Raw genomic sequence first — 72,089 nt, 5'->3', positions numbered from 1 at the left:
TAGGTGTGATGGTGTTTCTTCTAAGATGGTCTCATCTTCTTCTAGGAACAAGCAGGAGAGGCCGTTTTCGTTTCCATACACTAGGGAATTTTTAGAACCTTCAGTTGGGGTCATTGTTTTTACAAATCTGGACTCTCTGTACAACCTCCTTTCTTCACCTCCAAAAGTGGGAATAGTGGCATAAGTTAGATCTAATTTGATAGAGCCCCCCACCTTGGAACCCTAAGACCTAGATAGGAGCATGTTGAATTGAGGGGGAATATATGCCACTACTATGTCCATCACTACACTCTTCGCAGGGATCTGAGCCAGGTTTACCATTATATCTTTTATCATTCCCAATCATTTCACCCTCTTAGAGTCAAAGGAGTATAGGTCCTTGTAGGGTCTAGTGATCTGCAAGCCAACTTGTTCCATCACGGCTAAGGGCATGAGGTTATGCAAGGCTCCGGAGTCCAACATGTAGTTATGCAATAAGAGGTCATGAATTACCAAGGTCACATAGAAGGGTGGAGTGGAAGGATCAAGTTCTTTAGCATGAGGCCAAAAAACAACCATTGGTATTTCTTCTTGAAGGTTTAAACAGTCATGGGTCGGAACTGAGGTGGATGGAAGCATGAACTAAGAGACTTGGGCTTTATAAGTAGGCTGCTTTAGAAGTTCAATTAGAGGAACATGAATCTTTACCTTTTCAAGTTCCTTCTGAAGATTGAATGTAGGTTGGCCTTTTTCTACACCTCCTAGCTTTGCTTCTCTTTCCTTATCAATGGTATTTTTTATCAAAACAGGTTCCTTCTCTTCTGTGTGTACCTCAGAGCTATTGAATTCCTTATTTGAGGACACTCTTACCTTGGATGAGTTAAGATTCAGCTTACCTTTCCCTTTATCTGGCATTGGGGGAATATATTAGGGAGCAGTTCCCTCTTGTTCTTTTGGTTCCCTTGACCTCTTGCTTGAAGATCTTAGATCATACCTTCGGTGTAGCTGTGCTTGCATGAAATCTGAAAACTATTTACAATAATCACCAATATCCTCCTCATTTTCTGCTGCTTCCCTATCATAACTTGTTTTCTATTGGCGTATCAACAGTTTGGTCTTGTTTGTCAGCGTTAAGGGAAGTAATTGTTTGCGGTTTTTCGGTTTTAGGAGGGCTTTTTGGAACGTTGTTCAAATTCTCTTTCGAGGAAGAAGGTGGCAGAGGCTGATCATTAGAATATTCCATTTCTGTTATGTCCTCTATGGTGACATCCTTTGGATTAGGGACTGTTTTACCAGCAGTTTCCATGAAGGCAACCTTTTCTTTAATTTTCTTCGGCTGCTTGGTATCATTTGCCTTAGCCTTTTCAGGCACATCTATGGTTCTTGTCCTCAGCTTATATTGTTTGTGGACTTCATACACAGCAGTATCATAGCCTTGTTTAAAATCAAAAGACTCACCAGACTTAGTCTGAAATTGATTAAGGTCATGTTCATCTTGGTCTTGTTGAGTTAGGAAAATTTGTTGCTCAGCCTTCAAATCCACCAAGTTCATGTGAGTATCTTCCGTCTGTTCACTAGATGTAGATGCTTCAGCATAATTTTTGTGAAAAGGAGGCCTTACATCATGGTCTGGGCTAGACCTACCAGCATTTGTATTCTGAGTTTTCCGGAAATTTGGGTTCCTTATGGTATTGGGTTGTTGTCCTTCCCATGATGATTTCCTCTCAACACTCTCTACTTTGTCTCCCAGCCTGTGCATGCCAGTGATAATAGCATCCAGCTTTTGGTCTAAGGCTGAGGGTTCCTCTTTAAAGGTGGTTCTTCTCTCAGTTCTAGCTCTGTTTCTTTTGGCAATTAGATTTGCCTCTATGCTAACAGCAACGTTTTGCATGTCTGCAAGGGTTTGAGGGGCTCTTTCCCTTAACTGATAAGCCATGTCAGTGTCAAAACCATCAGGGAATTTATACAAAGCAATATCAGGTGGAGGTCTTAAGTTCTGTGGTATTGCATTATAAATATTATTAAATCTTGCACAATAGTCCAAGACAGATTCTTGAAGGCCTCTTTTGATGGTGTCATATTCAGATAATATGTGCAAGGGGTCTTTCTTTTTCTCCCATCTGTTGATAAATGACTGGTATAAGGCTTCTGGGTCGGCTATGGAATTGGCTGTGCGTGCTCTAAACCAAGTTCTAACATCACCTATCAAACTTTGGACGAAAATCTTCATTCTAACGCTATCGTCATCTATCTCGTAGTTCTCAAAATAGTCTTGCATCTTCTTTGTATGCTAAAGGGCTGTGCAAGAACCAGTTCCATCAAAGTATGTGATTTTAGTTTGATAATCCTGAGGCATAGCCCCTGGATTAGCAAGTAACTACAGGGGTGCATATCTATTAGCCATGTTTACGGGGATAAGTGGAACAATAGGAACAGCTGGAACAGCTATAACAACAGCGGTCAGGGGAGTATGTGCAGTAAATGGAGGTGTGGAAGGAGTGCTTTGAGAGGTGGATGATGAACAAGGGGAAGTGGGGTTGAACGAAATAAAACCTTGACAGGGGTTGGAACACAGCTTGGCTGAACTGTTTCAGGGCTAAAGTCAACAAAATCTTCTCTTTGCTCTAGCTTCCTGAGGTTCCTTGGGATTAAATTGGGATTTTCAAAAATAGCTGGGGGGTTTGGGTCTGGATTTGACCTTGTATACCATGAATTCCTTTTGGGAGCCAGATTCTGAACTTGTTTTGGTATTTTCTGTGAATGCTTTTTTAGAATTAGCAAGGAACTGATCAAATTTTGGAATAGCTATCTATAACTTAAAACTAGCACGAAGTTTGACTGAAGCAGCATTTGCTTACTCCTGTAAATGCAAAGCAAGAACAGTTTCAAAGGCTTCATGGCTGACATTCAGGCTTCATCTGTAGTTTTAAGGAATATGCATCAATTGGAAAATTCATTGTCTTCCCCAGTGGAGCTTTCCAACTTGATTTGTGAGTTTTAAGCGAGGATCTCCCAGTGGAGTCGCCATTATGTTATCACTCAGGTTGTCCCTTAGCTCCTTGAGGGATACGGCCGAGGTAACCACAAACCAATCTTTGGACTGCAGGTGCTAGCCCACCAGCAGTCAGAGAGGGCTCTCTCTTTAGGATTTAGCTTTGTTGATGATGATTTTAGGCTAGTTATTGAGTACAAGGGGTTTTGTTTTAGTTTTGGTGGGATGGATGATGCTTTCAAGTAAAGAGGCAGGGATAGCATGAAAGTTTTAGAACCATTGGGCGTGGAGTCAAGGAGTAGGACTGCTGGTGCGTTTTCTTGGTCACAAGAGGGAATATGGAGCAAGCTAGCTGCACATGAAACAATCATTCAAGCTAAAGGATGGAGTGAAGGCTAGGAATGAGAGGCAGTTAAGAATCTCTCGTTTAGCTTAGCAGAGGGAAGGTGAATGAGCTCTATCTAGGAGCAGTGAAGAATCCCTAGATAACTGTTAAACATGAGTGAATTAGGGGAAATATGAGCCACAGGGAATTCATATTCATTTCTAATTCAGATGAAAACATATAGAAACAACAGAAATTGAGCATAGAGGGCAATTAAACCAATTCTAAACTATTCATTCTTTCTGCTATTTTGGATGGTACATCAATGGAAAACAAAGGTAAGAAACACTTATTGAGTCATGTTGCAGCACAAGAATTCCACATTCAATTCTTCAAAACATTCATACACAGCACATAGTCATTCCTCCAAGCTTTTCAGCAGTCTTTGATTAAGTAAAACATCAGGTATACAGAGCGAGTCTCCCTTGGAGCTATACAACCAACCAACCCTTTAAACAGTGAATTAGGGTGGTTTTTATAAGTAAAATATCTATAAAGATCAGATCTCAGACAGATCTGCTGTAATAAGTGTCTTTAACCTAACACATGTCTGAAATAAATGCGGGAAAAAATCCTCGAGCTACGCTGGGGGCAGCTGTACCAAAAAGGAGTTTAATGTGTTGTCTTTATGGCTCTGTGCTGATCACTTAGCCATAACTGTGCTTTGGGTTTTGATCCATGCTCTTGAGTGGTTCTGAAGTGCATTAACTATGATGGGAGAGCCTTGATTGGCTTTCACTGCTTTCTTTGACTTTGTTGGAGGTCATTCAATGTTCACCTGCATTGGGAATAAAGGTTTTCATTAAAGACTTTCAACTGATACTCTTTGTCACTTCCTTGATATGCTTTGGCACTGAATGTGCGCCTTTCTCACTTCTGATACTCTTTAAATTGTTGCATCGACCTTTCATGGCTACTGTTCGGCACTCTGTTTTCTTTTAAAAACTATGTTTGCCCCTTTCTGAATGCTGCGCGAAGAAATTCATGTCATTCTACGCCTTTCGGGCCTGCTGGAGGCCGAGCCATGAAAGGGCTTTCCATTTTGGCCTATTTCCCGTAGCGATGGCGCTAATCGCGCATCAAAATTAGCTCTAAGCGCTAATCGCGCATCAAAAACTGCCTCAGATTTTGATTCCGGGCTTCCTAGGTTGCGATTTGCGCCTCTCGCGCTTTTTGAAAGTGATGTCATGCGGTGGGACCCAGTACGGCGGGTAACGTGGCAGGGCGACGTCAGCAGTACGGCAGGTGACGTGGCAGTACGGTGGAGGAGGTTACGTGGTGGTGACATGGCAAGGACACGGTGGCAGGAGGCCGACACAGGATGATGAAATCAGCAAGGCGTGGCGCTGACGCAGGAGGAGGAAAGGCGGTAACATATTGTAGTACTCGAAGGAGGAATCACTAGCATTTCCTTAATATTTTGAAAGACGCATATCATAAAGTCATGCAATGTTGAAAATAACATGTAGTTCTTTCTTTAGGATTATAAACCTTTGTGAAGTGTTGCTTCCCACTATTTATCCAGAGAGGGGAGCATTGAACAATAATTACAACAAAATATCTCAATTGAGCCTCCGCTGTCAAATTGACTAGCTGCCTTGGCCTGGGATGGCTCTGTGACCCAAAAATGACTACAAAATATTAATTGCTTCATTAAATGGTCGACACATTACACGATTACAAAACAAGTCAATAATTAGATGGAAACACCAACAAAATCTCTACTAGCCCATCCCTGGGATTTCCTTTGCCTAGGTTGTTTCTTGCCCACAGTCTGGCCTCCTGTGTCACTCAGTCGATTCCTGACGCTTCTACCTTTACTGCTCAAATCATTCGTTCTTCAAAGCTGGGAGTGGTCAACTATCAGTTTCATGCCATAGTACAGAAGCAGAGGTCACCTGAGGTGGTACTTCGTCTTCCCTCTACATGGAGCACCATGCTGGATCATCAAGTCCTCCTGAGCTTCCATGTCTTCATTTACTCTGTCAGTGTCGACCCCGATTTCATGTCACAAGGGGCCTTACAGGGTCAACCCATGTTGATTTTTGAATGCTCCATCTCCTCTCTTAAATGCCTCAGCTACCGACCCACCTACCTTTAAAGTTCTGCATTACCTCGTCGCGGAGTTATCGCATCAGGATTTCCCATTAAAAGTCCTTATGGGACGGGGCATTCTGATCCACTTTAGCCCCTTTTTCTTCATGTGACTGGGGGCTATGACCAGGCGCTTAGTCCTCGGGCGTTAGGGCCTTTGGACTCCCCTCTGGGGGTCTTTTTCCTTTGTTACATGGAATCCCACATATCGGTGATTTCTAATGCTTGCCTTTGGTGCCTCCTCCCCAACATTGCGATCTCCGATGCATGATGCGGTCTGGCCCACTTGAAAAAAAGATAAGGAGAGTTTTTTCCCATTATAGCTTGCGACTGCCAAATGCTGATTGGGAGCACTCAGGATATCGCAATCAGAAATTTCATAACATCTCTTTCGTTTGCTCCCTTTGATACCTGCGATCATTGTTATGCGGGATCACTTGTCTTGCTTAGCTCTTGGTTCTTCGCTCTTCCTATCACCATTGGCTAGCCCCCTTATCGGAGCTCCCCCCAATGGGAGGTTTGCAATCAGCGAATTCCTTGTGCTGCACAATGCATTGCTACCCCCAATCGTCAATTGTCGATTGATGACATCATCACTGCCATGTGTCACACCCTGAGGGTGGAAATGTGTCACTCAGATATGCCCCAATAGGACCCTTGAAAATCTCATATCAGCATGCCATGTGTCCTCTGTACTGCCACGACATGATGATGTCAGCGGCCACATGGTCCCATTGGGACCAATAGTATTCCACCACATGGCCCCTTAAAGGAGAGAGAAAAGGTCCGCCTACCCCTGGTTTTTCGTTGATTTCCTTTGCAAATCATTTTCGGCCCTTTCTGGTGATTTACACTTATCGACATATTCCTCCTACAATTTCTTAAGAGTGACCAGTTGAAATCGTCAATTGTCGATTTGAGATATGTTTGGGCGGTTGCGATTGTCGATATGTCACATAGTTGTAAGGTGTGATTGCTGATTTGTGGGCCCGACGATATGTGGGATCACCGATTTCTAATTTTTTATGCGCCCTAAACCTCCGATCCCGATTGCCGATATCGGCAATCGCTGATCGCAAGTTTGCTGCAACCTCCCCTGCTTTAGCCTTAGAAAACTCCGATTTGTGGGATCTGGGATTAAACTTAAACATTTTCCTTTGCTTTCTGGTTTTCAAGGGTAACTTTAAACCTGCTCTAACTTTTGATTCTGGAGTCCATTTGGGGAGTTCCATATACCGCTAGAAAGCTAATTCCGAGGACTATCCATTAGATGGTGTACGATTTAGCTATGAGTGCTTCTATGGATTGGAGGCTAGCTCCAAATAACTCTTTTATTTTTCTCTCTTTATACAAATGGAACTTTCTTTTTAGGAGGTGACAATGCATAGCATGGAATTTCCAGATATAAGTTTGTTTTAAAATAACATCACGAACTTCACATGGGGAAACATCACACAATACCTCATCTTTGAAAGGAGTGATTCCATAGGGTAGGCAACATTGTTGGCTGGTTCATATGTCTCATCCATGGCTCAACCAACTGATGGTGTATCGCTGGGGTGTGGCATTGTCAACAACTTTAATCTCTTAATGAACTCCACTGAGATCAGGTTCTTCTATATCTTAATATTAACAATGGGATGTAGTCGAGTCCACTTCACCATATTTATGGATGGAAGAGGCACCCCCCTTCCTTGAGCTCCTTTTAATCTTTCGCTTGGATATTTGTGATTGCAATGCTAACACTAGGTTCTACATCAATGATCTACTTTCATTTATCCTGTTTGAAATTAAAATCAGAACTAGAGTCTATTTCTTTCTCTTTAAGATCAACCAACAATGACTGGTTCAAGTGACATTCATTAGTGTTATGCTAGGACTTTTGTGAAACTCACATCACTTTCCAATGTCCTTTCTCAACTTCCCATTACCTTTTTTTCTGTGAGTTAGGATTGTTGTCTTGAGGTTGGATCTCCTTGCTTTATCCATTGTTCTGTGAGTTTGGTCCGCCTATTCAAGGACTATGTTGTAGCGTATTTGTAGACACAAACTTCCACTTATTCCTCTGCTCAATTTTGACAACATTGTCCAAGATATCCATCTCCGTTTGGATGTACCTATGTAGGTCACTATGACACTTCAGAACTTGGTGTTGCTTGGATTCTCTAACACCCAACATTATATGCAATGTATAAAAAATATGCGTGTACTTTTGCACTGTCGTGTCTCTCTCTTGTCATAGAGTTGTTCATCTCATGTACTAGTCATCATAGTTCTCTATAGGGTAGAATTCCTCCTTTATGACATCAACAAAAGCTGCTCAAATGAGTTATGCCTTGAATATTAAAGACTCATCTTCACTATGACTCTCCTAGTAACCTTCCCACCAATTTAAAATGGGGAAGTGCTTTTAAGAGCGTGAAGGTGATATTTTCATTGTCAAAAAAAACTAGACAAAGTAATAGCATTTTAACATATTTAACCATTTTTTCCAAAGGATTTACATCTGTTTGGCCTTCAAATAAGGGGATATCAAAGTTAAGTTGTACCTTGAAGTGTGTCACACCTCCAAAATCACCACTTGTTGAAGGTGCCTTAGCAATTTTTGGCAATCATCGAAGGATCTAGGCAAAACTATCCATCATCTCATTCCTTTGTCACTCAAGTGCTTTCTCAAGAAATAACTTAATAGGATATTTGCCTTTATCATCGCTCTTTTTTTACATTGTGAAAGTTTGTTTTGGTTGGAAAGAGCAATCATTTCCATGTGAAACTAGCTTGAAACCTAACTCTTTATACCTTGACCTCGTGAGAAACAACAAAGAGAAAATTGCTTTGATACCACTGATCTAAATTGTTTAAGGAATGAAATGAAAAGTAGGAAAGGCAATAAAACATATGCACATAGAGAAATATAATAGAGAGCAAAGTAATACAATGAAAACATAACTTCTATTAATAAATACCATAGTAGAATATTGTAGAATTTTTAAATTAAGGCTTTTGTGATCTATCTATGATAGGTACTAAGTTATGGTTATTAGTTAATAATGTAAGGGTAATTTTTTTATTTAGTGCTTTTGTCATCCATATTGAATTAAGAAAATGATTTTTTTTGACGCGTTTCAAACCATTTAGTGTGGTTCATCTTGTCCTAACAATGAACCACACTGGATGGTTCAAAACGTGTCGACAAAAATTCTTTGATGTGATTTCTACCGAAAATTTTGTTTTCTTAATGTAAGGGTAATTTAAAACATTGACATCTAGATCTTTATATGTTTTATTTTTCCATTTTATATAGCTTGAGTGGACCTAATGGTTAAGAGCATGTGTTTACCCTTAAAAGGTCACAAGTTCAAAATTGAAGAGGTAAAGTATGTATGCCTTCATAAAATTAACACTTGTCCTACAAACAAAGATCAATTGAAAACAAAACAAAAAAAATTGTTTAACTTCATTTAACGAATATCATAAGAATATGTAAAAAGAGAAAAATATAATATCTTTGATGTGTGTCCCACATAGAGATATTTTATCCATATTGTGTCTTCTTACAACATAAAATGGAATAGACTTTTTCTGCTATTAGCCATTATCTTCACCCATTATTGAAAGGATTTTTATGAAAGGGAGAATGGAGCCAGGGATGGAATTTGACGGGCATTTTTCCCATCATGAGGTATTTTGCCTATATTTGATGCCTAAAATTTTTGGATGCCCATCTTTTCGAACATGCTTGGAACCGTGGGAAACATATTTTTGACGGGCAGTAATTTTCTCAAAACGTTATTAAATCCTATTTATTTTCGCTTCGCTTTAAATGCTGTTATATTGTATGTTTATTTGTATTAATAATACAGATTTGAGATGAGTTACAACTTGATCTAAGATGAGTTGTAACTAGAAAACTTGCAACTTGTTGCGTACAGGGTTCAAATCAATATAAATCGCATATGAACAATATCACTAGGGAAAATCAAAACTAAACAAAACATGAGTAATCAAGTTCATATGGAACGATGTTAAAATCACTGCACCAGTTCGCCTAGTATGTAAACACGTTTTATTCTGCATAATAATATCTGGTCAGAGTACAGTTTCACTTTGTTTATTTCGGCATACACTACAATCCATTATGGTGGATGTTTAACGCATATGGTAGATGTTTAAAGCATGTCTGCGACTTCGAATTTTTTTCTTTGAGAAGAAAAAATATGCGTCATATTAGGATGAATTTATCCATTTTAATGAACGTAGCAGTTAACCTTAGGGGACAACATGTCGCAGAGAGGTAAGTGAAAGCCTCTTAAAAAAACTATTAACCTTTATAATCATCGAAATATGCATAGCATTACAAGTAGGACAACGATTCAACTCATAGAGTGAGACTTGGATCTCTATAATCATCGAAATATGCATAGCATTACAAGTATGACATCAATTCAACTCATAGAGTAAGACTTGCCATCTCATCCTTTTTTTGTAGGGGCAATGGGTATTACAATGATACATTATTTTATAGAACACATTTTATTGATAGTTAGAAAACTAAAGCTGCACATTCCACATTTAGGTGAAGACTTAATATTTTCATAGATATATGAAAGATATACTTCAGTTGCATAGATCCAAAGAAACTAGCTCAAGCTACTCCATAATATTATTCAGGTCATTTCTCAGAGACCTGTTCTACTAAATTCTTTTTCTGTAGATTGTTCTATAATTGCATTAAAAATATCTAAATAAAATAAATTTCTTAATGGACCTTGCCAACGGCTTTAAGAGAGTAAAAATTGCCCAGGATTTAGTGAAAATGGGGTTGACTGTTGACTCACTAAGCACAGTGCAAAACATCCAGACTTTAATACATAATTTAATCTGTCAAGGAGTGTAAAAAGGCCCTTAATTTGCGGCGGAATAATACTTCAAAAGTATGATGTGTTTGTGTCTCACCAAGTAGTCAAATACTAAATCTATGCAAGTTAAATCAATCGATATTTCATTATTTTGTGAGACCAAGACACAGGTTAACCTGTTCTACATGAACTTGTTATTCCATCCCAAACAAAACACGTTAATTAGGTTACTGCATTCATTTCACCCTTCGGCATCAAGGAGAAAAAATTCAATGCATTCACATCTTACCCATCAACATCCAGAGGAAGAGATTTAAGTCATTCACATCTTCCATCCCTTAAAATGGTAAGACAAAGATACCTTCAGCATGAATGAATGAATTTCTGACGAATTGTCATCAGGGAAAAACTCGGGAAATACTATATTTATGTATTCACTGCTTCTGGATACACTCACATGCTTAAGCTACAACTAATGTTCAACAAAGTAGATTTTCTGATTTCAAGACAATCAAGGCTTAGGGCTGATTCGCCTCCCTCTGGCCATCCATTTATAACTAGCAAACTAGCAATATGTCAAAATCATTCAACCACATGGTCCCTCTCGTTGTTTCTGCCATGGATCGAGCTACTCCCTTGTAACGAATGTGAAGGATGTTGGAGCTTTGGAGCTTTGAGCCTAATAATCGGTGTCCACAACACCTCACAAATCTCACCCTCAAATACCAGTGGGCAACGGTTATCCCATGTTAGTGTTCCCTTCAACTTCATTATTAAATTTGAACATGTGTTTCTCAAAATGAAACCCTGAAACCCATTAATAAAGCACAAATTTGCATGTTATGAATTATTTTAACTTACTCTTTTAATTTTTTGGCATGATATAACTTTGTTTTCAGTTATAGTGTCTCATATTGATTGATAACAACATTTTGTCAAACCCACATACCTAGCGTAATATGTTCTAAAATAAATAAGTGATTTGTGTGTTATGATCATTTTGTAGTTAGGATAAATATGTGAATTTTTTTAAAATAGTTATGTTATTGAAGGGTATTTTTTTAATCAAGCTTTTATTTGTAAACGGGTTAATTTATTATGAGAATATTATTCTTGAAGGGCAAAATTTTAAACATAACGTTTTTTGATGGGTAGCATAAAAATGAAAACGTCAAAAAAAAATTGTATGACGGGCAAAAAGAAATCCAAATTCCAACCCTGAATGGAGCTCCTTACATTTTGTGTTTACAATCATTGCATCGAGGTTCGATGGAGGGTAGTTGGGGTTGATGTCACTTTTGAATCGTGTAGATTAATCTTTTAATTGAATTAATTTTTTTATATTATTTTATTTATAATAAGTTAAATAAATTGTTTTATTTATAAGAAATAATAATAAATTAATTTGAAAATATAATTTATTTATTTTTTAAAGAATTTTGAGATTAGATTAAATTTAAGTTAAGTTTATTTGAGTTTGAATGGTTTTTGAGATAATTTAATTTCATTCTCAATTTTCTTCTTCTTGAGGTTTGAGACTAAAATCTAATAAAAACTAAACACTACATAAAACAATTAATCTTGATGCATAAATAGATTATAATAATTTTTTATGGTAAAATTATATTAAATTATTTTTTCCCAAAGGAAAAATTATATTCCATTCCACGCAAATCAATTATTTTAAATAAAAATAATAATACTATTAAAAAATGTTTGATATTATTATTAAAAAAGGTTTAATATTATTATTAAAATATGTTGTACATGGACTAAAAAATTCACCAATAATTTTAGGCCAATAGGCCTTCTTTTGAATCAGTACGACCGTCTACGCTTTTAATGTACGTCACCCTTCTGCTCTCCACTGACATCTGTGCACATTTTCCTGATATTCGTCATGGTCTTCCTCCTTCAGTGACTCGTCATGGTCTTCCTCCTTCAGTGACTCGTCATGGCCTTCATCCTTCAGTTACGGGCGGAACATGGCCTTCATTTCTATTATGGGCGAAGGGTTGTTATAGGCGGAGAGCTCGAGAACCCTCATCTTCATTATTACAAGTAAACCCTATTTTGATAGTTTACGCTGTTACTAGTAAACGCTACGCTGATATCTCCTTCACTATCAGAAGATATGTTAATCTATTTTGTATAGATTTATGGTGAAAAATCCTTCTGGACTGATGCCCGTTCTTAGAGATGGGAAACATGGATCCAAGACTCTGATAAAATTGCAGAATATTTAGACAAGCACTATGCCGAGAATACCCTTAAAACCCCTATGGAATTCAGGGGGGTTGGGAGTAAAATCTTTCTGATATTTACAAATTGGCTCCAAAGCAAGGATCTCGGCAGCTCCTGTAGAGATGAATTTGTGGGGGAGCTCGTAGGGTTTGATCGCCAGTTGCAGAACCATGTGAGTCTGGTTTCCTTTCCTCTATTCAATGCTTAGTTGTTCATTCATTATTAATATATTTTTTTTGTAATGCTTACTTGTTCTTTAATTAGAATAATCTACGAGACAAAACGAACGATGAACATTTTTTGTAATGCTTATTTTTTTTGTTGACTCTGTGACTAGCCCATGAAGTTTATTTTATAACTGTGTTGTCAACACAGTTCCCTGTTCCGGAAACTTCTCATGACATCTACAGGGTGCTGTAGATCTTATGGGTAATGGTGACCCTATTTTTCATAGACAAGATCGGTTTTATTGTATGGTTAGCCCATCTTTTTTATTGGAGTGTGAATATATAATGCTTAAATATATACATATCCTTCTGCATGGAAGAGTATTGTGTAATATTCAGTATTTGAAATATAAGTCTGCATACAGGAGTTTTTTCTTGTGCATGTTCTCTGTATGGAAGATTTGTATTTTAGCCTTAGTTTTTTGCATGGAACAATGTTATAGAGTTTATGCCTTAGAGAGCAGTATGCAGGGTCATTTCCTTGTTTATTTTCTATCTTACAGAGATATCTCCTTCCAGACAAAGATTATCTCCTTGCAGCAAAATATTTCTAAGAGTAGACAGAAATGTCAATGCTCTATCCCAAGACTTTATCTGCCTTGGTCTGGGTTGTAACTTATCGGTAATTATGAAATTTTATCTCGACTTTCAAAGCTGGCAAAGCTCAGGGTTTAAATGTAACTTTTATGCTTTTCCATGTTTTTAAGTCAATAATATTGTCACAGTGGATTGGGAAGTAAGGGGTTCATAATTATGCTTTCCATATTTTGATGTATTCCCAAAAATGGTGACAGGGACCAACCCACGTTCTCATCATGACTGAGGCAAGCCAGGGGTTCATAACTGTATGTTTTTTATGTTTATCAGGCACCCACGTTGTCAGCATGACTCAGAAGACAGGGCTTAGACATAATTCCATGCTTATTAAGCACCTACATTTTCAACCTGGCTTGGAATGTGATATAATCTTATTATAAGAATGTTTGGAGAACATATTGTTCTATGTAATTGTTCTGGCCATTTGGCAACATGCCCAAGTCAGTTGACATGGTTGAGTTCACATATTTCTTTTCATGAAGTTGTTGCACCAGTTTATCAATGGAGGCAATCTTGCATGGCCAAATGTTGTGTTTTGAGAAACTTGAGAGACATCTTTATTTTGCGAGTTGAAGCTTTGCTATATCTTAATCTGAGTGGCGAAGAGATGCACTTTTATTTACAAGGTCATTCAATTTGTACATTTCTTACTCAGATTCCTCTTACAGGTTCTATCAGGAGCAAAGCTTGAGTGAAACATGACAAAATTCAGGGCTTCTATTTGCTACCCAGTGAAAGAGTGCATGGATTTATTAGCAGATTGTTTTTCGTTAATATGTGAGTGGGTTTGATTGAGTAATTACATTGCAACAAGATTTTTGCCTCGTAGTGCTCACTAGTTCATTTTCAATGGAGTCATTGTAGGATATAACTTATCGGAGAGATTGTCTGTAAATAGAGAATTAGACCACTAAATATCTTATCCATATCCGTTTTTATTCCTTTTAGTACGACTTGCAAACAAATTTACTTTTAAAAACAAGTGTCAGCTGACCTTACGAAAGAAAGCATCAGAACATAACTCTGAATGTTTTCAGTTTGGATACAATTGTAGTCCTAGGAACAGTTAAACTGTATGCCTTGCCCAGGAAATTAAAACTTATATAAAAGAATATTGTAAAAGCTAATTTTGTGGACAAGTGACAATACTCAAGGGAGTTTTGTATAGAGGAAATTGACAATTTGAACTAATGCTTTTTGTATCGGAGACGAAAAGCTTATCAAGAGTGTTGTACAGGTAATTGTCAATTTATTTTATGCTTCTATAGGCTACTTTAAATTCCAGCAAAAGCATTTGATAGCGGACTAACTGCCTGTCATTAATTTCCTGTATATACTCCGAAGTTTCTTTTTTGAATAAGTTTGAGGTCAATGGACAGTATCCGCTCTGTTCAATTTGTCAACGAACTTGCTCTCATTTACTGTCTAAGTCAAGTATTTGCAGCTGTGTTGATTTCTATTTGACACTCTGTATTGCCTTCACCGTTACTTTTTGAAACCTTAATAGTGCGGTTTGCTTTATTTATATAAACAAGTCCTGTACAGGGTCATTACAGGTATTCCTTCCATTTCTTTAGAGAATAAACATTTCTACGTATATGGCCTATACAATTTCTTCCACTCCTCCTCCCCATTCTCCAAACAAAATGTCGTCTTTCTCTAGCGATTAAATGTTTTTTTACAAAGTGATAGGGGCTGACATACATCCTTTGATGTATTCTGAAGAATGGAATGCATCCCCACCTTGTACACTTGATTTGAGTTCCCATTACCCCATCTCCCAGTAGACTGTCTGATAAATCTAGCCATTCTTCTCCTGCACTAAATTTGTAGCTTTTCCCCATAAGTTTTCATGGCCCCCATCCCATAATATGCAATCTCACAGGCTAGCTATTCATGCTATCTTGGAAAAACATCTCTATCTTTCTCGCAACCCTTGATACAAATCCAAGTCAAGAATACCTGGAATTGGAGATTACAAGCCTCAGTCACTCTGGAACAGGATTTTCAGCGGTTTGACTTGCATTTGTACTAATTTATTTTCTACAAATTTGCATGTCAAAGTCTAGATTCAACTGAAGTAATTCTAGGAATCTGTTTTCTTAGAAGAAACATCTTCAATGAAGCTCTGTAATAGTTCAAATACTCCTGTGAGAAAGAACTCCATAAGATTTCTGTAATATCTTGAATTCTGTGAGAGTCTGTTTTACGTTGAACTCTCTGGGACTCTGTTTTTGGTTGTTTGACTTATAATTGTATCTATATTTATTTTCTATAAATTTTCTTGTCAAAATCTTGATTCAACTGAAGTAATTCTAGCTTCTTTTTTCGCGGGAGAAACATCTTCATTGAAGCTTTGGAACAATCCAGAATTCCTGTGAGCAAGAACTCCATAAGATTCTTGTAATAGGTGGACTGAACATTTTTTTCTTATTGCAGTTCTCTGTGGGAGGGATCCATCGTCTGTTGAAGTCTCGAGTATCTGCAAATGGAAGGGTGGGAGCAACTGCAGCTATTTATTCTGCAGCCATTCTGGAGTATCTCACTGCAGAGGTTTTAGAACTTGTAGGAAATGCTAATAAAGATCTCAAGGTTAAACGTATCACCCCAAGGCATTTGCGGCTTGCTATTAGAGGAGATGAAGAACTTGATACTTTGATCAAAGGTACCATAGCAGGTGGAGGTGTCATCCCTCACATCCACAAGTCACTTATTAACAAATCCACAAAAAAATATTAGTTCTTTGTGTGGGGATTGTGTCAAGCGTTTTATTTATTGTAGGATGTGGGCTGAAATGTTTAGCTCAACGGAGTGCTGGGATCAGTACATGTGGATTTAGGAGTGCACTATATTCTTCCCCTGTTGTTTTGGTATATATGTTTGTTTTGAACCTACTGTAACTAGTGTGATATGAATAGCCATTTGATCTGCAGAAATTGACTTGATATTAATAGCCAATTGATCTGCAGAAATTGACGTGATATTAATAGCCAATTGATCTGCAGAAATTGACTTGATTAAAGTGCCAAACTTCAAAAACAGTCTGATGCCCACATGCAGTTAATACAGAATGTATTTTGAAAACTAGGATTTAACTTTGTAGTGCTTGAATCATCATTTCATGTTGGTTTTCATCTGTTAGTAGCCAGATACGTTTCTCTTACAATTAGATTGTTCTAAGTTATACCTAAATTTCTTTATGGGGTACATACTTTCCCCCAAAAGTTCACAATTTATTGGAAACCAAAATTATAGAACTTTTTTTCTCATGTTTTGCATTGGCATTTCCAGATATGTTACACTTTCTGGATTTTGCCTTCAAAGACATGTTCTCAGTACTCTATGAAAGGTTTTATATGGTATTGGTACCCCTCTGCTTATTGTCATGCTTTCCTGTAAAATGTCTTCTTGTTCTTTTCTATGTTCTACAGACTTACCTAATAATTGCTTTCATTTACTACTAGAACAATGGTACTATATGAAGCTAAAGCTGAGCTACTCTGTTTCCAAGTCAAAAACAACATTATTTTTATCTTTTCATTACCTGTACAAGAAGTGCATTGTTCTATATGAAGCTAAAGTTGAGCTACTTTGTTTCCAAGTCAAAAAGCAACATTATTTTTATCTTTTCATTACCTGTACAAGAAAGTGCACTTCTGCTTATTGTCATGCTTCCTGTAAAATGTCTTCTTGTTCTTTTCTATGTTCTGCAAACTCACCTAAAAGCTAAAGCTGAACCACTGTTTTTAAGTCATAAAGCACAACTTATTCCTTTCAATTTAAAATTAAAGATTTTAAATTCATACAATGAAATGCAAATGTTTGAGTTCATGTTTTATTGATGATGATGATAGTTAACGTCCACTGAAACCAAACTTTCCATCAAACTTTCCATTACACACCTCCCAAATGCCAATGAGAATGTTAGACTTTAAGCTTCTCAATATTTTCAACTAACATCTCTCATGCCACATCTTATGTATAAAGCATGGCCGGCTAATTAATTCTATGTTTTTCATTTGATTTGGTTGTGTTGCTGGTTTTTTTTTTAAAGTAAGATGTTTAGGAAAAGTAGGGTTTCTTTTTAGCTTATTTTTTTATTTTATTTAACATGTCTCTAAAATTAGATTCTTATTTTTATATAATTTATTAAAAAAATTTATTTAAATTTAAAAATATATAAATGATTAATATTAATATTAATATTTTCTTTTCTTTTATTTATTTATAAATATTAATATAAAAAAATTAATTTGATATATCAATTTGAATAGTTAAATATTATAAATTATAAATAAAATCTTCCACTGTTTAACAAGTTCTTTTCCCTGAGCTAAAATTCTGTCATGTTGATATTTCCATTGTTTGATTTATTATTAAAAAATAATTTTAATTTGGGTGAAAATATGTTTTCCTATTATGTTAAAATTTCCACCGTGTAATATCTGTATTGTAATCAACCTTGCGTAAAAGTAATTTTAAATTACGAAAAAGTTACAGAAACTAATTTTTGATAACTGACTGAGGATAAATCAAGAAAGGAAAGAAAGTGGATGGAGGCAGTGGTTGGAGTTTATCGGAACTTGCATTCCGACTCATTAGGTTTTTGGGATGTCTGCCTTTCTGGCTTATATATTTAAGCGTTTCTATATAGGTTTGCAGGAGGAACATGCAAATTTTAGACCACAACCCATGCTGGATGCTATTGTTTTACTGAATATTTGATGAAGATTATCATGTTTTATGAGAGTCATAAGGAAGAGTATGCTTGCTTTTGAATCCAATGGCGGCTCGATTCCGAGGTATACTCTGAATTAGCTTGCACATTTCTTGACTGGACAGTTGGATCCAGGGCTCTTCAGCTTACCGAAAAGTATTCGAGCCTTTTGTTGCCGTTCTTAGCGAGGAATGCTGAATGGAGTTGCAACTAAAATTGCAGCTATGGCTGTTCTTGATTATGTATGTATTCTTTGGCACAGCTGTCCAAATTAGTGGAGGTCCACCGAGGATTTAATTGGTAGACTGCCTGGTCAGCGAAAAGTAAATGTCGAACCATATGCTGCATACATCATGGTCGTTGAGCACGCTGGCCGCGCATTGTTTTATTACTTTGCTGGAGAAGAGAATGATTCAAACTCCAAGCACATTGCTTTATGGTTAAATGGAGGAACCGCCGAGGGGAGAGTTGTTATCTTCCAATGCGTTCGTGTTGTTGCTGCTACTCAAACCCTTGGTAGGTTCTCTTGGCTACTCCAAATTGATTCCACTGCCTCTGGCGGGTTCGGCTGCTTCCAGAATAGAGGTGATTCGGCAAGGAGGCTGCCATGAATAAGATAAGTAACTTGCTTGCTTTCTTGAAGAGAATGTATGTTTTATGTACACATAAATAATAGTCATTAAGATAGTTTCTTTTTAGAAAAAATGTGCATTCTTCATGTATGAAAATAATGGCTTTATGAGAGATATTCTTTCTTAAAAAGACACATATGAATAGTGTACATACAAGATCAAGATTCCATACTTGTTTTATGAAAAGATTATGTGCATTGAAGTAAAAGTAATTGTGTTAGGAAAAACACATGTTACATGCAAAAAAGGGTAGCTATTGTGATATTGGAAATATGATTTTGTGTGTACGTGGAGAAAGTATTATGTTAACTTTCTTGAAGATAATAATTGATGTTAGCTTTCTTGAAAATATTAATCTCTTGAAAAGATTGTCTTGCTAGATGAGTTGGGTCGACTTCTTGATTATAGTGCATAAAAGGTTAAGTTAACTATGTTATTGTTTCTTGATTTTTATACATAAAGATGGGTATCTATAATAATTTCTTGAAAGGGGAGCATGAGAAACCTACATATAGGAAGATAGAGAAATGAGGTCATAATGACTTACTTTTAAGAAAGAAGTAAGTAATTTTTTTTTACATGAAATGATGGTAGAATTCTAGAGAAGGGGATATGTTTTGCATACATTAAAGAAGAGCTAATAAGATAAGCTATTGGATGCACAAAGAATGGTCATTGTGATAGAGACATGTTCTTTGTATGTTAGAGAAACTATGTTGAGTTCTTGAAAAATAACTATGTGAAAAGAACACATGTGCATAAGCATAAAAACAACAGTTTATTACACGTAAGAAGATATAACGACTGTGTTATACATTTTAGTAGTGCTAATGGGTTAGATCTCTTAAAGAGAAGTATGCATTAGTATGAATAAACATTGTGGAAGTAAAACAAATATTTACTTGAATATATGTACTAGTTAATTAATATGTCATGCTTGCTCATGCACATAAGTAGATGTTAAAGATCACTTTTAGAGGTTGATCATTGATTGATTAATATTGTATCTAATCTTGTTGCCAAAGCTTATTGACGACAACAAAGATAGGAAATGATGGCGGTTTGTGCCAAAGAAAAGTGATGTTTAACATTGTGGCAGGTAAAGAATTAATGGTCCATGCAAATGAGTACGAGTTGCGAGATCGTACATTGATAGAACAATCACGCTACCAGGATGTAGAAAGTGGCGATATGTAGGTAAAGGGTTTCATGGAAAATGTAATAGCCTTAGCTAGTTTTATGACACTTTAATGATATTTTATTGTAATATTTTATAGCAATGGATAAGGGATGGAATCCCTTATAATCCATTGAGTGGGGTGAAAACCCTCACGAGCGTTTAATAATAAGATTAAACGTTTGGTGGTTTTCATCCTACGGGGTTTCCATAGTATATCGGTGTTCAATGGTGTGGTTTCCTTTTGTGTTAGTTTGATGATGTTGAATCCTTGATGATGATGATTCTTTATTTGATGTGATAATCATAATGTCCAAATATGTGATTAATTAATATGGTTAAGGAAATCATGAAATGGATGCAAGGTTCATGAGACAGTTTATGTTAATATACTACAACAGTGGTTGTCAATGGTTATGCAACTTATTGTCTTCTATTGGATTTTACTTATTGTCTTCTATTGGATTTTACGTTATGCATTAATCTAATTGTTAATGAGGAATGTGGAGTTGTGATTTGGATAATTACTTGTGGGAATTTGTATAAAAAAAATTCTAACTCTCTGCGTTTACTTGTGGATTTTACGTTATGCATTAATCTAATTGTTAATGAGGAATGTGGAGTTGTGATTTGGATAATTACTTGTGGGAATTTGTATAAAAAAAATTCTAACTCTCTGCGTTTACTTGTGAGGTTACCGGGGTATGTTACAGACCGCTTAATCATAAATAGTAATTTTTAATTTCAGTGGTTTCGGATTTATTTAAATCAATTAGAATTTTTTACTTATTTTTTTTGTAACATATAAATATAATTTTTTTATTGGGTTATACATATATATTCCAAAGTAATTTTGATTAGTTGGTATTTAATTTGGGAAATTTATTGATTTGATTTATTTTGAATAATTGTTTGAATTTTATTATATAAATAATTGAAAGAAACAAACAATAATAATTTGTATAATTTTGATTAAAGATTTATTTTATTTTGGACAATTTATTTATTAAATTTAGTTTAAATAATTGAATTATTATAATATTTATTATCTTAAACCAAAATACAATTCTTTCAATTTAACATTTCTATGGACCTCTCTTTACACCTTTTGACGCAATTAATTAATAGTACTAGCTTTTTCAAATTTCATGATGATTTCGCAGTATAAACACAACTCCCAAAACGCCAGGTCATTGCTACTCCCAAAGTTACGGCAAGGTAAGAATGTATCCGTAGGATAACTTATCCGACAAGTTTTGAATCGCCGCTGGCGCCTTCTATATTCCCACGCTTGCGCCTGCTATTTCGGGCAACTCGCCATGACTGCTAATCGTTTTGTTTTTATGTATTTGAAATTTTTGATCTATAAATATATATTTTATTAATATTGAATAATGCCACTTGTTCGTATTGGCCAAATATATTACTGCAATATTCTTATCGGGGAAGCTGCCTAATGTGGGTTCCAGGAGGGCAACCCCTATTTCTTACGCCATAGAAAAGTTAATGCAGTCTGACATGCAAGGGGAATAGCAGTTTCCTTGCTGCTAAAGTGCCAAAGTCAACTTTGAGGGAAATATAAATGCAAGGAAACTGTTATTCCCCTAGCATGTCAAACTGCATTAACTTTTCTATGGGGTAAGAAATAGGAGTTGCCATCAAAGGAACATGTAACCGTGCATTTAATACCCAATAACAAGCCCATTAGCCAGAAGATGGAAAAAAAATTAAAAATGAGACAAACTAATCTGCCATCGTTATTATCGGCGGGTCCAAAGTAACATCAACCCCAACAACCATTAACGTAAAGTATGGAGTGGGGCATGTCTTATTATTATTTTAAGATAATGTGTGGAGTGGGGCATTTTCTTTTTAAATGATGCGAAATATAAGATGGCCAGGCCAGCGGGTGATTCCACAAGTACACATCACGCACATCCACGTCGAAGCAAAAAGCAATTGCAAATTGCCTTAACACGTCTCTTCTCATTGTCATCTATCTCACCACCTTTTGGCAGGTGGTCACCAGGCCCGGTGGTAACCGAGTCAGCAGTACCTTTTGTCAAAGTCCTCCACTGGTTAACCACGTTCAGCACCTGTTTGACATTACCTAAAATTTTAATTATGGTGGGGGTCTTAACTAAGACCTATAGTATCTATTAATTTCATATCTCGATATATCCATTCCAAATGTCGATAAATTTCATGTGTCGGCAAATTTTGAGATCATAAGCTTTCCGCATTGCCAACTCTCTGCAGATTCCTTCAGCTTCTATACTTTGGATTGCTTATTGCTACTTATAATCTATATCAAAGATCAGCATGATTCTTATCACTAAATTCTCCTAAGCCCAGATCACTTTGCCGCTCACTTACCGAGCTCGATCACTTCGGCGCCCACTTACAGAGCTCAAAATTTAACACCAGCGAATCGCATTGCCATAGTCTAAAGAGGTGTCGGAAAATAATGGAAATTTTGGAAATTTAGGTAGAAATTTTTGCAAATCTTGATTATAATTTTAATATTGAAATTTTTTTAGAAATCGAAGAAATGTTTGAAAATTTTAATTATATTTAGAGAATTTAGGCTTCTAACACATAATATTGAAAATTTTATGTGTTAGAAGTTTTTATTGATGTTGAATTTATTTATATGGTTAAAAACTCAATTCAAACACTCTTATAAATATAAACAAAATTGACTATCATTAAACAACGCCAATGTCATATTTAAGCCCGTGCTTGTGAGGAAATTACGATCGTCTATTCCAGCAGATGACCAAAAGGTTAAAGTGCGACTTTAAAAGCATGGCCTGGAAACCAACTCCTGCCAAGAATATGGTATCAACTGAAAAAACAACGCCCTATTACGCAGCTTTTCAACAATCCTAAACACACAACTTAAAAAGATGAAATGAAAACTGGGCTACTTTTATGTCGACTGCAACAAAATCCCGGGACGTAAGGAAATTTAGAATGCAAATGATTCACAAGTACGCAGATAGTTTGGATTAATCATATAGACATCGATTTCGAATGTCTTTCCATCAATGTCCAACAAGTTACAGAATCTTGAACACATCACAACCTCGTACTACTTAGTTACGGCATTTATAATCAAAAAATACAGTCTGATCTGCTCTACCCCACAGTTAATGACAGCGCTGTTTAAACTTTTCTCCAAGAACTTGTGTTCGGCCGCTTTTACAGGAAAACAGATTCACTTATAGTCTCTGCTCAACTCTATGATGACAGGAATATCAGTAGAGTAAGCAATCCCTTTCTATTACAACTAGAAATAGCCACATGCATTGGAAAGATAGGCCAGGGTCCTCGTTCGTTTTAGTTTTAGAGTCGAACCATTTAATTTTGTATATGTAATTGCCAAATATCGAAAATAGAAGCTTAGAATACACATCTTCAAGAACAAACTGGATTAATTTTCAAATAAATATAGGCCCAATTTAACAATAGTATATAACAATTAGTTTTGAATAACACCCATTGGTATTGAGACACCATTAATCTCCCATTCTCTGTTAAAAATCTATTAGATCATATTTGAAGAACATGATCGTGAGAAAGAATCATACAAAATGCACATGAACTGCAGCTTCTGCAATAAGTGTTGGCCATACAATTTCTTTGTAGCATACAGATTACAAAATAATGGTACAGGGAATCACCTTGTTGAGATTCAAGCCTGAATCTGCAAAAAATTGAACATCTGGTTCTAGTATTTCACTGGCAAGAGACCTCATTAGATCCATAGCTAATAGCAGCAAGGCTCAAATCCGACATGTTGGTTGCCCATCTTTTAGGTCCTCCTGCTGGGCCTTCAATGTTGTAAGCATAAGAAGCCATAGTTGAACCTTCACAATCCCGCGCCCTATCTATTCTCATGGTCCTCTGCAACACTATGAGACTCGAAAATGTAGAAAAGCTATTCCCCACAAATGTATCAGCCTGCAGGCATACTTCATAATCAATTGCAGATTGAATGAGATAGGGATACTTTGAGTAAATATCCAGCATACCCAATTTCTTCTTTTCATAAAGGGCTAAGAAGCCACTCCATCCCTCTAACAGCGCCCTGTCCTCTAAAATATCATCGGCAACAGCTAGATAAACAATAGAGGGCTTCTCCAGTCCAGGAATGTTAGCAACCCTCTTCATTATTTCCTCCTTACTACTGCAAATTCTCAAGTCCTCGCCATTTTTAGCTCTGGACCTCATCTCAAGCTTCTTGCAATGGATCATCCAGTCTTTCTCAATTCTCATATGAACCGCCACATATTTGGGTTGAAAATTGAATGGGCTCATTCTGATTTTATTCTGATCAATTCCAGTTCGAGAGCTGAAACTCTGGAGCTTGGATACAACTTTGGAGACTTCGGCGGACAAATTATCAACCAGAACCAGGCATTCAAAGACTCTGGCATAATCAAGAACAGGCCAATGGTCGTGCCAACGAAAAGGGTGTTTACCCTCCAACTTAATAACGGTATGCCGATCGCTTTCAGGGGTTTTGCATTGTTCCAGCTGTGCCATATCCCTTTCCCCCGTCCACCGCCGCCCACTCCCCTTAGCCACAACGAAAACATCGGAAAAATTACCGGAGTTCATGCTGCTTATGCGAACGAAGCCGTTGCAGAGGGAATTGAAACCATGGAGCGAGAATAGGCGATCGAATCCGAGGGGCTCCAAAAGGTCGATGTCTTTGTAGAAAAGCGAGGCGCTGAGGTTGGGCATGAGGAGAGTTCGGTTCAATTTTCTGGCCGTCAAGGCCGCCCTGGCGAGGGCAATCTTCTGATTGTTGAGTCCCCATACGATCTGCGGAACTTCCAGAAACTTATCATCTCTAACACCCGCCTCCGGCACGATCAATCTGGAAGAGGTGAGATCCGACGTCCATTGATGATATACGCGCCTTATGTCTCTGAGCTGTGCAAGCGTGAAAAATCTGGAAAGGAGCAGACATGAAAACAACAAGAGAACCCATGTAAACCATCTGTAAATCATGATTCCCATGAACCCCGCCATATCCCCCATAGCGGAAGACCTCTCCTCCTTCGTCGGAGCTGCATTTGTCTTGCAACTAGTTTTCGCTTTGATTTTGTTTATGTGGTTTACCCTCGAATTCATGGACGGAAGCGCAAGTGTGGGTGTATGGCAGACATGAATCCTACCAGAAAATGCCTACTAGCTGTTTCAGCCTATGAAGAATACAAGGCATCAGCCGTGTAATCCCAACTGGTGAATATACATCGTTGTCCGGATTTGTGGCCTGTTATACGAACGTGCAATAGTATATTTCTCCGTAATATGTAAACTTCATCTTCATATTTTTAATTTGATTTTAATATCTTTTTCTATTCGTTTTCCAAATCTATATTAAATTCATATCAGACCCAGACCAACGCCAATCCACATATTAAAATGATGTGTTTTAACTGTGTGAGATGTTGTTAATAGAATGGTATCAAATTTGTTTAATTATTTTATGTTTAATAAAAAATTTGATGAAATTGTGTATAGGATTAATATTTTGTTCAATATTTTTTTTCCCTTGACTTTTAACTTATTATTATTGAGTACAGAATATTGAATCATAAATAAATTATTATTGAGTACAGAATATTGAATCATAAATAAATGAGTATGAGAAATTTTAAATGGAAAATAATTTACTTATTTAACCGTTAAAAAAATTAATAAAATTTGAAATAATCATCAAAAATTAAATCAATAAATAAAAATAATTTATATATATAATGGTGATGATGATAATTAATGTCCACTGAGACTAAAAGGGGTGAATTTTTTTAAATAAAAAATGAATAGAATTCAGTTATTTAAGTAAATAAAGTAAAAGGAAAAGAAGAAAATAATTAACTATTAAAATACTTTATGTTGTATCACGATTATGTGAGATTTTAATTGAATCTGATATTTTTTGAGATAGTTTTTATAATATTTTGCATTCTTTCCTTTCAAAATTTGAATCTAAATTTTGATAAGAAAATAAATTATTAATTTATATTTTATAAATAACAGTAGTATTTTCTATTTTTTTCTTCAAAATTTCAATCTAAATTTTGATAAGAAAATAAATTATTAATTTATAGTTTATAAATAACTGAAAAAAAAAACCTAATAAATAAAATATAAATTTATTTTTCTCACAATAAAAACATTAAGTTAATAGCCCAATACCCACATGTATTTAGCAAAACTGAAATCTTAGTCTTTTATGAATAACTAACCATTATTCTAGTTGACTTAGCTTTCCTTGAATGATAAAACTAACCAACCTGTATTTTTGCAGGATCCACTATTTACCCACTAAGTTGTAATAACTTTTATCTTGCTAAATTTAATAAAAAATATATTAAAAAATTAATTTAGTTTCCTGTGAAATTTGTAAAAGTCACTCTAACTCATTGAAAAAAATAATTATTTTATAAATATTATAAAAAAATAATAATATATTAATATTAAATTTAATTACTTATTAATTTATTCATTAAAAATGTCTTTTTAGGTTTAAGTCCAACATGATCTCTTGAAGAAGCCTAATCCAACTCAACAGCAAAACGCAAAAGCCATGTGAGTGGGCTCCAATAAATTATGGACGGAAAGAGGATAAAAGCTTTCATATATCGAAATTTATAACTAAAGTCGTTTTCAAAGTACGTTTCAGACTCCAAATTTCAAAACTAATGGAGCACTAAGCCGTGGAATTCATGGGGCGAAGGATGGGATGTGGTTCTCCATTTTCATATTATAATTGTTATGTTTCAATTTTTTTTATATGTTAATTGATTTTTAAGTTTATTTTGATCAGTAAGTAATGAAAATGTTTAAATATTTTATAAAAAAAAAATTATAATAAATAAATTATTTATCATTACTTAAATATTTTATAAAAAAAAAATTATAATAAATAAATTAAAGATAAATAAGTATTTTAATTTAATTTATAAATTAAATGGTTTTGTTGGTTAAATTTTGAGATAATTGTAAGTTTAATTATTGGTTTGAGAAACCACAATCTAAAGATATTTAAGTACAAGTTATTACTATTTATTTTAAATTTTATGAACTATAAAATTAAATATTTTAATTATTTTATTAAATATAAATTATAAATTAATATAGTAAAATTAAAGATAAATGTAATTTATAAAATAAATTTAAACAAAATAAATGTAATGTAATTTTTTTAATTTGTTTTTTTTTTTATAAAATACTATAATTCCAAATTTAAAAAAAAAAATCATAAAAAATTTTAAATTACTTTAAAAATCAGTGAATTGAAATTTAAAAAAAAATAAAAATAAAAACAAAATTTTGTTTTACCTAACAAAATAAATTAACACAAATATTAAATTTGGCCATTTTTAATTCGCTTTATTAGTTATTCATAGCCATCTTTATACTTTACTTTTTTTTTTAATAGAAACCCGAAGTAAATAATTGAATTTCAAAAAAAAAATATACTTTATTTTTTTTAACAGAAATCTGAAATAAATAATTGAAATTTCAAAAAAGCAAAAAGATAAAAACCAAATTTTGTTTTACTTAATAAAATAAATGAACACAAATATTAAATTTGCCCTTTTTAATTCGCTTTATTAATTATTACTCATACCCATCTTTATATTTTTTTTAAAAAATATAAAGAAAAACATGAAGTAAATAATATTTAAGTCCTTTTACAATATCATTATGACTATGTTATTATAAATTTAAATAATATATTTTTTCTTTTCTTTCTTTTATGAGATTATGGAATAGATATTATTGAAGTTGTTTACTTGCAATTGTATCAAATGTTGTAATGGAAATGTTGTAAGGCAATGGCATAGGAAAGAGTAGTATAGGAAAGAGTAGCATTAACAGTGAAAGTGACAATTACAACATTTGGAGAAAAAATCATGGATGTGGTTAATGCTCAAAACCAATTCAACAATTTGAAACATTTTTAAAGCATACAAAAGAGTAGGAAATAGTAGCATTAACACTGAAAGTGGCAACTGCAACATCTGGAGAAAAAATCATAGATGTGGTTAATACTCAAAACAAGTTCAACAATTTGAAACATTGTGAAAGCATACAAACTATTAAGAGCTTTGTTTCTCTGTTGTATAAGTCAAATAAAAAACAAAAGGGAAAAATACAAAAAATTAGTAAATTGAAACCATAATGCATACGGGCCAACAGTGATTGCACCATGTCATCCTACAGTTGGAATCCTACACCATGTCATCCTACAGTTGGAATCTCATTGTTTTGCAGGATTTCGTTTTCCATCCTCAATTGAGAGGAGAGGCAACATTAGCAAATTCAATTCCTTCTAAGCCAACTTATTACATATGATAGATTTTGACAATAAAAGCCAAAATCAATTGTCCTAAATAAAATCACCTACAAAAATAAATACTATATTTTTGTAATAAATTAGAATGATTATTTTATAATAATATTATTCCCCATCGAAGAGAAACTCTTGTGTTCAATATGTACCATTATTATGCTGTAAATCGTTCATGTAAAAACAATAAATATTATATTTTTCTAATAATTTAGAATGATTATTTTATAATAAATTATTTCAAAATAAAAATGATAAAAAAAATAGTTTAATAGACAATTTTTAGCCTCATGTCCAAATATATTTTGGAGTGCATTTGCCTTTTATAAATTAAGAAAATGTAATTTTAAATTGCTAATTATATTATACATTCATAAAGATTTTAATAAAATTGAATCTCATTTTATATTTTAGGAAAAATGTAATTTTAAATTACTAATTATATTATACATTTATAAAATTTTCAATAAAATTGAATCTCTTTTTATATTAAAAAATACAATTTAAACAATTAAACATTAAAAACTCACTTGCTAATTATATTCAATTAGTTAAATATCTTTAATTGGTTGAATATCTTTTTACATTAAAATATATACAATTGAACATTAAAAACTCACTCAGAAAATCATGTCATCAAAATCCAATAAAAATAAACATAATCTAACTATTGGAATTATAAATTTGAGAATCTAAATGCATAAAACATTTAAAAAACTTTAAATCAATTATAAATTCAATAATATATTTTAATTTTAGTGCGAAAACTTCCAGTCTTTCACTTGATGTAGAGGAAGTCTTCTCGTAGACTTTGTGTTATCACACCCAAAAAACCAAAACAACAGAAGGGCACAGGTTCGAAAATCGATAGGCGTTGTACACTTTGCCTGCCTTCTTTTCTTGCCAAAACGACAGACTTCCAGTTTTGGTTATAGATACGGGAACCATGTTGTACCACCTTCTGAAATTTTCAAGAACTCCTGGACATTGATGGCACCTCTAATTATTGAAACTTTAACCAGCTGGATACATCTCTGCAAATCACTTTACGTATGATTGATCCAATTGTCCGAGTACATTCTGAACCATTCAAAATATATAACACACTTGGTTTAGATATAAGACTGCGACATGGGTTTTTTTGGGGTCTGTAAACATGAGCCGCGGGCCAAGAATCCGCGATGAAATCTTGGTGTTCACTTGGGAGAATGTATTAATGTCGTCGTCTTAAAAGCAGTGTCCTCTTTTGGAGTACCAAACAAAACAAAACAAAATATCATCAAATGGTTCGTAGCAGAAGTTTGGATAAACAGAATTTCAGTGACACGGAACAAATGGAAGTCCTCCTTCTGGATTTTGCAATTTAACGATGGGGTGAACAGTATCTCAACATCAAGGGAATGTGCAATTGATATCAGACGGACATGGATGGTAGCGTTAAATTCTTTTCCAAACCCTTTGAATTGAGGCCACTCCTATTTCAAACCCTTTGAATTGAGGCAACTCCTATTTCAGACCCTATAGTATTTTAAATGCGGCCTGACATGGCCGCTCGATACTCAGAGCATATTGATCTCCGTTTCTTTTTCAATCGCAGTGGCATGACGACGTGTTATATCGAGGTATCAAGCGGCCATGTCAGGCTACATTTAAAACGCTAGGTATCAAGCGGCCATGTCAGGCCACATTTAAAACGCTATAGGGTCTGAAATAGGAATCGCCTTGAATTGATACGTTGGAATCATGTACTTGTCAAATTAGTCACTTCAAAGCTTAAATTTAAATTACATGTTTTTATTCTCTAGTTTTGATGGTGACATTTTATCTTATTCACTCATTTAAGGCGTTTATCGTTACGCTAAGAGACATTCTATAGTTCAGGATAGAGAAGATGTGTAGGTTTTAGATGTAATGTAAAAAATATAATTAATAAGCACATAAAAAATTAATACTTACAATATAACAATATTCTTAATCATGGATATTTTTCCTCATTTCACTATGAATATTATTAACATGTAAACAGGTTTTGTTGCAATACCATGGGCCCAATACCATGGCTTATCATTACCACATGCCCAAAAACCATAACTCATATCAAAATCAAAATATTTTATAATATTTTATTGCCTTGAGAAGGGTGGTATGGTAGAGATGTTGAAAACACTAATGCAATGTAAACCTTTTAACTAGTCAAAATAAATAGATAAATAAATAAAAATAACAAAATAAAAACAATAATAATAATGATTCATAGTATTGACATATGGTATTGATAACCCATGGTATTCAAGTGGAATATAACCTCTTTAAACGGGGAAATTAAACCTACCTAGATTCATTTTAACTTTGGATCTACCAATCTCTTGAGATGAAAACCTTCTTTTTAGTGACAAAAAATTTGGTTAAGCATATTTAAAGGGGTAAATTAAACCTACCTAGATTCATCTTAATTCTAGATCTATCAATCTTTTGAGATGAAAACCTTTTTTCAAATTGAAAAAATGAGCTTGATAGATCTAGAGTTAAGATGGATCTAAATTGGTGTTTTTATGGAGTTTCTGATTAAAAAGAGGATATTCTTATCTGAGTTGGTGTTTTTATGGAGTTTATGATTAAAAAGAAGAGATTCTTTCATTTTCTTTACTTTATTTATAATCTTTCTTTTTAAATCTTGTGAGCTTCTTAATTGGTATAATTACTCCAAAATTTAACAAAATTAAAATCATTTATTTAAATAGAAAAACATTACAAAAATAAATAAAATAATTTTTAAAATAATAATAAAATATTTAAACAATACAAACATTAAAATTAAAATAAAATAGAATTACAACACAATTAATGTGTTGAGGGGTAAAATAAAAATAAATGAAAATATTGTTGAGGAGATGATTCTCAAAATCACACCTTAACATCCCCCTTCACTACCTCCCTCTTTCCATGGCTCACCTATAATGGCACCTTTACACCCCTCTCTTTCCTTAACAACTTGCACATAGATGTTGCTAAGGAGGGGGGATCCTCTCTCCACCCATCGTGACCCCATCCACATCTCTCCCTCCTCAAACTTTCCTATAAACCCATTGCTACAAATATGCCATGGTTTTATAACCTACCACTATAAATGTATTGTTCGGGGAGGGAGCATGGGGAGAAGATCCTCTCCCCTACCCCACTCACTCTCTCATGGGCTACCTATAGCAATGGGTTTGCAGGGTTGGTGGGTGCACATGTGTCTTAGAATTGCCTCACCCTCACCCCCGACATCCATTCTGCATCACACATTCCATCACTCGCATTCCCAATAGTGCAAGTTTGCTTATATTTGTGATTTACAACTCACTACTACAAATAGACAATGGGTTATAGATAGATCATTGGGGGAGGGAGTGTGGGGAGGGGATCTCATCTCCCCACCTAACGACAAGTTGTAAACCCATGGCCTATTTGTATTGGAAAACCCATCTCTACAAGTGGGCCACTAAGGGAAGGAGCAAGGTAAGGGAGTGATCATCTTCCTATGCCCCCTCCCCTAATGATCAACCTATAGTAGTAGGTTGTGAATCCATGGTTTGTTTGTAGTAGTGAATTCTAAACCCACCACTACAAGCAAGGCCCGAGAGAGGGTGCAAGGGAGGAATGTGGAAAGGGATTAGGGGGTGGAGAGAGGATGTTAGGGGTGAAACAATTTTGGGAATCATGCCTCTCCCCTACCACCTGCCCCCTAATATACCATTATTTTTAAAAACAAATGTTTTATTATTATTATTAAATTTGTATTTTTTAAAGTTTCTTAAAATTACATGTTTTTTTAAGTTAAAGTTATTTTTTAATAGGTAATTTTTGTTTTATATATATATATATATATATATATATATGGTCTACAACTATGAAAACTAGGGATTGACATTGACAACAATCATGGTTGCGTCAGGGGGGGACTCGAGTAGCCCCTCTTTCAGTGCAACGACGTCACTAGGAAAGGGAAGAATATGGAAGTGTCTTACTTCACCAAACTGACAAATCAAAGTGTGTTCAAGAAACCTTCATCAACCCATTCGGGAGAGGGAGGGACAAAAAAGGGCACTGGGCACTAGCAAGGCAGCAAAACCGTGGGTGCAAGAGGGAAAAATTCTCCTCAATCATCCACAACAAACTCTTGCAAGCCAAAAACCACAAAGATTCCAACTCTAGAGATAGAAGACATTGAAGTAGTTGCTTACAGAGAATACATGTAGGAGCAAGCCATCATCTGTAATTTCATGGAGCTTTGGCACTCGAAAAAGGTGTTGACATGGTGGATACAACAAAAATGGTGCCCCAAGGGAGGCATCAAGATCCAGCTTGGATCCAAGGGTTTCTTCACAATAATCTTTGATCTGCTAGAAGACCATGATTGCCCCTTTAGAGGAGGGCCTTATTTCTTCAACTCCGCATGTCTGTACATGCAGTACTAGAAGGAAAAATTCAACTCAAAGAAGGAAGATTTCAAGAGAGTGTCAATCTGGATCAAACTCTATTCCCTGCTAGTAGATTAATGGGCACCCTCAGTATTAAGAGGAATATGCAACAAGTTTGGGGAGTACATCAAAATTTCATAGGGAACTCGATTAGGGAATCACGTCTCTTATGCAATAATTTGTGTTTATATGAATCTCTAAAGAGCCCTTTTACAAGAAATAAAACTCGTTTTCTAAGATGAGGCATGGACGCAAAATATAGACTAGGAGCATATTCCCTCTTGTTGCAAAAAATTCCATGAGAATGGGCATCTCTATTGATATTGCCCTCAGAACACTCTGCCATCATCCAATCCCCAGCCACAACAAGGCATGGATAATCAAGGGTTTACTAGGGTGACCTCCAGAAACAAACAAGTTAAGAAGAATCAACGTAAACATACCTCATCAAGCCAAGCTAATAGGAATAAATTCGATACACTGGGGTAAGGCCCAGAGAATTAAGAAAAGGAAAATTTCAAATAGGAAATCAGGAATTTTAGTGAAGCATAAAGTCAACCCACCTCTTGGGAGGGGGAGCCAATCCTTACCGAAACCCTAGCTCCAACACGTTGGGAATGGAGGATGTTGAAATTGAGCAAGGGGATGACAAAGTATTAAACAAGGAAGAGTCCATTGAAATGGTCTTGGGACACAAGGACTTCAACAAAAATAGCTAAGGTGTGGGGAAGAACGGGATGGAGGCCATACTAGAGGAATATCTATAGAAAATAGAGGCGACATACCTCTATCAAGAGGAACTAAAGCAATTCATAGAAAAAAGGAAGTATGGAGATCTCAATCAAATTGGCATTAAGTCTAATATTTCGATAGATCAATACAACCCTAAGGGATCAGCACAAAAGCGCTAAAGGAAACCAACCATCCAAATACTACAAGATCTTGGGGCGCGACTAATAAACGAAGGCAAGGTAAGAGCCCTAGTCCTAACTCACAAATTTTCTAAGATAATCTCATGGAGTATAAAAGGTCTTAATGGACCCACAAAAAAGGGACTCCTAAAACAAAAAATTATGATCAATAAGATAGAAATTGTTTTCCTCCGAGAAAAAAAAGTGGGTTTACATACAATTCCCTCCTTACACAAGCAATTTTGGAAGGTTTGTGGGAATTTTTCCAATGTTGCATGAGGAATAACATGAGGTCAAATTATCCTTTGGAATTAAAAGTTGATGAATCTAAAAACAACAATATCTACACCTAATATTTTATATGTTGTTTTTCAACTCATCGGGTCTATTGAAACCCTGTGTTACTAACATCTATGGACCTCACTGAGTAGAGGAAAAGATCAGGATGCTAGAAACCCTTATGAAAATGCAAGAAGCTCTCCCAAGTACCCATAGGATCATGGGGGTGACTTCAATATGATCACTAACTTGAATGAGAAAAAAGGGCCCTCAAAAAATTAAACAAAGATGCGGAGGCCTTCAAAGAAACCATAAACAGTTTGGAAATGGTGGATGTGGAAACCCAGAATGGAATCTTCACCTAGAACAACAAGAGAGGAGGAGAAAGGCAAATTGCCTCAAGATTGGATTTTTTTCTCATCTCAGAATACATCCTCTTAGCTAACTATGAAGTTGAAGGAACAATCCTCCCTCATGCAGGTTCGTATCACTGGCCAATAATGTTGGATATTCAACTGCTTGGTGGTGAGCCTTGGTATTGCACCAAGAGTGATGCAACTCCCAGAGGCTCCTCAACTCCATTTATCAATCGAGGGTTCGTACAAACTTCGAGGTGACAGTGTTGTATACACAGTAGATGGAATTCTAATCATGCCACCTTCAACTAGGTCATTTCATCATTAGGGTTCCAAGACCATTCTTCTACTAAATTAGGGGGAATTAACCACTGAAATTACAATTCAAAATCTAGCCCTAGTGTATAAAAAGTAAATTCTTCTATAATCCAACTTGTAAAAGTTGCCCACTTGTACATGCTACTGAATCAATTCATGAAAAAAACACAAGAGTTATGCTACCTACAGAAAGGAAACTACACTAATTGCAATCAATCATCTAGCTATCAAAGTCACTCGAAAGGAAAATATTATTCTACCAACTCAAGAATTCATCCATCACTTATCTAATTCACACTTGCAGATTAAGTAATGTCGTAATTGCCAAATCTATGATGAAGGAACTAATGTTATTTTATCTTGTAGTGAAGGAAAATGAATGGAGAGAATGAATTAATTGGTACCTCTGATCATGGAGTCCAAGCTGGGGGCTAAACCTAAGCCTAAACTAAGCTAAACAGGCATTATAGGTCAAAACAAGGGCAAAACAGGCTATTACAGGCGTGTTGCAGGAAGCTGCTACAGGATTCTTGTATTGCTATAGGAAGTCTTGAAATGCTACAGGACATTTGTCGAGAGGGTTTGGAGGGTAAGGATGATGGGATAAAGTGATGGAAAGATTGATGAAGGTTGTGGGGGATGGATGGGAGGTGACCAACACCCCTATCCAAGCTCAACACTTCAGGAAGGCCAACTTGGTCTAAGAGGGATGCTCACGTGACAAAAAAAATAGAGATCAGGACAATAGTTGGGAGTCGTCAAAAGAGAGTGGGGAAGCCCTGGATGGAGATGGTGAAAAAGGTCCCTTTCTTGCAGGTCCAACAGTCCCGTAACATCACATGCACTTGTTCTTCTTTTCATTTGTAAAATATTATAACCAATGGTGGAAAAGATGAGTTGAATTTGAAAACTATCTAACTGATGCTAAAAACCTTGATCTATGCAATGGATTGACTTCTATTCTACAACAACCATATGTGAAACAAAATAACTAATGTAAATCATTTTCCAAGAAATCATCACATAATGCTTTTGGGCTGTGAGTGTGGATTCCTATAGTGAGGCTCCCATGAGAGAGATGAGATAGAGGCACAATAATAGGCTTTTTGAGGAATTATATTCTACTAAAATGCAGCAACTAATAAACATTCTAAGATAAAGCAGAATATCAATATACAAGAGGGACTTAAGCTACTAGGGTTGGGCCCAACCCAAGAGCCTCAGCTCTCTAAACTAACTCAGTGATGGATCAATACGAAACTTCTCATTATCATTGCAGAAATGTCAAATACATCACATAATAAGTTAAAAATAGTAGTCACAAGTGCTTGAGCTTAATAGCTTCTTAGTTGCAACCAAAATTCGAATCCTAATGAGTTCCTTGGCATGTTTATTTATACAACAGGGTAGCTACCAACAACACCCTAGAAAATAAAAGTGTTTGTCTCCCAAAACTCGAGAAAGGTAGATCTAGATCTTTTTTGAACTACACTGGCTTGGATGCCAATGACCTCGTCCTTCTTGGCTACCAATGACTCCGAGTTGATGAGAGACAAAATGGTGATCTTGGCTGATTGAAGGAGTTAATGAGTTAGATAACCTCCTAGAATCTCTCCCTATTGATCTAGGCCACATGACATAGCAACACATCTTTTATCCTCCTCACTAAGCATAATATAACAAAAATTGTAAATAAATGTGAGAAAGAGATAATTCTAAAGCTAGAGGATGACATTATGACCCTTGTGATATACCTATTGATGAGCCTCATCATCACCCCCCTACTAAAGTTGTTGCTCATCCTTTGATCCACTCAGTCATCTATGTCCATGCCTTTCATGGCCTTGGTGGCCTCTCTGACATCCCAAGGCTCTTCAGATGGTGTGCCTTATTGAGGATAGAAGCATGCATCCCTTTCTATGTCTGTCCACTGCTTACTCTCCTCTTCCTCATCCCTTCCTTCCTATAGACCTAACAACAAAGGTGGACTGAGCTTGAGTCCAATCCAATTGATTTTTAATCTTTGCATGATTCTTTTGTACAAGGGTGTCCTTTCCAATGCATTCCTCAACCTTTCAAGAGAGTGATATTCCCTGATTTAGGGACTGTGGGGTAAGGAATTACATATTCTCTAGCATGCTTGCTGGCTTTCTGTTCCTAACAGCTTGAGCGTGTCTTCAAAATGTGAGATGGCTTGCTCTTGGGTGGCAAGGTATCTAGGTGTAAGATTAGCATCATTAGAGATGATGTTATGATTATGAATGACAGCCACTAGGCTTATCTGCTTTTCCCTGATATATAGTGGTTCTTTTTCTTCCCTTGCCATTACTTTATTTACCTCCTCAACTTTGTCCTCCTTATGAGTCGTCCAAGATGCTAGGGCCATTAGTTGCAGGTCCCCCAACTTTGCATTGGGGCCCCAAACATTCATATTAGTCAAAGTGAGTTTATATATGTAGAACTCAACCAATTCTGCTCTGCCTTCTATGATACTTTGGTCACAAAATTCAATGAATTGTTTGTAGTCTTGAAATGGCACGGATCTATGTTGTGCTAGGGCCTTGATTTGGAATTGCATCCACTGCTCTTTGAGAAAGAGTGCATAAGACCTAGATGGTTTTTTGCACTGTAATGCATGCATGGAGAGGCTTGCCATTGTGGCCAGTCGGGTTTCCTTCTCCTTCAGCTTCTCCCTCAACCACCTTTTTAATGCCTGTAGTTGTTCCCTCATTATGGTCTCTCTTTCTCTTAGCTCACTTAGCTCTTTGCCCATTTCAAGGACCTTTTCTTCCATGAGACCCACATCTTGCACCTTTTTGGACTTAACGATCTACATCCGTCTATGGGTTCTTCCTCTTTCTGCTTCAAGTTCAAAGAAAAGTGGGATTGCAAATTTTTGGGGAATAACTCTTCCTCCTTCAATGAATTTGTAATAGGAACTCAAATTAGGTTGTGGACTAGGCTCCTGTAGCTTTGGAAAGTCCTTCTCAAATGTTTTTGGGGAAGTTTCCCCCTCCTGTAACTGTTGTGTTACCTTCTACCCTTCCTGTAGCACCTTTTGTTCTTCCTGCACTTTCTGTTGTTCCTATAGCACTCAGTTTTTCCAGTAGCATGCTCGGTTTTTTGTGTAGCTTCCCCTTTCCCTTTTATTGGAGGGTGTCACGTGTCTTGGGTTGTTTAAAGGAGGTTGATCTAGTGGTGGGCCACCTTACATATGCTATAAGAGTCTTTGAGATGTTCTCTGGAGAGGTGACCTCCTCAAGTTTCCTTTCAATGGGCCCTACCTCATTTTTTCTACTTGGGGACTCTTGAATTGTGATAGGGGCCTTTGTGGGAATTTGAGACCTTCTTGTTTAATCTTGGTGTTTTTCCTGGTTTTAAAGTAGAGGGGAGTTTTCCTTTGCCTTTTCTTTTTGGGTTTGACTGGTGTGCTCAAGGTAGCTAAAGTGGCAACTACCTCTTTTTCACTGGGTCCTGGAGACAAACTTGTTTGCTCTGGGGATACCCCCTCTTCTCTAGATTCAATAGCTTTCTCAGGGCTTGGCTTTTCCTGTTGTTCCTCTTCTTCTTCTTCATCTTGCTCTTTCTCTACTTTTGCCTCGGGGTCTTCCTATGTTTTCTCTCCCTTTGTCTCACTTTCCTCTTCTTCCTTTGCCTCTTCTTCTTGTTTTGCCTCTGCCACCAATAACAATTTGGATTAGGCTAAGATTTAAGCAATCTACACAAAAAGCTTAAACAACTTGGCAAGTGTCTAAGGCATGATAGAGGTGGATTAAAACTATTGCATGTTATAAAAGAGAAATGTATTAGGTAGATCCATGAATGTTTCAAGAGTTAGCTTGTGCAAATATTGTGACTATAAACAATAGTATGGAACATTTGTATATTTGTAAAAGAGTAACGGGTAGAAAGACAAACTCCATTATTGTACACTTGTAACATTCTTCTTACCAAAAAAGAAACACATTAAGATATCATTCGAATACTTTAAGACTAGTTAAAAATGTGATAATGGTCAAATTGCATTAAATTTTTTATAATTCTAAAAAAATTGTAACTTAATACATAAACTCCATTATTGTACACTTGTAACATTCTTCTTACCAAAAAAGAAACACGTTAAGATATCATTCGAATACTTTAAGAGTAGTTAAAAATGTGATAATGGTCAAATTGCATTAAATTTTTTATAATTCTAAAAAAATTGTAACTTAATACATAAACTCCATTATTGTACACTTGTAACATTCTTCTTACCAAAAAAGAAACACATTAAGATATCATTCGAATACTTTAAGACTAGTTAAAAATGTGATAATGGTCAAATTGCATTAAATTTTTTATAATTCTAAAAAAATTATAACTTAATACATAAGCATTGTTATGCTTATAATAAACCCAATCTAATTATAATAAGCTTAGGTTGATCCAATTTCTATAACCCAGACAAGACAATGCCACACATTTCAGATAAAGAAAAATAGAGATTTTTAAACACATCCATGCTAGGTACCAAAGTTATGGTTATTAGTAAATAATGTAAGGGCAATTAAAAACATGGACATCTACATCCTTCTATGTCTCATTTTTCCATTTTATTTCATGCCATGGAGGACGAGAATGTAGCCGTAGGATTAGTTATGGGACCAGTTTTAAATCGCCGCGGGCGCGCATCTTGCCATGATTGTTATTCGTTTTGTTTTTATCTATTTGAAATTTTTGATCTATAAAATATATTTTATTAATATTGAATAATACCACTTGTTCGTATTGCCCAAATATATTACTGCAATATTCTCATCGGGCAAGCTGCCTTATGTGGGCTGCAGGTGTTTTGTAGGTCCATGCATCGTTATTATCGGCGGGTCCAAGATAACATCAACCCCAACCACCATTTTCTTTTTAAATTATATGGCCAGCTGGTGATTCCAGAAGTACACATCACGCACATTCATGTCGACGCAAAAAGCAATTGCAAATTGCCTTAACACGTCTCTTCTCATCGTCATCTATCTAACCTCCCTTTTGGCAGGTGGTAACCGTCCTCCACTGGTTAACCACGTTCAGCACCGGTTTGACATTACCCAAAATTTTACTTATGGTGGGGTCTTAACTAAGACCTATATAGTATCTATTAATTTCATATCTCGATATATTCATTCCAAATCTCCATAAATTTCATGTGTCGGCAAATTTTGAGATCATAAGCTTTCCGCACTTGCCAATTCTCTGCAGATTCCTTCAGCTTCTATACTTTGGATTGCTTATTGCTACTTATAATCTATATCAAAGATCAGCATGATTCTTATCGCTAAATTCTTCTAAGCCCAGATCACTTCGGCGCTCACTTACAGAGCTCGATCACTTCGGCGCCCACTTTATCACTAAATTCTTCTAAGCACAGATCACTTCGGCGCTCACTTACAGAGCTCAAAATTTTTTTTTCAGAGAAAAAAAAAGCAGTATGTATTATATTGATGAAATATAAATGCTATCATAAGGTATAAATAAGTGGAAGATTATGATGCAGGATATTTGAGAAGTTCAGATATCAATGCAGTTTCCAAACACAGAAAGATAGATGCCTACATCAAGGATGAGCAGGAGTGTTGACCAACATATACATTCACATTAACAGCAGGATCAGAGAATAGAAGGGTGCATCATAAAAAGAACCAGTATGAACATATACCAAAAACAATCATGATCCGCATTCGGCATTTAATTCTATTAACAAAAAACCATGGCCGAGGATCGGGCCCTATCTAATTGGCCAGCTGATTTGAAGATGAGTCGAAAAAAGCAATGATGCTCTGCATTTAATTCTATTAACAAAAAACCATAGCCGAGGATCGGGCCCTATCTAATTGGCCAGCTGATTTGAAGATGAGTCGAAAAAAGCAATGATGCTCTGCAAAGTGGAACTATAGGAGCTTTGGAGTCTTGGAAGATTTTGTGATTCTGCCACTTCCAAACAAACCATAACATGATGACAATGAGAGAACGCCTTGGCCCCTTTTGACAACGCCACCCTTCAAACACTGCATGGATGGAGACAAAGACAATGGGAGGAAAATAAAAAAAAATGGCGAGTTCATACCCAATACCCACATGTATTTAGCAAAAGTGAAATATTAATATTTAGCAAAAGTGAAATATTAGTCTTTTATGAATAACTAACTATTATTCTAGTTGACTTAACTTTATTTGAATAATAAAACTAACCAACCTGCGTTTGCAGGGTCCACTATTTGCCCACTAAGTTATAAGTTATAATAACTTTTATCTTGCTAAATTTAATAAAAATTATATTAAAAAATTAATTTAATTTCCTGTTAAATTTGTAAAATTCACTCTAACCCATTGAAAAATAATTATTTTATAAATATTATAAAAAGTAATAATATATTAATATTAAATTTAATTACTTATTAATTTATTATTAAAAACATCCTTTTATGTTTAAGTCCAACATGATCTCTTGAAGAAACCTAATCCAACTCAACAGCAAAAAGCAAAAGCACATGTGAGTGGGCTCCAATAAATTATGGACGGAAACAGGTTAAAAGCTTTCATATATGGAAATTTATAGCTAAAGTCGTTTTCAAAGTACGTTTCAGACTCCAAATTTCAAAACTAATGGAGCAATAAGCCGTGGAAATCATGGGGCGAAGGATGGGCTGTGGTTCTCAAATTTTTTGATATGTTAATTGATTTTTAAGTTTGTTTTGATTATTAAGTAATGAAAATGTTTAAATATTTTATAAAAAAAAAAACCAATAAATAAATTAAAGATAAATAAATATTTTAGTTTGTAAGTTAAATAGTTTTTGTTGGTTAAGTTTTTAGATAATTGTAAGTTTGATTTCAGTATGAGAAACCATAATCTAAAGGTATTTAAGTATAATTCATTATTGTCTATTTTACATCTCATGAATTCTAAAATTAAATATTTTAATTATTTTTTTTAGTATCAAAAAAGCAAGATTTTGTATTAATATCAGATGAGTTGCAATATTACATATAGTCTGGCAGAAACCAGAAATATAAATATAAACTTAAAAAGTCTATAAACAGTTATCATAAAACATTACCTCCTAAAAGTAGTACAAGGAGGGAAGAACAGAGATATGTGACAAAACATTGGAAATATGTATGAAATCAATATATAGACCAAAAGTTAGGCCAGAGTGAGATAAATCCCTGTTGGTATAGGAACATCACCTATAAGAGCTGAAAAAACATGCTTTGCAGAGGTCAACGTGAGTGATCCAATGGCCAGAAACAAAAAGTAGAAGCAAAAAATTGGTAGAGAAAGAAACAGAATACATATTATGTTCCAGGGAGGGAAAAATCCTCAATTTGGTAAGTGATATCACCCAGAAGAATGTTCATTTTCCATTTGCCCGGTTGAATTAGTAGCCCTTTCTTTGACAAACTGTCTGCATGAGCATTTTGTGATCTATCCACATGTTGAATAGAAAAATCATTTTTCCTTTTCCAGAAAAAATCGATTTTGTTCAACCATCCTGTTAGCATTTGATTTTTTATGGAAAGTTTGCCAGTGACATGATCAATAATGATTTTAGAGTCCCCATAGATATGAAGAGCTGGAATGTTTAGGAAGGTACTAATATATAGGAGACTCGAAAGAGCCATTGCTTCTGCTTTGTTGTTTGTGCCTTTTCCACCATTCTAGTGAATGGAGAAATTCTGATGTTCATTCATGGAAATGAATATACCGCAGGCACAAATCCCATTTTGCGCTGCCCCATCGAAAAAAGCCCTAGGGAAGTACAATTGAGAAATTTGATGTTTCTTGATCTCTTTTTTTAATATTGTATGATCTTTTAATTATTTTATTAAATATAATTATAAATTAATATACTAAAATTAAAAATAAATATAATTTATAAAATAAATTTAAACAAAATAAATATATATCTATATATATATATATATATATATATATATATATATATATATATATTTTAAATTTGAAAAAAAAATATAAAAAAATTATAATTCCAAATTTGAAAAAAAAATTATAAAAAATTTTAAATTACTTTAAAAATCAGTGAATTGAAATTAAAATAAAAAATAAGAACAAAATTTTGTATTACCTAACAAAATAAATTAACATAAATATTAAATTTGGCCATTTTTAATTGGCTTTATTAGTTATTACTCATACCCATCTTTATACTTTATTTTTTTAATAGAAACCCGAAGTAAATAATTGAAATTTGAAAAAGCAAAAATTTATACTTTAATTTTTTTTAATAGAAATCTGAAGTAAATAATTGAAATTTCAAAAAAGAAAAAAGATAAAAACCAAATTTTGTTTTATTTAGCAAAATAAATTAACACAAATATTAAATTTAGCTATTTTTAATTTATTTTATTAGTTATTACTCATACCCATCTAAACATGAAGTAAATAATATTTAAGTCCTTTTACAATATTATTATCACTATATTATTATAAATTTAAATTATATATATATATATATATATATATATGGGATTATGGAATAGATACCATTGAAGTTATTTACTAGTAATTGTACCAAATGTTGTAATGGAAATGTTGTAGGGCAGTAGCATAGGAAAGAGTAGCATTAACAGTGAAAGTGACAATTACAACATTTGTAAAACAAATCATGGTCGTGGTTAATGCTCAAAACCAATTCAACAATTTGAAACATTTTGAAAGTATACAAAAGAGTAGGAAATAGTAGCATTAACACTGAAAGTGGCAACTGCAACATCTAGAGCAAAAATCATAGGCGTGGTTAATACTCAAAACCGTGGTTAATACTCAAAACCAATTCAACAATTTGAAACATTGTGAAAGCATAGAAACTATTAAGAGCTTTGTTTCTCTGTTGTATAAGTCAAATACAAAACAAAACGGAAAAATACAAAAAATCAGTAAATTGAAACCATAATGCATACGGGCCAACAGTGACTGCACAGTGTCATCTCATAGTTAAAACCTTGCACCATGTAATCCTACAGTTGGAATCTCATTGTTTTGCAGGATTTCGTTTTCAATCCTCAATTGCGAGGAGAGAGAACATTAGCAAATTCATTTCCTTCTAAACCAACTTATTACATATTATAGCTTTTGACAATAAAAACCAAAATCAATTGTCCTAAATAAAATCACCTACAAAAATAAATATTATATTTTTGCAATAAATTAGAATGATTATTTTATAATAATATTATTCCCACATAGGAGAGAAACTGGTGTGTTCAATATGTACCATTATTATGCTGCAAATAGTTCATAAAAAACCATAAATATTATATTTTTCTAATAATTTAGAATGATTAATTTATAATAATATTATTTTAAAATAAAAATTATAAAAAAAATAGTTTAATAAACAATTTTTAGCGTCATGTCCAAATATATTTTGGAATGCATTTGCATTTTATAAATTACGAAAATTGTAATTTTAAATTACTAATTATATTATACATTCCTAAATTCCTAAAGTTTTCAATAAAATTGAATTTTTTTATATTAAAAATACAATTTAAACCATTAAACATTAAAAATTTACTTGCTAGTTATTTTATACATTCATAATGAATTTTCAATTGGCTGAATATCTTTTTACATTAAAATATATATATATACAATTGAAAATTAAAAACTCACTCAGAAAATCATGTTATCACAATCCAATAAAAATAAATATAATCTAACTATTAGAATTATAAATTTGAGAATCTAAATGCATAAAACACTTTAAAAACCTTAAATCAGTTATACATTCAATAATATACTTTAATTTTAGTGCGAAAGCTTCCAGTCTTTCACTTGATGTAGAGGAAGTCTTCTCGTAAACTCTGTGTTATCATTGATAGGTGCAAAGTGTCATCACGGGTTTAAATATAACACACTTGGTTTAGATATAAGACTGCGACATGGGTTTTTTTGGGGTCTGTAAACATGAGCCGCGGGCCAAGAATCCGCGATGAAATCTTGGTGTTCACTTGGGAGAATGTATTAATGTCGTCGTCTTGAAAGCGGTGTCTTTTTTTGGAGTACCAAACAAAACAAAAAACTCTCGTCAAATGGTTTGTAGCAGAAGTTTGGATAAACAGAATTTCAGTACAAATGGAAATCATCATTCTGCATTTTTGCAATTTAACGATGGGGTGAACAGTATTTCAACATCAAGGGAATGTGTCATTGATATCAAGACGGACATGGATGGTAGCGTTAAATTCTTTTCCAAACCCTTTGAATTGATACGTTGGAATCATGTACTTGTCAAATTAGTCACTTCAAAGCTTAAAATTAAATTACATGTTTTTATTCTCGGTTTTGATGGTGACACTTCATCTTATTCACTTATTTAAGGCGTTTATTGTTGGGCTAAGAGACATTCTATAGTCCAGTGTAGAAAAGAAGTGTAGGTTTCAAATGTAATGTAAGAAATATAATTAATAAGCACATAAAAAATTAATACTTACAATATAACAATATTCTTAACCATGGATATTTTCTCTCATTTCACTATGAATATTATTAATATGTAGACATGTTTTGTTGCAATACCATGGGCCCAATACCATGGCTTATCATTACCACATGCCCAAAAAACATAACTCATTTCAAAATCAATTGCAATACCATGGGCCCTATACCATGGCTTATCATTACCACATGCTCAAAAACCATAACTCATCTCAAAATCAATTGCAATACCTTGGGCCCAATACCATGGCTTATCATTACCACATGCCCAAAAACCATAACTCATTTCAAAATCAATTGCAATACCATGGCTTATCATTACCACGTGCCCAAAAACCATAACTCATTTCAAAATCAAAATATTTTATAAATATTTTATTGCCCTGAGAGGTGCTCTCCAATGTGGTAGTGGTCAAAACAAGGGCAAACCAGGCTCTTACAGGCGTGCCAGAGGAAGCTGCTACAAGATTCCCATATTGCTACAGGAAGTCCTGAAATGCTACAGGAAGTTTTCCGAGAGGGTTTGGAGGGTAAGGATGATGGGATAGAGTGATGGAAAGATGGATGAAGGTTGTGGGGGATGGATGGGAGGTGACCAACACCCCTAGCCAAGCTCAACACTTCAGGAAGGCCAACTTTGGTCTAAGAGGGATGCTCACAGTGACAAAAAAAGCAGAGATCAAGACAATAGTTGGGAGTCGTCAAAAGAGAGTGGAGAATCCCTGGATGGAGATCATGAAAAAGGTCCCTTTCCCGCACGTCCAACATTCTTGCAACATCACATGCACTTGTTTTTCTTTTCATTTGCAAAATTTTATAACCAATGGTGGAAAATATGAGTTGAATTTGAAAACTATCTAACTGATGCTAAAAACCTTGATCTATGCAATGGATTCACTTCTAAGCTACAACAATCATATGTGAAACAAAATAACTAATGTAGATCTTTTTCCAAGAAATCATCACATAATGCTTTTGGGTTGTGAGTGTGGATTCCTTGAGATAGATACACGGTCATAGGCTTTTTGAGGAATTATATTCTACTAAAATGCAGCAACTAATAAACATTCTAAGCTAAAGCAAAATATCAATATACAAGAGGGACCTAAGCTACCGGGGTTGGGCCCAAATCCAAAAGCCTCAGCCCTCTGAACTAACTCAATGATGGATCAATATGAAACTTCTCATTATCATAGCAAAAATGTCAAATACATCACATAATAAGTCAAAAATAGTAGTCACAAGTGCTTGAGCTTAATAGCTTCTTAGTTGCAACCAAAATTCAAATCTTAATGAGTTCCTTGGCATGCTTATTTATACAACAGGGTAGCTACCAACAACACCCTAGAAAATAAAGGTGTTTGTCTCCCAAAACTCGAGAAAGGTAGATCTTGATCTTTCTTGAACTGCACTGGCTTGGCTGCCAATCACTCCGAGTTGATGAGAGATAAAATGGTGATCTTGGCTGATTTAAGGAGTTAATGAGGTAGATAACCTCCTAGAATCTCTCCCTGGTGATCTAGGCCACATGACATAGCAACACATCTTTTATCCTCCTCACTAAGCATAATATAACAAAAATTGTAAATAAATGTGAGAAAGAGATAATTCTAAAGCTAGAGGATGGCATTATGACCCTTGTGATATACCTATTGATGAGCCTCATCATCACCCCCTACTGAAGTTGTTGCTCATCCTTTGAGCCACTTAGTCATCTATGTCCATGTCTTTCATGGCCCTGGTGGCCTCTCTGACATCCCAAGGCTCTTCAGATGGTGTGCCTTATTGAGGATAGAAGAATGCATCCCTTTCTATGTCTGTCCACCTCTTACTCTCCTCTTCCTCATCCCTTCCTTCCCGTAGACCTAACAACAAAGGTGGACTGAGCTTGAGTCCAATCCAGTTGATTTATAATCTTTGCATGATTATTTTTTACAGGGGTGTCCTTTCCAATGCATTCCTAAACCTTTAAAGAGAGTGATACTCCCTGATTTGGAGACTGTGGGGTAAGGCATTCCATATTCTCTGCCATGCTTGCTAGTTTTTTGTTCCTAACAGCTTGAGCGTGTCTTCAAAATGTGAGATGGCCTGCCCTTGGGTGGCAAGGTATCTAGGTGCAAGATTAACATCATTGGAGATGATGTTATGATTACGAATGACAGCCATTGGGCTTATCTGCTCTGCCCTGATATATAGAGGTTATTTTTCTTCCCTTGCCATTACTTTATTTACCTCCTCAACTTTGTCCTCCTCATGAGTCATCCAAGATGCTAGGGACATCAGTTGCAAGTCCCCCAACTTTGCATTGGGGTCCCAAACATTCATATCAGTCAAGGTGAGTTTCTGTATGTAGAACTCAACCAATTTTGCTCTGCCTTCTATGCTACTTTGGTCACAAAATTCAATGAATTGTTTGTAGTCTTGAAATGGCATGGATCCATGTTGTGCTAGGGCCTTGATTTGGAATTGCATCCACTGATGTTTGAGAAAGAGTGCATAATACTTGGATGGTTGTCTTCACTGTAATGCCTCCATGGAGAGGCTTGCCATTGTGGCCAGTTGGGTTTCCTTCTCCCTCATCTTCTCCCTCAACCACCTTTTTAACACCTGTAGTTGTTCCCTCATTGTGGTCTCTCTTTCTCTTAGCTCACTTAGCTCTTTGCCCATTTCAAGGACCTTTTCTTCCATGAGACCCACATCTTCCACCTTTTTGGACTTAGCGATATACATCTGTCTATGGGTTCTTCCTCTTTCTGTTTCAAGTTCAAAGAAAAGTGGGATTGAAAATTTCTGGGGAATAACTCTTCCTCCTTTAATGAATTTGTAATAGGAGCTCAAATTAGGCTGTGGACTAGGCTCCTGTAGCTTTGGGAAGTCCTTCTCAAATGTTTTTGGGGAAATTTCCCCCTCCTGTCGCTGTTGTGTTACCTTCTGCCCTTGCTGTAGTGCCTTTTGTTCTTCTTGTAGCACTTTCTGTTGTTCCTGTAGCACTATGTTTTTCTTGTAGCATGCTCGGTTTTTCATGTAGCTTCCCCTTTCCCTTTTGTTGGAGGGTGTCAAGTGTTGGGTTGTTTAAAGGAAGTTGTTTGCAAAAACTAAGCATTCATCAACATGTTGAGTTTATAAGTGCCTAATCTTAGGAGGAACAACAACATAATAAATTTCCGCAGCTTCATGTGCCTGTGCTTGGGCACCATTTCAATTTTGAGAAGCATGACCACCCTCACCCCCACAACCACCTCACCCACCTTAGTGGTTGTGCATGCGTTGTAGAGTTTAGGCGCCCGTACTAAAAAAAACACCAGAAAAACAATACAAAAAGCAAAGGGACAAACAACGGGATTAATTTGAGCCCTATACAAGAGGCGAATGATAACAGGTTTGTATACAATTGGAGGGCAATGAAAGGAACTAGAGGGACGAAGGAAGAAACCCACCCCAACATACAAAAAGTGGAATTCAAGCCTCACTTCTAGACCTTTGAAACTAACAATTATAGACCAGGTAGACAAGAAAAAACTAGTAATAAAGCGAAAAGGGGGAGGGAAATTGGGACAAGGTGTACAGATGTTATCGCGAGAGGTGTCACATAATTTTCACTTGGGAATGAACTGAAGCAACTGACCATGAATGTTACTATTAGAGCAAGCTAAACATGTATGAACCCATTTGACCTCCTATCAAACAAATAATCCCCCATGCTTTTGAGATTTCGGTCCTAATCACTCCGTAAAGGCTGTGCATCCAAAAGCTCAAGCTCACACCTGTTCCAAGTACAAACCATCACAATCACAATATCCCTGTTGTCCTCTAATTGAACAAAGACCATATTGAAAATTATAAAAGGCACGTGCACTACAGGAGGGAGACCTTTCTGCAAGGTGATTGCAGTGAAATTCCTCGTCCACCTCCCTGATAAATTCATAGTAAGAAAACTTTTAAAAATATTATTTGAACGTTTAAAAAAAAACAATAAAATTTTACTTATAGTGGTGAAATATAATGAAATTTTTTCCATATCTAAATTTCATTTTATTATAAAAAACTTTTAATATACAATTATAAATAATTTATATTTTTATATATGTTGTGACTTACATATATATTATATTAAAAATTATAAAATAACACTATTACATATCATAAAAGTCATAGAAAAATTGATGGTAGATATACATAGACTTTCGTAAGTGTTAGGAAAATCCACATTTGTTCTAGTAATAAAGTTGAGAAGGTGTTTTTTGTTTTGATGTAGGAGCATCCTTGGCCTCAGGCAATTCTCATCAACCAAAAAAAGTTTTTGTTCGAGTTTGTAATAAGTGTTGTTACAACCAAGTATTTTAAGTCATTGATACACTTGTTATGTTGGTTGCTGTTACACCCAACTGGTAGTTGTTGTTACTCTTGCAGCGACATTTTTTCAAGTTGTGACTGCTCTTGAGTTGTTGATACTACCAGGATTGCATGTTGATACACCTACTGTGTGAAATTGCTAACACATCCAAAATCGATAGTTATTAGTTGCATTACTATAAGACAAACCCTGCTAAATGCGTTACTAGAATCAGGCGTAACTTACAAATTTGGTTTGTCTGCATGCTGAAAGGAGGTGAATCAATTCATTTCTAGAAGATAAAGAGGTCAACGACATGGAAAGCAATCTATTATAGTGGAATAAGAAGAGGTCAGTAGTGTGAGGATAAATGGTATAGCAGAAGAAAGGAAATGGACCTTTTTTCTGCATTCAGGCTTTTTCTTCTACCTCTTGGCTATTGGATGTTTTCTTATTAGATTGTTGGCGTTAATTTGAATGTTGCACAGTTTTCAGTGATCTGATTTAGAATATTAGATTGTTGTGCTAAGATCCTCCTCAGATTAGAAACAAAATGCTTTCATTGTGCTTAAGGATTCATGAATTTTTGCAAGTGAAATGATGAGTTTTTATGTTAATTTTATGAGCAATTTAACATAAATAAGAGACTGAAAAACAACATAAACATGTACATAACATCATCAAAAACACATTAAAATAGGAACATGATAAAGGAGTTCACCCCTCCTGGGTTATGTCTCCTTGGTCCAACTTCCAATGGCTTGGGCCTCTCTATTATGCTCAAAAGTGTAAAAATATGTGTTTACAATGCTCAAATGCTTTTGAAACCTACTCCAATGAGTCCAGAATGTTCAAAAATGGTACCCCAACCTCTTTTTGCCTCCAATTTGGTCAAAAACTGAAGAAGTTATGACCTCTCCTAGTTAGCCCACTATTCGCTCCACAAATTGCTCCAAATCCGGCATGATCCTACAATTTCGCCCCAAAAAGCGCTAACTGGGTGAAAATTTTGCCGCGCGGCGGGAAAATTTATAGGACGGTTAATTTAGCCCATAACCCCACCGACGATTATAAAAAATGTCAGCCCTACTAGTCACATGATGCGGTTAGGGTCTGGCGGTTAAGGCTGATGGTGACCATAACTGTTTGCGGTAATGGTTTGTGTGTTCACATTGGAGGGCTGTTGGCGGTTATGCTAGCGGTCTCCCCCCAACCTTGTAGTCAACAAACGTTAAATGTAACCCACAACCGTTACATGGTAAGAACCATTGTGTGGGCGCAACGGTAGGCCTCGGTGCTGTGAGACGGGAGGTCACATGATCGAGTCGGACCTCTGACCTGCCCTGCCAACCATTGTTTTAACTTGCCTTTTGGAGGACACGTGGCGACCATAAACTATCGGCAAATCACAATCAGCCGGAGTAGGGGTGATTCTCATATCGGGCTGCTGTGCTGTGCGATATGTGATTGCGATATCAAAATCACAGCCTGATCTTGTCGGGGCCGATTCTGTAACCTTTCCCTGTTTCGATGTGCGATTGCGATTATCGTATCGCACTTTGGCTTCGCTTTGGGCCGATTCTTTACTGTCGAACCTGCCTCCGATCTACGATTGTGATATTGCAAATCGCAACTCGGTAGTGCTGAGGGCTGATTTCCTTAAGCGCAAACTTGTGAAATTCTGACACTTGTCACCTGCCGATTCGCCACCTGCAAAGAATAATCTAAGGATATTCTAAAGAATATTCTAAGGAATATTCTTTTTGCTCACTGCGCTGTACGGATGCCCAGTCAGCATTCCTGTTAACTCCTGAACCAAATTTGTTTGTTTGGGAAAACGAACAAATCACGTTTCTGGGATAACGAAGCACTACGCGGTAGCTTAGGTTCCACACAATTCTGACAACTTTGATTTTTGAGCATAATTTTGAGCACCTGATTACTCCTCCCCACTGGAAGTCTTTTGGACCCCAAAAGATCACTTTCAATTGTCCAGTAAGTGAGGGTACAGTTCCCTCACCTTTCCAACCTCTATCCATTTGCATTTGTCCATGTTACTATTAGTAGCAACATCCTTCTTACCAAGATGATACAATACATTATGGTGCAAATGTTAAACATTGTTTTGGGTCATATTAAAAGTAAAGACATGTGCATGGGAAGCTATTCATACTTTCATGTTATGGTATTTTTACGTATTGAATATTATTGTTTCTTACATTGTTTTGAGTGAGTAAATATTGATGAATAATAACCAAGTGTTAAAGTATCATTTGATATTTTAAAGTTAATTAAAAATGTGCATATGACTAGGGAACTTAATTGTATTAAAAAATTTAATAAATCTAACCAATTATATCTTAATACATAATTATGATCAAAACTTTAAATGAAAAAGCATAGTCTATAGTAAGTATAGATTGATCCAATCCTTGTAACCAAGAAAAGACAATACCACACATCCAATACAAATGATGAAAATTTTCAAATAAAAACCATAAATCTGTGATAAGTACAAAGTTATATTTAGTAGTTAATAATGTAAAAAACAATACATATGCTTCTTGTTGTTTCACAAAAGATTCAAATGCATTGAGGGCAATTAAAAACGTGGGTGGGCCTCCCATGTTTTGTTTTTCCATTTTCTTTTGTAGTCTATAATGCGACTTTTCAGAAAAACCGGTCACCCGAAAAGCGCATTTTTCTGGCATCTTGGTATCTGTGTTGATATCATGTTCATCTTCCCGTTTCCATGATTCTGTTACCCATCCAAACACCGTCTCCGTTTGCACCACCAACGCGGCCTTGACATTCGAACTCGCTTGCATCCCATCTCATACCATCAATTGCCCATACCATCATCCATACATCATTCATTTTGAATTTTGTAATTGGGCGCGCAATAATTTTGAAATTTGAAATTTGGCGCATTTAAATTTTGAAATCCCTTCAGCGTCTTCTTCCTTCATTATGCTCTTTACTCTGCAATATCCTAGCTGCCATTAATGGGTTTTATGTCAGTTTTCACTGCATGACTAGTAATTTTTTCATCACAGTCTTGGATCTTCCAATATCATCAGAGTTTAGGTCACTGGCAGAGGCATAATGAGGGAGTACTCAGGATTTGGTTGCTCAATCTGCGCTTGGACATGGATTTTCCAGACCAAATTCTAATAGGAGTGTGTACAAAACCCTTGGCAGAAGAATCCTGGAGCTCAACACAACATCGATACCTGTCATTTTATTTAAAGGTAATCCCTTACTTTCGATACCAAATTACTGGTAATCCTGGCAGCTTAAATGTGCACTCTGATATTCGCACTATGTATACATTTTATTTTTAAATGGACACTTCGCTGCAGTGAAATGATTGCAGTGAGGTCTTCAGGGGACATATACAAGGAAGTGCCTAACTGTAATGGCTTAGATAAATTGGCCATGAGAGCCCTACGTGCCCACTCTAGTCTATGCCAACACACAATCCCAACATGCCCAGAACGATTGTCCTGTCTGCTTGGCAGAGTTTGAAGACAGAGAATGTGAGAGTTTTGCCCAAATGCAATCATTATTTTCACACAGTGCAATGACAGATGGTTGCTTTAGTTGTAGACGGTATTGTATTGTTCTTGATGTCATGGTTGAATGTCCAAGCTCGTGGAGGGCTTCTAGAGAAGGTGACTATGAACACTGTCGACATACGCCTGGGGTATGTCTGCCTGATAAACTGTATCGACGATGAAACTAATGAGCAAGCACGAAAGAACAAGAAGGTGTTGTTCGACAAGTTCATAGTAGGGAATCGGGATTCCTATTTTGGCCAAGAAATTGATGAAAATTCAAGGGAGAAGCATTAATGAATCTTTGTCGGCAATTGCGAAGAAAATAGTCTCCATTCTCTTGAAACATGACTAGTCTGCAGCAGCATCTGTGCAGTACGGGTGAGACCAACGAGCTGTTCTACAAGCGACTGAAGACAATGGAAGAAAGTCTCAAGAAAATTCCTATATTGAAACTTGATAAACAACATTGATATATTCACAGAGTCCAAAAATATTGTTGTCACTATCGTGGACCGGATTGCAAAGGTTTAAGACATCATATTTCCACCATTGATTAGATTACACTCTTCTTTTTCCTTACCCTATAGCGATTAATTGTGCTATGAAGATTAGCGTAATATTGTAAGCAGACTATTAACTATATATCATCTTCAGTTAATATAAAGAAATTATATATATTTTCAAATCGTAATTTTTATAAATTGTGCATGTTATAATTTTTTTGAAAAAATTAATATTCTTAATTATTAGATCCATTTATTAAATATACATTAAAATTATAAAAATGAAAATTATAAAATGAATCTCAAAGCAAGATAAATGGCTCATTGAACCTCCCTTTTTGACAAAGAATTTTCAGCTTTTAATTTCCGTTTCTTTATAATTTTTAGGATTATAGCATTGTAAATTACATTTATTAAGAATATTTGTTACTTCTATGAAATATAAAATTTAACTTAATTGAGATGTCTTATCAAATTGATTATTTTAATAATAAAAAAATAATATTTTTTTTTCATTTTCATTAATTTGATAATAAATTTATTATTTTATTTTTTAAATTTCATTATATATAAATTATATTTAATAATATAAAAATAAAGATTTACTATTTTAATATATATAAATTATATTTAATAATATAAAATAAAGATTTACTATTTTGATAGAAATTTAATATTTTATTTTTTAAATTTCAATCTATATAGATTATATTGAACGATATAAAAATAAAGATTATTTGATTAATTATTTTAATATAAAAATCAATAACATATATATATTGAAATTTAAAAAAAAATTATTGATTTTTTTATTAAAATAATTAATCAAATAATCGTTATTTTTATATCGTTCAATATAATCTATATAGATTGAAATTTATTAGTGGAAGATATTTTTCAATATAATTTGTTAACTCATTTCCTTATACATAAAAGATTGAATGGATTAAAATTAATTCAAAATAAATATATATATATATATTTTTTTAATTTTTTTTTGTAGTTATGGAAATATTTTTATTAATTGCCAAATTTGTGTTCGATCACAGTTGTATATCAAGAGTTACATTATGGTATCCTTCCAACTTTAGATTCTTGAACAAAAATTGTCCTCCCAAGAGGAATACAACCTATAAGTTTTTGGAAGTGAATACTTTTCAATAGAACCTAAATTTAAACAAAACTTGCAGTACATATAGCCTACTTCAAAATATAGTCCTTGATTACAACATATTTCCCTCGATCCACTAGATTAGTCAAGTCTGAATACTTGATATTAGAGTTGCTAAAACTAATTGAATCTTTCATATTTAAGACCAAACTATCGACCAAAGATTTCAATTCTTCAGCATGCTAATAAAGGGGTTTGATTTCTTCCTCATGTTTATCCAATTTTCCTCTCGCTTCTAGCCAAAGGTCAATGATTGTGGAGGCAGAGGTAGTGTGTTCATCATATTCGAAGAAATTTTTTCCAAGGCCTTGCCTAGTATTCTCTTCATCGACTAGTAGAGGAAAAGAGTGTGTTTGAAATGGGTCACTCAGCCTCGGGTGTGCCCTAGTTCAGGCACTAAGACCTGCTAGTCGTCAAATTCAATCTCCATAGAACCTGCTTGACGGTTCAGGTCTTCCTCCCACTTCTCTATCAACTTTTGAATTTCTTCATCTATGCCTTCATGATAGGCTTTCGTTGCTTCGTTGATGATATTAACAATTGGTTTGTGACCTCTCGGCTTTCCCCCAGGATTGTTGCATTTCCCTTCCTCTTGCTTTCCCTTGCTTTTAAAGCCTCAACCTCGACCATGCAAGGTTGGGCTGCGAGAGTTAGTCGTTGCACAAACCATCTTATCCCACTTCCTACAAGGTGTTCTGTGGCGATGGATGCTCTCTGGAGGAGTGAGCCCCCGACCTTCAGAATACCCAGAACTATTTCCAACCTGCTTACTTGTACAAATAGCAACAAGCATACATAAAACTTGAAATAATTTCTTACCAGCCATCTAAGGTTTAGAACATATTTTAATGTAATTTCTAGAAGTGACACATGCCAATTCAGACTCAGAATTATGGTTTCCAGGTGTTTGGCTCCATATATTATACCTTGCTTGAGTGCGACTTGAGGGAATAACCTCCCCATGCTGACAGGAGGTTATAGCCACAAAAATATCCCCATGCACCTGGTTACTCTACTCTCCCTCGGCCCAATTTTCCGCAGATTTCTAACACCAGTCATACATAGGCTTTGCTAGAATTACCCAGTTCTTTGTCGAGTCAGCCCCACTTAGTTGCAGAGACAAGGCCACAATTTTAACGAGTAAGCTACAATTTATGGTTACATGGATTCACCCACCCCCCCAGCATAAACCATTTCCCAAGGCCATTCAGCCAGAAGCCCAGCAGGTTGCATGCATGCAATTCCCCAACCCTGCCTACCCTCCATGCAAACCATCCCTCCATTCCAGGCTAAGAAAATGCCCCAACAGGACAACCATATGCCAAATTGCATAGAATGGTGACACCTCCTAACCAATTCCATATATACACCCCCCGACTCTACACAAACCCAGACAGTATAGGACCTAGACTCTCAGAACCCCACTGAATTATGCCCGGACAACCCAGAACGTAAATCCAGTATACTTTCAACATTCTGAAAAGTGAGATGGAGCAAACAACATACCAATTCACCCACGCAGTGCCTGGTTGAGCTTTCCCCTAGTCCGTCCGATCTTCACAGCGGCGAACTCCTTGTAACCTCCAAGTTTCTAACCTCATGCAATCACCCATCACCTCACAACGGAATTGAATACGCCTCATGTTGTCACCCACATACGTATTTCTCTTCCATCTGCCTGACGGGACCCTACCAGCCTTGCCACGCATGTGGAGGGTGGTGGGTTGTTCTTTTGAGGCCATTCCCATTAAAACATTTGATTGGTCGAGATTCTCGTACGCAACCCGATCAGGGAGTCATAAGTTTAAATGTTATTTGAAAGTATATATTGCCATTTCTATCATTTTAACAATAATAATTTTCATATTAATATATTTGAGGTGGTGTAGGACGGTGAGGAGTCTTTTACATATGCATGGCGTTTGTGGAAGATGACAAATAATCAGGAAGAAGTTTATGGTTTACTCCAAGACATTTTTCTTTGCAAATAATTCCATGTCTCTTCTCCCACTGCTTTGGGTGACTCCCTTTTAATAATTCAGTGTTTGGTCAAAGTATAATGTTTTGGATATCTCATGAATATGATTAAGAAGATATAAAAATATATCCCAAAAATGAGTTTGAAGCACATTATAACCGATAATAACTAGGAAGGTGATCGATGTGAAAACCAAAGTTGCAATTTGAAGTTTGGAGAGTTTATGGTTAATGGCCAATTAAGACCATCCTCCACCATTTAGTGGATTAAGCATGAATCCTATGTTCAAATATCAAAAAAATTGAAGGGGTGTGCTAGTGAACTTGGCACCCCCACGTTGTTAATGCATGCATACTCAAGCTTTTGTATGTGCCTCCATTCCCTTCAGACATGTCACAATTATGCTACAATCATTCTTAGTAGTGGACTTAGGATAAACATCAATGAGGGAGTTATGAAATAGTACCTTGATGCGATTTGGGAGCAGTGTGGGATCACTCAAATGGTGAGAACATAGACTAATCCACCGTAGGTAATGGAAGATTTTAATGTGCATTCAAATTAATGTCATATTTAGAGGGATGGATATGTTTCTAGTCTTAGCTTTTGGAAGGATTCCCAAAGCCTTTAGTTCATAATTGGAATTTTCTTCAAGAATTAGCCAGTGAAGAGAGTGCTTTATTTGTTTCTTGGGGAGACTTCAGTCGTGGGTCTACAGTGATATGACTCTCTGTGTAATCTCAAGGTTGATCTCATTATGTTCAAGTTACGAGATGATGAACACACTACCTTTGCCTCCACAATCATTGACCTTTGGTTAGAAGCGAGAGGAAAATTGGATAAACATGAGGAAGAAATCAAATCCCTTTATTAGCATGTTGAAGAATTGAAATCTTTGGTCGATAGTTTAGTCTTAAATATGAAAGATTCAATTAGTTTCAGCGACTCTAATATCAAGTATTCAGACTTGACTAATCTAGTGGATCGAGGGAAATATGTTGTAATCAAGGACTATATTTTGAAGTAGGCTATATGTACTGCAAGTTTTGTTTAAATTTGGGTTCTATTGAAAGGTATTCACTTCCAAAAACTTGTATATGCTTAATATAGGTTGTATTCCTCTTGGGAGGACAATTTTTGTTCAAGAATCTAAAGTTGGAAGGATACCATAATGTAACTCTTGATATACAACTGTGAACACAAATTTGGCAATTAATAAAAATATTTCCATAACTAAAAATAAAAAATAAATTAATTAATTAATTAATTAAAAATTATTTATTTTGAATTAATTTTAATCCATTCAATCTTTTATATATAAGGAAATGAGTTAACAAATTATATTGAAAAATATCTTCCACTAATAAAGACTATGGCTTATGTATCACAAAAGTACCATTATAAGTGGCCATATTCTATACATACATACACAACAATGAACAACATATTAAGATCCTATACTCTTGAAAATATCTAAATAAATTTAGATTAATAATTAATTTTATTTAGTAAAAAATAGTTTGAGGAAAATATTTAGTTTCTTATTAAAATAGATAATAATAAAAAAATTGTAAGCCTGGAAGTACTACATATTCATCATGTCAACGGGTGACTTCACATCAATGCGGGAAATGAAACCGGTTACTTCACATCAAGGAGTGTCTTAACAGAGCACCTACATCTTCATCATGTCAACCGGTGACTTCACATCAGTGCGGGAAATTGAACCGATTACTTCACATCAAGGAGTGCCTTAACAGAGCACTTGATCACCGTTTATCCAAAACACCGTGGACTTAAAATAGATAATTTAACTATAATGTTTTTTTGAGTTTTATATTTTGTTCTAAAAAATTACAATTCATAATCTTACAAATTTAAATATAATTTTAAGAAATAAAATGAAAATTAAATCAAATAATGTTCCATTTTATTAGAATTCAAATAAAAATAAAATAATACTAAAAAAAATATTTAGCTATTCAACTACTTAAATGAGATATATCTCTTAAGATATATAAAATAGAATCTAATTTTTATAAATAAAATATTAAATTAAAAAAAAAATTATTAAAATTTTCATCCAAAAAAAATTATTGATTTTTTTTATTAAAATAATTAATCAAATAATCTTTATTTTTATATCGTTCAATATAATCTATATAGATTGAAATTTAAAAAATAAAATATTAAATTTCTATCAAAATAGTAAATCTTTATTTTTGAATTATTAAATATAATTTATATATATTAAAATAGTATATTTTTATTTTTATGTGAAGTTTAAAAAATAAAATATTAAATTTCTATCAAAATAGTAAATCTTTATTTTTGTATTATTAAATATAATTTATATATATTAAAATAGTAAATCTTTATTTTATATTATTAAATATATTAAATATAATTTATATATATTAAAATAGTAAATCTTTATTTTTATATTATTAAATATAATTTATATATATAATGAAATTAAAAAAATAAAATAATAAATTTATTATCAAATTAATGAAAATGAAAAAAAATATTATTTTTTATTAAAATAATCAATTTGATAAGACATCTCAATTAAGTTGAATTTTATATTTCATAGAAGTAACAAATATTTTTAATAAATGTAATTTACAATGCTATAATTCTAAAAATTAAAAGTAAAGAAAAGGAAATTAAATGCTGAAAATTCTTTGTCAAAAAAGGGAGGTTCAATGAGCCATTTATCTTGGTTTGAAATTCATTTTATAATTTTCATTTTTATAATTTTAATGTATATTTAATAAATAGATCTAATAATTAAGAATATTAATTTTTTCAAAAAAATTATAACAAGCACAATTTATAAAAATTACGATTTGAAAATATATATAATTTCTTTATATTAACTGAACATGATACATAGTTAATAGTTTGCTTACAATATTACGCTAATCTTCACAGCACAATTAATCGCTATAGGGTAAGGAAAAAGAAGAGTGTAATCTAATCAATGGTGGAAATATGATGTCTTAAACCTTTGCAATCCGGTCCACGATAGTGACAACAATATTTTTGGACTCTGTGAATATATCAATGTTGTTCATCAAGTTTCAATGTAGGAATTTTCTTGAGACTTTCTTCCATTGTCTTCAGTCGCTTGTAGAACAGCTCGTTGGTCTCACCCGTACTGCATAGATCTGCAGCAGAGGAGTCACGTCTCAAGAGAATGGAGACTATTTTCTTCGCAATCGCCGACAAAGATTCATTAATGCTTCATCAATTTCTTGGCCAAAATAGGAATCCCGATTCCCTACTATGAACTTGTCGAACAACACCTTCTCGTTCTTTCGTGGTTGCTCATTAGTTTCATCGTCGATACAGTGTATCAGGCAGACATACCCCAGGCGTATGTCGACAGTGTTCATAGTCACCTTCTCTAGAAGCCCTCCACGAGCTTGGACATTCAACCATGACATCAAGAACAATACAATACCGTCTACAACTAAAGCAACCATCTGTCATTGCACTGTGTGAAAATAATGATTGCATTTGGGCAAAACTCTCACATTCTCTGTCTTCAAACTCTGCCAAGCAGACAGGACAATCGTTCTGGGCATGTTGGGATTGTGTGTTGGCATAGACTAGAGTGGGCACGTAGGGCTCTCATGGCCAATTTATCTAAGCCATTACAGTTAGGCACTTCCTTGTATATGTCCCCTGAAGACCTCACTGCAATCATTTCACTGCAGCGAAGTGTCCATTTAAAAATAAAATGTATACATAGTGCGAATATCAGAGTGCACATTTAAGCTGCCAGGATTACCAGTAAATTGGTATCGAAAGTAAGGGATTACCTTTAAATAAAATGACAGGTATCGATGTTGTGTTGAGCTCCAGGATTCTTCTGCCAAGGGTTTTGTACACGCTCCTATTAGAATTTGGTCTGGAAAATCCATGTCCAAGCGCAGATTGAGCAACCAAATCCTGAGTACTCCCTCATTATGCCTCTGCCAGTGACCTAAAGTCTGATGATATTGGAAGATCCTAGACTGTGATGAAAAAATTACTAGTCATGCAGTGAAAACTGACATAAACCCCATTAATGGCAGCGAGGATATTGCAGAGTAAAGAGCATAATGAAGGGAGAAGACGCTGAAGGGATTTCAAAATTTAAATGCGCCAAATTTCAAATTTCAAAATTATTGCGCGCCCAATTACAAAATTCAAAATGAATGATGTATGGATGATGGTATGGGCAATTGATGGTATGAGATGGGACGCAGGCGAGTTCAAATGTCGAGGTTGCGACGGTGGTGCAAACGGAGACGGCGTTTGGATGGGTAACAGAATCATGTAAACGGGAAGATGAACACGATAGCAGCACAGATACCAAGATGCCGGAAAAATGCGCTTTTCAGGTGACCGGTTTTTCTGAAAAGTCGTATTATAGACTACTCCATTTTCTTTTATCCAATTGAAGACCAGACACATGCGTGTTTTACAGGGCAATTCCTATTTCTTACCCTATAGGAATTTTAATGCGGCTTGACATGGGGCCGGTATAAGGCGATACAACACGCCGCTAGGTGATGAGAGAGAAAATGGAAATAGCGGCGTGTTGTATCGCCTTATACCGGCCCCATGTCAGGCCGCATTAAAATTCCTATAGGGTAAGAAATAGGAATTGCCGTTTTACAGGGGTGGTAGGTGAGCAGAAAAAGAATAGTTCATTTACAAATTTCTTAATGATTGGGAAAAATTCACCCAAATTTCTTATTTGAAAACAGGGGTGGTAGGTGAGCAGAAAACGAATAGTTCATTTACAAATTTCTTAATGATTGGGAAAAATTCACCCAAATTTCTTATTATTTCAAATTTCGTAATGATTTCGCCGTCCGAACAGAAATTCGAAAACGCCAAGGCATTGCTACTCCCAAAGGTAAGAATGTAGCCGTTGGATTACTCATCCGACAATTTTTAAATCGCCGTTGGCGCCTTCTATGTTCCCACGCTTGCGGCTGCTATTTCGGGCAACTTGCCATGACTGTCGTTCGTTCTGGTTTATATTTCTTTAATATTGAATAATGCCACTTGTACGTATTGCCCAAATAATATTCGCATGGAGCAAGCTGCCTCATGTGGGCTGCAGGAGTGTTGTATGGGGTGGGTTCATGCAAAAATATATACAAGGAAATTTTGGAGTGTTGTTTGCGGTGGGTCCATGCAGAAAATATATAAAGAAATCTTGGAAGTAAAAGTAGCAGAAATAAAAATTAAAAATAAGATAAATAAATCTGCTATAATTATTAGCGGCTGTTTTAAAGTAATATTAATCTCAACTATTTTTACTGTAATGTGTGGAATAAGACATGTTTTATTATTTTTTATTTAAAAAATGTAAAATATATTATTATTATTATTAAGATTAAGCAAAACATCAAATTAGTATATAAGAATCTATTATTTATAAAACAAAATAGAATTGATAAGCCCATTCACATTCTAAAAAAATAAGTTGATAGTGGTTATCCTGTCAGTTGACAACTAAATTTACTTTGATTCAAATTAGTAACAATTAAAGAAAAATAATTTTAATTATTATTTTTTTAAAATCAAAAGTTTCTATCAAATTAGATCATGGTTAATTCCAATTTACAAAATAGAGCCAAAGTACAAAAGCAACTCGCCATTATCCTTGAATATCAACATTGTCCAAATCTAGAGCATTAGGTCCTCCTGGTGGCGAAATTCCTCGTGCATGTATGCTTCCCAAACATCGCTCCAAGTGGTTTGCCCACGCCGGAAAGAAACCTGGCATTGTTATGCTGCAAATATTTAGGATGATTATTTTATAATAATATTACTCCCAGGCGGGAGGAAAACCAGACTATTCAATATGTGCCATTATTATGCTGTAAAATATCCATGAAAAACGATAAATGTTATACTTTCTCATAATTTAGAATGATTATTTTATAATAATATTATTTTAAAATAAAAATTATAAAAAAATAGTTTAATAAATCATTTTTAACCTCATGTCTAAATATATTTTGAATTTATTTGCTTTGTATAAATTAAAAAAAAATATAATTTTAAATTGTTAATTATATTATATATTCATAAAAAAATTCAATGATGTTGAATTTCTTTTTACATTTAAAAAAAATACAATCATATCAACAAAATCCAATAAAATGGATATAATCTTGGATATAATCTAATATATATGATTCAATTATTAGAATTATAAATTTGAAAATCTAAATACATAAAGTTTTTAAAAACATTAAATCACATTGGTAAGTTCAAAACGCATGGATAAATAAAATATGATGTGATTTTCACTGAAAACTACTCTCATAAACATTAAATCAATTTTACATTCAATAATATACTTTATCAAATTTCAATACCAGAGTAGCTTATATATTCATAAGCCAATGGGTCAGGTTCACTTACTTCTCCTCCGTTTTTTCCACTTCTTTTGAAGACTGGTAATTTGAAATTACCAGGTATCCATAATACCTCTGATATGTTCAAAATTGACAAAGATCGAGTAAACTATACACTGATCCTATAGTAGCAGGATGAAGAAGACTATTATTGATAAAAATATAGTGGTCCTCCCACCATATTAGTTGTGAGACTCCGTCATAACAAATGTTTTGCCTGAAACCTATCATGACAGATAATTTTTGTCCCTGAAAAAGGGTTTTCATCTTGAAAAGATGTGGATCATACGATGAGAAATAGACACCCGAGCCTTCTTTCTTCGTGGGAAACATAACCCTTTATCGGACTTGAACCGATGACTTACGCCTTACCATGGCGTTACTCTACCGCTGAGTTGAATATACTTTAATTTTAATGCGAAAATTTCAGTTATTTCACTCGATGCAGAGGAAGTCTTCTCTTAGACTCTTAGACTTTGTGTTATCATTGATAGGTCCAAAAGACTTCATCTACAACATATTTTAAACAATAAAAAAATCAAACTCTCACCAAAAAACTATTGCACATACCAAAAAAAACAAAACGACAGAAGGGCACAGGTTCGAAAATCGATAGGCGTTGTACACTTTGCCTGCCTTCTTTTCTTGCCAAAACGACAGACTTCAAGTTTTGGTTATAGATACGGGAATCATGTTGTACCAGCTTCTGAAATTTTCAAGAACTGGACATTGATGGCACCTCTAATTATTGAAACTTTAACCAGGCTGGATACATCTCTGCAAAACACTTTACGTATGATTGATCCAATTGTCCGACTACTTTCTGAACCATTCAAAATATATGACTCCAGTCTCCAGGAGATTTCTTACAGTCGACATAAAAGTATGGCCGCTTTCGTTTCAGTTTTTTCAGTTCCAAAGGTGCATATGGTTTTGTTGATGCTCTGTTGATTCTCCATTTGTGGAAGGGATCGGTTGGCAGACCATGCTTTTCAAAAGTAGAGTTTAGTCTTATCACGATGAACAGACTTTGATCACGAGCGCAAAGTGTCGTCACGGGTTTAAATATGACAGACAGTCGCTGGCAAATATGACAGTGTATGACTGCGACATGGATTTTTTTGGGGTCTGTAAACATGAGCCGCGGGCCAAGAATCCGCGATGAAATCTTGGTGTTCACTTGGGAGAATGTATTAATGTCGTCGTCTTAAAAGCGGTGTCCTCTTTTGGAGTACCAAACAAAACAAAAAACTCTCATCAAATGGTTTGTAGCAGAAGTTTGGATAAACAGAATTTCAGTGACACGGAACAAATGAAGTCCTCATTCTGCATTTTGCAATTTAACGATGGGGTGAACAATGAGCTAGGTTTAAGATAGTAATCGTTCCAGACAGTAGAAGCGGAGTCTGAGTGGAGGAGCGCTGCGATACAACCAATCATCTCGTGTCATGGCGGACCAATAGATCATCTGCAGGTGCCTGGGGAGGGCCTATATTTACAATACAGGTGGTATATGTGACTTTCTACCCGCATGCATGTCTCGTTCCATACTCTATTGTCACGTCTCTGCCTGGATGCATTTGCCGTCATCCGGGCCTCGCATCTGTGAGCGACATCCCTCAAGAAGTTTCATTTGTCCTCCCGTAAACCTCACAAGTGGCAGCTATCCACTATAATATATCCATTGTCATTCTCGGTTCGTTTTCTTTCGTCTCTGCGCACTCTTGCGCGGGGACATTGGTTTCCTATCTGCTTTGTACTCCTTTGATCTCCCACAGAGCTCAGTTCAGCTTTTGTTTTTATTCCTGGTCCCGGAACCTTTTTGGTGTATGCATCCATCACAACTTATTGACTCTGGCGTGCTGTACTCCACTGCGGCGCTTCTCCCTCGGCTCTTGCTTCGGTAGAAGGTCAGTTTTTCAATTCCCCCTATAGGCATGAATGAAGTGGATGTTTCATATGATAAAACCAGATTATAAAAATTTTACAGGAGTATAAAGCGATATAGAATTCTGAGTTAAATTGGTAGTTCAGGAAATACATGTAGTAATATATTTTCGTTTTAATATACCCCTGTTTTCATTTGAAGTTATTCATGATACTGGGCTATCACAGTGAGTTTATATCTTAGTTATAGTTACAAGCGAAAGTTTTGCATTGCTATCTACTCCCATGACCAGGTTCAATTCTTCTGAAAGGTTATCGAGGGGCCTGACTCATCGACCTTTCCTATTGCCCAGGATCTTTAAATCTTCCTCCATTCCTTTAACTAAATCGAATTCCATGGGAAATATAAATGCTATAAGTGGCTCTGTTTTTTCACCCCAACCTCCTCCCCCAGAACCTTCTCTCGATAATCTTGTTGAATCTCCCTCACCGATGCCCAATGATTTTTGCCCGCCCCTAAAGAAGGTTTCCACCATCATTATCCCATCGTCTTCATCGTCACTTGCCAAAAATGATCATTTCTCACTGAATTGCTCTGCCTCTAAAGGGAAAGCTCCCATGTCCATGGCTTCCCCCTCAGCCACTCCCCTCCATTCTCCTTCCAACTCCATAGGCAGTGATATCGACATGCTCCTACAGAACGATAGTCTTCATTTGCTCCCTTTGACTATCCATAAACCCCATAATTCATCTTCTCCTGTCATAAGTCCTAATTCGGTGAAAAACATCACTGTTCACCTTAAATACAATAAGGGCAGTAGACACTTTAGGGGCAAATGTGGCACTCGCAGTCTAAATTATCAGGAATCCTCCCTCATTGATATCCCCATCTCGAATTATTCTGAATCCGGGCCTCTTAGAGCAGAATTGCCTGAGAAGAATTCCAAATGATGAATATTCTTTCTATTAACATAAGGGGTCTCGGGGCTGACCCCAAGTTTGTAGCTCTAAAAGATTTGTTTTTCTCTTCTCCATACAGGTTGATTCTACTTCAAGAAACCATGCATGACAGACAGGATACTATCTCGTTCTTCAGGCGTATGCTGCCATCCTGGTATATGGCGACAACGGAGGCGAATGGCCTCTCGGGTGGACTAGCTGTATTATGGGATCCGAAGTGGATATCTACAAGAACATTCTGATGCCTTGGGGGAATCCTGATGGTCGCAAAATATAGAAGTTACGCTGATTGTTTCCACATACTTAATGTTTATGCTCCCTACAAAGACAGAGCTTCCTATTGGAATTTGTTTTTAGCCTCTGGTATTTTGGAGATTGAAACACTCGTCATCGCAAGAGACCTGAATTGCACTTTGGGACCTGATGAAGTTTGGGGGAAGGGGAAAAAGATCGATGCTATTGGGGAAAAGATCAGGGAAGCAATGCTACAATATAACTTGGTAGACATTTGTCCAAACTGTTTGTCTCCCACGTGGGACAATGGAAGATCCAGGGAAGCCTACATAGCTAAAAGGCTGGATAGATTCATCTTGCATGAAAATCTGCTGGAGAAATATGGCATTCTGAGCTCCCATACACTCCCCGTGTTCATTTCGGACCACCGGCCAATCTCTTTACAATGGATGGAACAAAATTCTCGAAAAAGTTACCCTTTTAAGTTTAACAGGTATTGGCTTGAAGATGAATCATTTATTTGCATGGTCCGCGATGTTTGGGGGGCAAAATGTCCTTCAACGGATGTTTCTCCAACAATGAACTTGATTAATAAAATGAGGAATCTTCGATCCAAAGTTAAAGAATGGCAGATCCAGAAAAAACAAAAAAACTGTTCAGAATTGAAGAAGATTGATAATGAACTAAAAAAATTAGCCGAGGGTATGTCGTCACATACCATTCCATGGAGCACTCGGGCACGGATTTGGGAGCTTGGAAAGATGAAACAGAGTTTATTAAAAATTGAAGAAATTTCATGGCGACTAAAAAGCCGAGCCACGTGGCTAAAGGAGGGAGATAAAAACACTAAATTCTTTCACTGTTTTGCAAGCAAAAGGTGAGCCACAAATTCTATATGGAAAATAAAAAATGAAGAGGAGGATTATTTACACTCACAAGAAGATATATCTAAAGAAGTTGTCAAATACTTTAAAAAGGCATATTCTCGGGATGCTAAGAGGAGAATAGAAGATATTTTTTGGGGCATAGAACCTTTCTCAAAAATGTTTGATGATGAGAATAATGCAATATTATATTATGCTATATCGGAGGATGAACTGCTCACTGTAATGAAATCATTTAAGAAGGACAAATGCCCTAGACCTGACGGCTGGACCATAGACATTTTCCTCCATTTCTTTGATATGATGAAAAGCGATATCTTGGGGATGGTGGAAGAAACCAAAATTCAAGGGAAGATACATCATATCATTTCATCCACCTATATAGCATTGATTCCAAAAAGAAAGGATTCCCTTACTTTCGCAGACTTCAAGCCGATATCTTTATGCAATGCCATCTATAAAATCATATCAAAAATCATAGCTGAAAGAATCCGTGGCAACCTAGCAATTCAAATCTCAAAAGAACAACATGGGTTTCTACGTGGCAGAAGCATTTTAGAAGCAGTGGCTATCGCTCAGGAAGCTTTACATTCAATGCAAACCAAAAAAATTGGAGCTACCATCCTTAAAATTGATCTAAAAAAAGCTTATGACTGCTTAGATTGGAGCTACATGAGATGTTTACTTATAAAAATCGGTTAAACGACCTGTGCACTAAATGGATCATGGCTTGTGTGGAAGGGGTCAACTTTGCCATTCTCATAAATGGACATCCCACATCCTTCTTCTTAGCTGAAAGAGGTCTGCGTCAAGGATGCTCCCTGTCACCTCTCTTATTCATCCTGGTCATGGATACTCTTAGTCTCCATCTGAAAAGAGCGGTTGCTGCGGGAAATATCGGCCCTCTGTCCATTTCCAGAGGTAACTCTTTTACACACAACCTTTTTGTGGATGATGTCCTACTGTTTGCTTTGCTATGTAGACAATCTTGGCTCATTATGCATGAGATATTAATATCATTTCAAAGGGCCACAGGCTTATTTATCAACGAAGGGAAATCCTCCTTTCATTTCGGTAATGTTAATTTGGACGAGATGGAATATATATCTCAGTTATATAACATCCAGGCAGTTTCCATCAAAGAGGGTATCAAATATCTGGGATACCATCTTAAGCCCACGGGTTACAACATTTCTGACTGGTCATGGATCATTAACAGATTTTACAAGAGAATATCGGGGTGGGAATTTAAATGTTTATCCTTAGTTGGTAGAATGATACTCTCTCAGTCGGTTCTAGCACAGATTTCTGTTTATTGGGCACATCTGTTTTACATTCCTTCAACTATCATTAAAAAATTAAACTGTCTAATGGCTACCTTTATCTGGGGAGGATGCAAGGATAAGAAGAAATTCCATCTTACTAAACTGGAAAAAATCTCCCCCCCCCCCCAAAAAAAAATGGGAGGTTGGAGCTTAATGAATCTTCGTTTGTTCGGCTTGGCACTATTATGCAAATCATTTTGGAGAGTGGTCTTTGGGGAAAGTCTATGGAGTCAAGCTATCAGAATGAAATATATGGGGAACGAGGATATATATTATTGGTACAGGAACAGATTTATGTGGCCCTCTCAAGGATCGGCGATCTGGAGAAGTTTTCAAAAGATCCTCCCTTTCTTCTTCAGGAATATAGTTTGGAAACTGCATACAGGAAACAACATTCTTATTGGATCGGATGCAATCATGGGGGTAGAGATGGATTCCCCGATTTCTCCACAACTTCTCATGCTCCTTCACCAAAAAGACCTCTTCTACTGGGCACAAGTAATAAAAGAATGGAAGGGGGCTATTCCTCAATGGAAATCGAATAGAGAGCTGGGCTTGGGAGGTACAATGGCTGTCCAATGGGACAAGATTATTTGGACTATGAAAAATGCTGGAATTTACAAAACAGAGGACAGAGATAGGATTGTTTGGCAGGTTAAGAGAGGTCGAACCAATGTGTTAGTGAGAGATATATATCTATCCTTGATAGAACAACGAAGAGAAATCTCTCAGAAACTTTTTCCATACTCTTTATGGAAGACCGACTGTCCACTAAAAATAATACTGTTTTCATGGCTAGTTTACCATAACAAAAATCTCACATGGGCAAATTTACAGAAAAGAAACTGGCATGGACCAGCCATATGCATAGTCTGCCTATCTAATACAGAAGATAACATGCACATTTTCTTAAATTGTCCACTATCTCAGAATTTATGGAAGCGGATGGCATCTTATTTTGGTTTTCTTAAAATTTCTCACCCCTCCATAATAGATGCATATGAATGGTGGGGTTCTCAAAAAATAGTTTGGCATCCCATTCCGCTAATTGTCAACTGGTTCATATGGAAGTGGAGAAATAAAAGGATTTTTCAAAACAGCAAGGAGGAATTTGGGCATATTTTTGATAAGGTTATCCCCTTCTATTATTCGATTCTCCCAAACATTCCTCAATAGATGAAGTATCAAAAAACTGCCTTAAACTCACATAAGCTATTCTTCCCATAGGCACATTTTGATGGTGCTGCAAAAGAAGGCAAATGCGCATGTGGCGTTTATATCGGTATATCAAGGGAGCTTCAATACTTCATGTTTTGGAATGGTGGCAATGGAACAAATAACAAAGCCGAGGCCATGGCTCTACATGGTCTGCTTCTCTTCTGCATATTCATGGACATCGGCCCTATCAATATCTATGGTGATTCCAAAATAATCATAGAACACGTGAAGGGAAATCAAACCATAAAAAATGACAGCCTTTCTGGATGGCTGGGCAGGATCAATTCTCTATGGAAGCCTTCACTATTCCCTATCACACATATTAAACGGGGACAAAATGAGCAGGCGGATGAACTATCAAAAAAGGGTATGCAGTCTCCATATGGTAAGTGGCATCTGAGTATCTCTGTAGAATCTACAACATACGTCATCCTGCCTTTCTCTATGCCGGGTATTTAAAGTGGACAAAATCTGGTATGCTTCATGCTCCCATTTTCTGGATAAAATGTTTTTTTTTGACCAGGTATTGCCATATTTTTGAACTGATGAATACTTTTCCATGATGATAAGAACTCTATACAGACCTCATACTTGTCTTATGAACAAAAATGATGTAAAACTGAAAATATTTTTGATTAGGATATTATGCCAAGGATATAATCTCGCTCATATGTATATATTGATCTTTTTTTAATATAATAGAAATACTATACAGCTTTTTCTTCTGAAAAAAAAAACAATGGGGTGAACAGTATCTCAATATCAAGGGAATGTGTAATTGATATCAAACGGACATGGATGCTAACGTTAAATTTTTTTCCAAACCCTTTGAATTGATAGGTTGGAATCCTGTACTCTTCAAATTAGTTACTTTAAAGCTTAAACGTAAATTAAATGTTTTTCATTCTTAGTTTTGATGGTGACACCTCACGTCACTCACTCATTTGATGGTGACACATCATATCGCTCATGTTAGATATGTATTTAAGATGGATGTATGTTGGTTAACTTGTTTAGGGTGTGTAAGTTTGGATCCCTCTCTGCTCATGTTAAATTCGTATTTAAGATGGATATATGTTGGTTAACTTGTTCAGCGTGTGTAAGTTTGGATCCGTCTCGGCTCATGTTAGATCCATATTTAAGATCGATATATGTTGGTTAACCACCCTATGTTATGTAAGTTTGTCAGTCTATCAGTTGAGGTTGAGTTGACATGTGCCCCTTTAAAAAAAAAAATAATGAATCATAGTGTGAACTATAAAAAAATGAATATGTTGTAAAGTAATTAGAAATAATAAAAAATGTGTGAGTAAGATGTTTAAATCTTAACATTTAAATAAACTATTTGAAGATCTATGTTAACTAATTTATGTGGATATCAACTTCATATATATCTATATATAGATATTTTAATGTTGTATATAAAAAATATTCATTATGAGAGATAATAAAATATTTTAATACGAATTGATATTGACATATACTAAAAAATATATTAATAATAAAAAACCATTTTAATTTAATGTCAATTATGTATAGATTATATATCATTTTAAAAAGTTATGTATATATGGTGAAAAAAATATTTTTTTATGGTTAAAAAATTTATTTGGTCTTATATATACTCTAATTACACATTGTATTTTGCACTCTAAAATAGTTTGCATGTAAAGAAATAGATCCCTCTCCAATCATGTTAGATCTGTACTTAAGATGGATATATACTTGTAAATAGGTTTTGTTATAATACCATGGGCCAATACCATGACTTATCATTACCACATGCCCAAAAATCAGAACTCATTTCAAAATCAAAGTATTTTATAAGAGAAAATATTAACGTAATGTAATGTAAACCTTTTAACTCAGTCAAAATAAATTAAAAATTAAAAACATAAACAACCCATAAAATAATAATAACAACAATGACTCATGGTATTGACATATGGTATTGAGAACCCATGGTACTGACCCATGTTATTCAAGTGGATAATAACCTATTCAAAGGGGGAAATTAAACCTATGTAGATTCATCTTAACTTTGGATCTACCAATCCCTTAAAATGAAAACCTTTTTTGGTAAATTAAACCTACTTAGATTCATCTTAACTTTGGATCTACAAATCTCTTGAGATGAAATTTTTTTAAGTGAAACTGAAAAGAAAAAGAAGACGCTTGGTAGATCTAGAGCTAGGATGAATCTAGGCTGGTTTTTTTATGGAGTTTATGATTAAAAAGAGAAGATTCTTTCATTTTCTTTACTTTATTTATAATCTTTCTTTTTAAATCTTGTGAGATTCTCAATTGGTCCAGTTACCCAAAAATTTAACAAATTTAAAATTATTTACTTAAAAGAAAAAAACATTACAAAATTAAATAAAACAATTTATAAAAAAATAAAAAAATATTTAAATGATACAAACATTAAAATAAGCCCCAAGGGTTAGCTCAACTCGTCGAGTCCCCGTTCTTATGTACCTTGCCGATTGGGAGGTCACGG

General features: G+C 35.1%; 1 pseudogene; it reads right to left on the bottom strand.

Annotated features, from left to right (window-relative positions):
• Positions 1-23,388: 23,388 nt before the first annotated feature.
• LOC149237017 (O-fucosyltransferase 23 pseudogene) lies at positions 23,389-25,186 on the bottom strand (annotated as a pseudogene).
• Between the last annotated feature and the right edge of the window lie 46,903 nt (positions 25,187-72,089).

This window comes from Pinus tabuliformis, chromosome 8, assembly GCF_031772625.1.
Source record: "Pinus tabuliformis cultivar Carrire ecotype Pingquan chromosome 8, CPIR1, whole genome shotgun sequence".
Classification (NCBI taxonomy): Eukaryota; Viridiplantae; Streptophyta; class Pinopsida; order Pinales; family Pinaceae; genus Pinus; species Pinus tabuliformis.
Note: the sequence above shows the minus strand (reverse complement) of the source record. Positions and strands in the feature narration are given on the sequence as shown.